A 72089-nucleotide genomic window follows, 5' to 3' on the forward strand; every position below is an offset into this window, starting at 1 on the left:
TATATATATATATATATATATATATTGCAAGAGGTCTCCCTTTACTTAACAATTTCGTACCTTCTACCAACTTTACTGTATAAGTGGAAAATAATTGTATGTTGCCGTTTTTAGATTGCGTGATCCATAGGGATTGAAACATGTTTAAGTTTAGCACATACAGAAAACCCATCAATGTTTGTATATATATTCGTTATTACTCACCTCAACATGGTGGTTGAATTATCATTTCAGTCGATGTTCCTTAGGGCATTACGTATATGCAGTCCGGAATCTATTGATGATAAGATATATTCTGTTGGATCCAGGTTAAAGTATCCTAAATCTCATTGCTAAATCTCTTAATTTGGCAAAGAAATCATATTCTAGAGTTAAACCCAAACCTCCCCTTGATACCAAGAAACCTTTAGTTCTCTCTTTTAGTGATAATTTCACAATACTTCCTAGGTTGCGTAAATCCTTTAATGTAAATGTAGCCTTTAGCAATAACAATACTATATAGAAAATCTCAATCCAAAACTCACCAGAAAATTCTGCGGGCTGTGTTTACACAATACCTTGTAAAAATTGTATTATGTTTTATCTTTTGTAGACTGGTGAAGATCTTTATGTTAGACTTAAGCAACATAGATATAGTACTTAAAAAAATTATGTCCATTGTATTGACTAGAGTAATGCGAATTCCGTCGTTGACTGTAACTCCTTTACCACGAGAAATATTATTGAATCTTCTATCAATAAGTACACAAAGAATTGTATTATTATTTGTGAAGGTCTATACAGATTGGATAGCTTTATTGTAGGCAAAATTTCTAAAGTTCCCTTTCTTGTCCACATAAAATTTTTTTTTATAACAGGCATGATGTCAGACCCGAACACCACCAGCCCGAACACCACCATCTGGTAATGCTTGTTTACCAACGGCGTCTTAGCTGCGTTCTATGTCTTGCACCTCATTCTTGTATCTCCCCTGACGATGTGATTATTACACGAAAGTGCACTTATAAACTTATTGTTTTTTTTCCGGTGTTTTTTGCATATATATATGTGTGTGTGTGTGTGTGTGTGTGTGTGTGTGAAGGGTTGATAAGAGAGTTAGTGCCTTACAATAAAAGCAACACAGCAGATATACAAATCACTATATTTCTCAGCTTAATTGCGTTTTCTGGTAATTACTTCCTTGCAGCGACTGGTTATGTTATTTGTCTTTGATTATTTAGTTGAACTCCACGTCTGACCCTTCTTGCAACTCCTCTGAGCTGGCCAGCACAGCATTGTCGTTTTTGTGCATGTTCCCTTCACAGAGTTGCCTTTGACTGAGAGAATTTGGGTTAGATCTTGTGAGCAGGGTGAGTGCGGTATAGAGTTTGGCTGTCACCGAGAGCTGAGCTGCGTGGCGAGACGTTGTTCTAGAAGAGCGTCACATCTCGAGTCACTCAGCTTACCCTCGTCTCCTCTGCTTTCTTGCATCATACAACTGGCGTTGGCTGTCCCCAGTTGATACTATTTCCCTCCTCCAGGTGGTTCACCTTCAGAACCCAATGAAAATCCCAAAACATACTGGCCATGACCTTTGCGGCTGATGACGTCTTCTTCAACTTTCGCTGGGGCGGTTCTGGGCCCGTGTGTGTTTCCACTGTCTGCTTTGTTTCTCTGTCTCAGGATCGTTGCTCTGGCTCGTCCTGAGTCGCAGGGCGGTGGAGGGAGTCATCTGGATCGGCTTAAAGACTGATATCAAAAGTTGTAGAGATGTTTAAGGCAGATTTTTTTTCTTTCAGCTGCTGTCGACAGCATTAAGGAGAACCTACTGTACTGACACCTTCACTATGCCCAAGTTACACACCAGTGAAAAGACAGAAAGTCTCTCGACGTTGTGCCTGATGCTTGCTCCTACCGCCTTTCATCTTTGCATCAGTACATTACATTTAGATCTACCCTCTCAATAGGACTTGATCTGTATTCACCTTACGTGCACCCTCTGCTGTTCTTGTACTCAACCATCCAAGCCTCTGTTTTCCCTATCTAACTCTGCTATATCCATATGTGTCTGTTTGAGAGGACAGTCTTTCGTATCAAGGTACCTTGACATAATTCAGAGCTTCGATGTCCCCACGATCATTGAATTCTTAGGAGGTGTCTTGCCATGAGTTCACACTGTGATTAATCTTCTCCGGAAACTATGGAATTATTGAGACAGAACTATCGTATGCATAGACTCTATAGCTTTCATCACCCTGCCATGTCTGCAAGTAAGGGCACACACACACACACACACACACACACACACACACACACACACACACACACACACACACACACACATTTAAGGTCTTAAAACAGATTGATTACCTAGTAATTGATAAACAGCTCTTCGATAGATGTGGATATAGAGCAACCAGATTACATAACATGTCATCAAGAAACTAATACAAAGGAAAATGTAAAGAAATACTGTTATAGCGTAGCGTGAAGAGTGGTGGATGAATGGAATACAGTGACTGGGGACGTGGCTGATACACACAACATACATAGAATGAAGAAGACGTATGGCAGTAATGACTGTTCAAGACATGAGGCCAACAAGTGATAAACTTCCTCCCAGTGTATCTCTTTGGTTTACATGTCTGTTGTTGGAATACTTTTTAGTTAGCTTTTGTTTTGTAATTACCTTTCGTTTGTCATGAGAATTTTTCATCAAATGCTTTCATTTAATACTGTCTCTTTTAGGGATTTCATTAGGATTTGTGTATAGCCTTATTTGATTTACACATTTTCTTTCTCACTTTACTGTTTCCATGTCATTTTTTAGCATAAGGTTTATTACACTGATTATTGTTTGAGCTGTTGTTTAAGGTGTTGCTTGAGCTATTGTTTGAGATCCTGGCCGGTCTAGTCTCTGATGATGAAACGACTACTTTACGACACATGAAACTGAACAAACAAAAAGACTCTAATTACACGTGTGTTTATCTTCATCACACGACTGGGCTTTTAGCGCAACAAGCCGGTGTGGGATATCATTGTACGTATATATATATATATATATATATATATATATATATATATATATATATATATGTGTGTGTGTGTGTGTGTGTGTGTGTGTGTGTGTGTGTGTGTGTGTATGTATGTATATGTGTGCGTGTGTGTGTGTGTGTATGTGTGTGTGTGTGTGTGTGTGTGTGTGTGTGTGTGTGTGTGTGTGTGTGTATGTGTGTGTGTGTGTGTGTGTGTATGTGTGTGTATGTGTGTGTGTGTGTGTGTGCGTGCGTGTATATGTGTGTGTGTGTGTGTGTGTGTGTGTGTGTGTGTGTGTGTGTGTGTGTGTGTGACCATCTTCTGATGCAATATGACCACTCATCATTAACAATGAAATTCCAGAAGTCATTAAGTAGCTTCCCCGCGGGGAGAGCCGGAAATAGCGAGAGTTGAGTTCACCTCATCAGGGTTACGAAAGGTTCAGCACCTAGAGCTATCAACATCACGCTCTGAGAACGATGAGAGAGAGAGAGAGAGAGAGAGAGAGAGAGAGAGAGAGAGAGAGAGAGAGAGAGAGAGAGAGACGACAGAAGAGTCTCCGTAGGTCCACGTCTGGGTTCTCAGCACTGGATGAATGAACTCTATATAGGACCATTTTCTGTTGCAAGTGGAGTTGTAAGGAGGCATCCCCGATTTCCCCCCCCTCTTATGAACAGCCAGCAGGAGAAAGAACTGAATAAGCAACATGCCCGTGTTAAGTAAGCCTACATGGAATCCAACAGAATAGAATAAGGGAAAAACTACAGTACATTTCTAGCTGCATTATCTCACCCTCTGCTGCACTAAAATATATTCTTAGTTCGTCTTCTGATCTTGTGGGGTACTTTACCGTGTGGCTTTGGAGGGTAATTTGCAGTCCCACTTGTCATGCCGAATATTGAAGATAGAAGAAATCAGAGTAAATTGTTAGCGTTTTACGGAGAGTGCGGGAATTCACATCCTGCGTGGGCAGCAATCCTGTGGGAAAAAAAAATTCAGCCTCTGTGGCTATCTTTAAACATGCAAATCAGATCATTATACTTAGCTGTAATTTACTCTTTGGGGGAGAGAGAGAGAGAGAGAGAGAGAGGGGTGGAGGGAATGACACTTTGGGATCTCTTGACACCTTTAAGAATCTACGCGATCCCCGATATACTGGAGTCGGTCAGCACTGAAGCAACACCGAGGACTCGCTCTGACACCAGGGAACACGACACCCTCACCTCCGTGCTGCTGACACTAGCGGTCAGCGACGGGTGGACCCAGGAACTCAAGATCTGCTACAGTACCTAAATTGGTATGGCAGGGCGGAAAAAAAAATAGCGTCAGGAGACCAGGGCGTGGCCAACATACCCGAGCACAGACGACCCAGGGGCCGTCATAGGGACAAGGGCCTGGTACCAGGCAGAGAGCTGGCCAGTCTAACAACGCCAGCCACACTCCCAAGTACGACAAGTGGCACCGAATCAACAAGTCTCTCCCTCCACCGAGCTTACTCGAAGCAGCTTCGTGGTAGTGATGAGGCAGCAGTTGGACGGGTCACACTCGCCACTGCTGTTGGTGTTATGATTGTTGTAGATGGGGGATGAGAGGGGTTCATCGACACGACAGCCAACGAAGCAGAAAGAAAATGATCTAGAAAGGCAGAGCCATCATCTCTGGAACCTCCACTAAAAGTTATCGAAGATGGGTGAGTTATCCAGACGACAACCAGCGATGCAAAAAGAGGTTTAGAAAGGCAAGCCCAAGACACTATTATCCTAAGGTGTCTCAGAATTATACAGGCACCGCAGCACTAAAGATGCACCAGTGGACATGATAGACCTTTAACCCTGGAGGGAAAGCTGACCTTTATACGGGACTATGAGTCCTACACTCGTGGATACTACAAGCGATAGTGTTATAAGCTACAGACCCTTGCCCATGGATACCTCCAGCCAAGTGAACAGGGCCCCTTCAGTCCTACCACTACGCTGGTCAGTGTCAGGACTGTAGCTATGATTAGAAATGCCTTGTTCACTCTGGCCATCGAGATGTAAGTGTATTTGTAGGAGAGACATTTCTTAACTATAAGACTCTCAGTGACCTTGTCAAGCGTATATTTACCTGAAGGAGTCGTGACCAAAAAGGGCGTCGAGGCAGAACTGTTTTGTGCTGAAGTAGGCCTGTGCAATCCCAGCCCATTAATATCGTGGTTCCAGTCCATTTGGAACTGGCGTTTCGTTTGGCCATTATTACTGGCAACTCCGTCTTACTGTTTGTGATGTATGGACCTCATTAGCAAGGGGCAGACCCAGTTCCCTATATATAGAAAATATTGACAGTTTATCTTGTATGATTAAGGCAGTATGTTGTTATAGTGACTACCAGCACCTCCGTCACAGGATATATGACGAACTCACGTAGCTTGATTAGCAGCAATGAAGAAATCCTCACCTTCGTCTGTGGCTCTTCCCTCATCCAGATTGTGAGACTAACCTGCACGGCTCTCTTACCGCTTGTGGACCCTTGAGACACGTCGGCACCTCTTACCATAGAGCTGCTCTTACCAGATCTGGTAATCCCTACGGACGGGGAAAGCAACAGCCTCAACTCCACATGACTGTAGCACCAGCGAGTCGTGCATTAACTGCGCCTGGAGCTAGAATCACCGGCTGACCAGTTCCACTGCACAGTGACGTACACCACATCTCAGACCTTCACTTCAGAGATGAATTTATGCACACACCTCAGCGGCAGCAGTCTGTCGCAGCCGTCAGATGTGCCCTAGTTTGGCTATCGTTGCCTTGAGGCAACTGGAGCTGAACTTGAGAGTTTAGTCAAGGTATGATAGCCATTCAGCTAAAGGAACGTACGATCCTTCAGTAGGAGGAAGCCTGATGCCGGGCGGTGGTGGGGCAGGGTGACCCATCTCGCAGATGGTAGCAGACGCCAGGAGGATATCAAAACTCATGCAACATGGTTAGAGACTCTGGCTAAAGAACGTCATGGATCCTCACCCCACGAGACTATGTCCCACAAGGGAACAGACAGAGCGGAACTGGTACCCAGCAATCACGCCAAAGTTAACGTATTAGCTTCGCACTTCGTAGCCAAAATACAACTTCAATTTCACACAGACGGCTGCCAATCATGCCAGTGCTTAACTACATCCCAGGCGACAGTAGTGTCAGTTGAGCAGGACCATGTGTGCTTCGTCCTGTGAAGACACCAGACAACGCCAGAGCCACGGCAGTCTGTGATAACTGACTCTTAGACACAAGGATCTGCAGACCTGGCTCTACTACACATCCCGTCGAACAAAGTAGCTGACCGACCAAATAGAAATATTCCTCCGTTCTCCCTGTCTAAAAGAGAGTCAGTCAGATGTGTGAAAATAAGACAAATATCCGTCACTGGTAAAATTCTTGGGACTATTACCAACCAACAAATGACAACATTCTTCGATGATCATCGACTGCTAAACTAATACATTTTGGGTTCCGAAAGAGGCTTTCAGCAGCTGATACTCTCGTTAATTTCTTACCCACCCTGTACCATGCAATACATAACTCTAGAATCAGCTGTCTTAATCAATGAATATTGGTGGCAGTCCTGCCTGCATACAACACAGAGGACCCTCATATGCCTTCTCTCATGAACATCTTTAGAGATGTGTCTTTAGGATAATGCTTAACGACGAGGAATCCCAAAGCGGCTCTGTAGGATTCAGAATGCCTCAAAGTAGTGTCTTATTACCTCTCTTGCGAAATACCTACTTTAGTCCTTATACACAAAGATACTCCCATAACTGCACTCTAAGTCTTCCTATCGAGGGAGGAGAGACGCCCTTTCTGATGCTAACATCAGTCATCCAATCGTCCATGCGTCATCGCAGGGAAGGCTTTGGCCTGCAGTATTTGCTGCCGAAAAAACGAGACACGGCGGAGGAACACAGCTGAACCTGGACACCTGAGGTGAGGACAAATCCAGAGGGCGATTGTCATGAAGATATCCTAACATTCACCTCGCACTGTGAACGATGAAGACAGGCGTGCAAAACTTTGCTTTTCACAACTGTAAGAAAACTTGCAGTGTTGAGGAATTTGTTTCGTACCCTACACAGCAGAAGGTTCAAAACCTCTTATGATACAAATCTGCTCACATTATGGAATATATTGATGCTCTTTCTCACAGATGGCTATGTCGGAACCACTACCACACCGTCGTCTACTACGCATCAGGCTCGACCTTGTGGGTCAAGCCCAACGACATCGTATACAAGAAGCAGGCCTGACATTTCCTACCCTACGTGGCTCTGTGACTCTCCAACCTGTAGAAGGATAGGAGCCAACCGCCCAAGAAGCAAGGACGAAGACCAGCTCCTTTAACCTGAGCCCTTGGCTGCGCCGTCCTCGAGAACACATTATTTCCCCAGAGGTCTATCATCCCGCGCCTTACTTGGCTATGGAACATGTTTACACGACTGATATCAATCAGAGAAATCAGGTTCTTTGAACGGATGAAGTTATTAGCTCACAGCTGCCCCATGGAAAATACCCTCCCAGACTTGTTTGCCGAACGGGAATGATATTTAATAAACTCAACCTTTTACAGAAGCAACATTTTAAGAAGATTAGGCTCTTAGAGGAACGGTGGGACTACATAAGGAGCATTTGTCCTGATGCCGCGATAAAGTAGAACGTAATTAGGGTTGGCTGCAGAATGAGTTGACTTAAGGACAAACAGATCTTACGAAATAGAAAGTTTGGAGCACACAATCAGCTCTTCCCAGCTCGACCTTCGTGGACTCTGAAATTTTAGTATTAAAAAAAGAGAAAGAGAAAATATGAGAGATGGGGCGAGAAATACTCTGTGTGAGAAAGAATAAAAGGAAATGGTGAAGAATGAGAAAGGTATGAAGAAAATGAGAGACAAAAGCTTGGAGGAAGAATGACAGATGATAGTAAGACAGGGAGAGAGAGAGAGAGAGAGAGAGAGAGAGAGAGAGAGAGAGAGAGAGAGAGAGACTGAACTTTATCCATATTCATAAATCCTCTGTGAATTTCTAACAAATGATAACCTCTGCGTCCAGAGGGAGGGGGAAAAAAAGAACGTTTAAATAACTAACAAGTTTTTGCCTCCCTATCACACATCAGTGAGCCTAAATCATGCTGCCGAAGGACTGGAGGAATTGTTTAAAAGGTTAATGCATATATTGTTATCTGCTGCAAGAATAAATGGGCTCCAACATTATACCCGCATGTTTATTTATTTTTTCTTTATCAATGTGGACCTGTGAGAAGGTTTTTAAGATCAAACTTGTCTGACTCACCCCACATGATTCCTACTTTTCATTAAGGGAAGAGTTTATGATATTAAGGCAATGGTGGGCATTATGCAAATGGTGGTGTTTCATGCGATGGTAGACCATTCCGATAACATCAGTGTGGCGCTGTGGTGTGGGGTGCTTGTGTGCGTGTGTGTGTGTGTGTGTGTGTGTGTGTGTGTGTGTGTGTGTGTGTGTATAAATATTGCGTTGCGGGGGAACCGCTGTTAATCTCTACGCCATTCATAATGTAAGAATTTGCTCTGCATATGGACTAGCTCATTTGCATATTGCCGGCCAGCAAGCACACATACACTGATCTGCATATGAGCTTGCTTGAAACTTGAGTAGGTTGTGGGCTCCCGTGGACGCTGTTGACCGTCGTGTCATTTCCTAAGCACTCATTGTTTATCCGGGGCATAGCTACAGCGTTCTTTCTCCAACACACTTGTCTATCGGTGCGTGTCTTGGGGTTATCTACTTATTCTTGATTTGCCGGTGCCTTCTTAATTGTTCCCAGGCATAACCTAGTTTGCTGGTACCATCTGGTACCAAATAATGTCTCTTTCTTTGACGATCCAAGTAGTTCTAATGTATCTATCATTTATAAGTGATCTTTAACAAGTTCTTCTAACGCACCTACTGGTATTTTCTTAACGAGTCTATGTTTGTTTGGGCGTTTATTTTCTGGCAATTCCTTGTCTACTGATGCCGTACTAATATTGTCAACCAGTTTCTTGTGTACAGGTGCCTGCGCTGGTATTGTCTAACAGTTCCTTGTTTACTGATACATTACACCGGCATTGTCTATCTCTTCTTATCTGTATGCATAAAACCCTGTTGGCTCTCTCACTTACACCTGGCCACAGAGGTAACTCCTAACTTATTTCCCCATAAATTTGGTCAACAACATTATCAACTGTTGCCTCAAGTCTTCCCACACTGTACACTAGTTAGTTTATGTACTTAAATACTTACTTCTGAGCCATAATAGATTCTTCAATCTGATATCACATCTCGTTTATTGCATATATATATATACATATTCTTTCTCTTTCATACATGTTCGCTATTTCCTGCATGGGCGAGGGAGCTTCCAGAACAGATGACCGAACCTTAGAGAATAAAAGATCTTCATCTGGCTCTTTCCTCTGTTCCTTCGTTTGGAAGGTAATATAGGAGAAGATTTCCAGCCCTCAGCTCCCACCTCCCTTAAGTTGCCTTCCTCGACACGCTGGGGGTATGTGTGCCACTAGTAATCGTTCTCCTTAGTATATACTTGCAGTTGCTTAAATGCCACTTAAGTGTTGTCACTGAGAACTCACGCTTACTTGGAACAACAGAGTGCCTGTGGACTGCTGGAGAGACTGGAAATTACTCAAAAGACTTTACGTATATTGACAATGGCTGAAGCGTAAATGAGAAACATTAACAAATAGATTATAGAAGTCTCCTTCAGTCATCATAATCACCCCAACACCCCTTCTATAATGATGTCTGCACCTGTACATAATGCTGGTCTGTTCTGTGGCCCTTAGAGATTTTGTTTGAGTTCGACTGTCATTAGGTATGATCTACTGGCCTTTGATCCAGCCCTTTAATGAAATGGTTCAGGTTAGCAGAACGCACCATTACTCCGCGAGGGCCGTATCGTCGCGGTGTTCGGGGTGTTTGATGGTCATACGTCCTGACGGGTTCACTAGAATGATAATTAGTGTGGTGTTGGGTGACCGACCAATCCTCCTCTCGCCTCGGTGCTGTGAGGTTAATCAGCCGACGGCCGCCGCCCCCCCCAAGTGATGCAAGAGGATTAGCAGCGAGGGAAAGGTTAAGCATGCATAGAATCTCCTCTTGTTATTCCTTTGATATTAGGTAGTACGTTTAACACGCCTGGTCTGCATGGGACGCCAGTCTGTACAATGCGATGCTCTGGGTAAGAAGGGTAATGTCTGTCTGTGGAGTCTCAAGGAAACAGTGTGTGTGTGTGTGTGTGTGTGTGTGTGTGTGTGTGTGTGTGTGTACAATTACTTTTTTGTATGAACTACAGCAGCAAGGTTTCACTGTATTATACACCCTGGTAATACAAGGTCAATCTTTTCATCTTTTCATTCTTTTTTTTTTCTTGAGTCCGCTGCTTGTAATTAGATTACTCGTTTCTTTTTATTCATCTCCTTTCACGATGTCTAATATCCGGAAGGAACAGGAAGTATCTTTCTGTACAGTAAGTCTTTCCACTGTCCCAGTATGCAACACACACACACACACACACACACACACACATACTCAACACATGGGTACCTGCTGGCACAGACCAGGGTGTATATTTGTGTGCGTATATACATCGGAGTAGAAACGTGGTACATATACGCGTATACAAGGTTAAGAGACGAGGCAACACGAGTGTAAAACTCTCATCCTGTAGCACACAAAGAGTAATCACACACAACCATTAAGTTTCCATAACAAGGATGACGCAGACAATGAACAGTTCTTCGAGAGATTCAGTGATAGAACAACCATTGGACATAACATGATATCAAGGTAAAAACTTGCTCTTGAATAATGTGAGGAAGTACCTCTATATTATTGGTGGATGAATGGAATGAAATGACAGAGGACTTGGTTAATGCAGACAGCACACAAGTGATGGGGTCCCCACGAGTGTAAAACTCCCTCCAAATACAATACAAACTGGTAATTAAACACATGAAACTATAAAATAAACTTTCGTCCTGTACATACAGATACATTATACGAACCTGTCCTCACAGACTTCTGCACAGGCAATCACTCATCTATTTACTCACTGTTCATTTACTCATCTTTGCTGTTGAACATGAAAATTATAGAGACGCTTGCAAACGAGAAATGAATTATAATGTTTCATGTAATCTGGTTTTCTCTCTATGGCGATACTTTGAGGGCATCATCGACTGAACCTCCAAGCGTGTGTGGGACATTTTCACGGCGACCATATATACATACCTCCCGTCTCACTAGCTAACAGGAGCACTTGGCTAATAAACAAATGACGTGGTTGTCGATTATATATATTTGATACGGAAACTTCTGGTTTCTGCTTTTTGTTGAACCGAAAATAAATAGATAAATAAGTATATATATATATATATATATATATATATATATATATATATATATATATATATATATATATATATATTGTTTGTTAAAGACGAGTGCATTTTCAACACTCACTCGCTTTCTGTTGGTTTCGTAAATTTCCCGCCGCACACGTTTTGCTTCATCAGATAAAGTGCGAATTAAATGTCCAATATTAATATTCAGTTTACTCTTGAAATACGTGAGACGTTTTCGGGCACGCATGCGCTGGCCATCTTCAGTCTATGTTACAAATGCGAGCGGTGGCGTAGATGATATGTTGAATGCTAGACCGTGTTCCCTTGGAGTTCATACGTTGTAGTGAGATCGCTAGGGGTCCAATTCGCTGGGTCAACGGTTGGAACGTTTGTTCTGCCTGGTTACACATAATATATATATATATATATATATATATATATATATATATATATATATATATATATATATATATATATATAAATATAGGGAGCGGGGGGCTGGAAATCCTCCCCTCTCGTTTTTTTTTTTTTTTTAATTTTCCAAAAGAAGGAACAGAGAATTGGGCCAGGTGAGGGTATTCCCTCAAAGGCCCAGTCCTCTGTTCTTAATGCTACCTCGCTAACGCGGGAAATGGCGAATAGTTTAAAAGAAAAAGAAAAGATATATATATATATATATATGGGAAGTGAGTCAGTTGATGTTCGCTGATGATACAGCTGGTGGCTCATTCGGGTGAGAAACTGCAGAAGCTGGTGACTGAGTTTGGTAAAGTGTGTGAAAAAAGAAAGCTGAGAGTAAATGTGAATAAGAGCAAAGTTATTAGGTACAGTAGGTTGAGGGCAAGTCAATTGGAAAGTAAGTTATTTGAATGGACAAAAACTGAAGGAAATGAAGTGTTTTAGATATCTGGGAGTGGATTTGCCAGCGAATGGAATCATGGAAGGGGAAGTAAGTCACAGGGTGGGGGAAGGGGCGAAAGTTCTGGGAGCATTGAAAAATGTGTGGAAGGCGAGAACATTATCTCTGAAAGCAAAAATGGTTATGTTTGAAGGAATAGTGGTTCCAACAATGTTATATGGTTGGGAGGTGCGGAGGAGCGTGGATGTGTTGGAAATGAAATGTTTAAGGACAATATGTTGAGTGAGGTGGTTTGATTGCGTAAGTAATGTAAGGGTAAGAGAGATGTGTGGTAATAAAAAGAGTGTGCTTGAGAGAGCAGAAGAAGGTGTTTTGAAATGGTTTGGTCACATAGAGAGAATGAGTGAGGAAAGATTGACAAAGAGGATATATGTGTCAGAGGTGAAGGGAACAAGAAGTGGGAGACCCAATTGGAGGTGGAAAGATGGTGAAAAAGATTTTGAGCGATCGGGGCCTGAACATACAGGAGGGTGAAAGGCGTGCAAATAATAGAGTGAATTGGAACGATGCGGTATACCGGGGTCGACGTGCTGTCAATGGATTGAACCAGGGCATGTGAAACGTCTGGGGTAAACCATGGAAAGTTTTGAGGGGCCTAGATGTGGAAAGGGAACTGTGGTTTCAGTGCATTATACATGACAGCTAGAGTCTGAGTGTGAACGAAAGTGGCCTTTCATGTGTGGCGGGGTGGCAACGGGAATGAATAAAGGCAGCAAGTATGAATTATGTACATGTGTATATATGTATGTCTGTGTATGTATATATATATGTATACGTTGAAATGTATAGGTATGCATATGTGCGTGTGTGGACGTGTATGTATATACATGTGTATGTGGGTGGGTTGGGCCATACTTTCGTCTGTTTCCTTGTGCTACGTCGCTGACGCGGGAGACAGCGACAAAGTATAATAAACAAATAGATATAATATATATATATATATATATATATATATATATATATATATATATATATATATATATATATATATATATATATATATATAAGATGTCTGTGTGTATGTGTGTAGTCTCATCACTCATCATTATACTAACTGCAATGATTTCACCTATAAGAACAATATCAACAAAGCCAGAAAATCATAAAGCCAAGGTATTTTAAAAATTTCGGTCCTCACGCAATGGCAACATTAACAAAACCATAATTCACGAAACCACAGGAAATAAAACCACAATCCTCACAAAAATTACGTCTCGTCAAACCATTTGCTATTTTCAACAAGGTATACGAACCGAACTTGCTTTCTCGACACCACGAAACTAGAATCTCTCTCTCTCTCTCTCTCTCTCTCTCTCTCTCTCTCTCTCTCTCTCTCTCTCTCTCTCTCTCTCTCTCTCTCTCTCTCTCTCTTGTCCACATCACAGTCACGAACGCCTTAATCCTAATGGCACATTAAGTGTACCAAGCCAACCAACCCACCCACCTCCCTCCCTGGAGATAAATAACTCAGTTCCGTAAATCAGCTCACGAACGTTTGACGGATCTGCTCGCAGAGTTGATGAGGGGCAACTCACTCTGGTTATCAGTGAGGCAAATGACGATGGTTTTGAGGGTTGGCGGAGGCTTATGGGTAAGTCAGAAGAGGAGGAAGGGGAGTGAGGGGAGGAAGAGAAGTGGTGGTAGGGGAGAGGAAAAGGGACGAATAGAGGAAGGTTATGGGGTAGAAGGGTATAGGACGAATGATAAGCGTCGGTAGAAAAGGAATGGAAGAGGAGAGGAAAAGGTACGAACGGAAGATGAAACAATGGGAGTAAATTAGGAGAGGAAAAGGAGTGAGGGAAGAGGAGTAAATAGCGGAAGAAAGTGTGTAAATTACCAGAAAGAATAGTTACAAGTGACGAGAGAGAGAGAGAGAGAGAGAGAGAGAGAGAGAGAGAGAGAGAGAGAGAGAGAGAGAGAGAGAGTCCCCGCTGGTGCAGTTAACTACAGGATGGCCAAGTTGCCTTAACGACCTGCTACCTATGGGCCGTAATGACCTGTGACCTAGGGGCCTTAATTACCCACTCCCTTGGGGCACTAATGACCTGTTATTGAAGGCCGCGAGAGCCTGGTAAGTTTGGTACCAGCTGAGTGGACTAGTGAGGATGGGGAGTGAAGATTTGGGAGTGGCATCGCTGGGGAATGATGCGATTTTCGTGACAGCGGGAGAGAGAGGGCCAGACACGGACCACCCAGCCGTGAAATCGGGGGAGGTTGTAGTGGATAGACAAACACATGATGCACCCTCGGCCGTCAGGCGTAGTGAGGAGAAGCCACAGTCATCAAATGGAACGGTTCATGTAGAGAGTCACAATGCCCAGTACCGTATCTCATACGACCCGTCTCCAGTCCCTCATGTTTGAGGTAGAAAGTATCCAGTGGACGCCAGGATGAGTAGCAAAATAGAAAAGTCTTCAAAACACATGAAACCGTAACTCAGTATTCAATAATTCAAATGTAAACGATCACGATGAGAATTGATCTTGAATGAACTTTATTTTTTTGTAATAATGAGCCTAAGAAAGTGAAACAGTCATTGGAATGCTTTATCAAGCAGTGAAAGCATTCACTCTGCGTGCTAAGTTGAAATGAGATTGAGAATTTGATGTTCCTAGTTACCTGTATCAGACAGAAGCGGACTGCCCTGTACATGACCCGGAGACATTCCTCAAACATTATATGTTCAAACTTATTCAAAAGAAACCCATCCATCTCCTGCATTGTCTTCCACCTCTTGTGCGGTCTTCAGGACTCCTGCATGGTCTTTGGGACTCTTGCGTGGTCTCTGGGACTCATGTGTGTGGCCTTCTGTGCCTCTCCTCTGCTATTCCATAAATGTTCAGGAACCTGTCACTCGTCACACAGTTTTCATAGGCATACTGCCTTACTATGTTTTCCCCACAGCTGTCATATGACCTCCTTACCTCACAGATCACTCACACACCTGTACCTCACCAGTGATACTAGTTAAAATGTTTATATTTTAACGATTTCTTGCTGGGTCTAACGATGCTTCTTAAGTTAATGCTTCACATTCACGTCAGTGAGAAGATGCCAGTCTCCCTGGCAAAATAACCACAGTGAAAACAAACAGACTTGCCGTCTCTTTCCTTACTTTTTTTTCTGCTCTGTTTCTCATTGTTCTCATGTATATAGACAAATCAGCTCTCCTCTTCATAGTTTATCATCTTCATTGTCTTAGAACCTGGGTCTCGCGAAGAGGAAACTACTACACAGTGAAAATGAAGTAGAGGTAGAATGAGTTTTTGGAGAGAGCCAACTTGTGAGTGCTTACGACGTGATTTCATCATGAGGCAGGACAAACGGGGTAGGGCTCACCGCACCGCGGTGTAGAGAGAAAGAAGACGAAGTAGAAGAAGGAAACAGATAGATACATATATACATAGATTGATTGATTGATTGAGAGAGAGAGAGAGAGAGAGAGAGAGAGAGAGAGAGAGAGAGAGAGAGAGAGAGAGGCGAAAGGAGTTGATAGCTGTGAACAGAAGGGACAGACATTGTGTGAAAGGAGATAAGACGGGATTAACATGGGCGAGGGAGTGGGTTTGGTCCCGGTAGGGTGGGAGGTGGTTGGTCCAGCTAGGGTGGGAGGGGTTGTTCTAGATACAGGCCAGCCAAGTGTGTGGCCTCCCATGGTAAACAACACACTGGGGGAGTTTTTACTCGAGTTGCCTTAAATATCAAGAAAGCTGAGGTGCTTGTCCTCAATATGCGCGCTATTCATTGGCACATCACTGTGTTCCTTTGTTTACAGCATCGTAGTGTTTGTCACAGTTTTGTAGCTGAGTCTAACGTGGAAAATATATGCTTTGAGAGTATGTGTAAGGGATCGTTTTTCTCAATACAAGATCTCCGCACATTTCCATGATAAACAAAGCATTTTTGCTGCAGTTACTGCCAAGGATTTTTGAACATTTCAAGGGGAACATTTTCCATGGCTACGGAGGGATATGAGGCCAAAGGGAAGTGAGCCAGTTCGATGTGTGAACCATCTCAACACCTTCATTAACCACATTGAACGAACAACCGTCAGAGTAAAGAACACGTTGGTACGACCCTTGAACATGGTGAACTTGCCTGTAAGTTGACCTCTTGTTGTTTTGGAGAAGTTTTGCATCTCTGAATCATGAGGGATGTGAGGTCATAGTGCTGTAAAGTCATAGGACGGGGGACAATAGAGTTATGGGGCAGTACAATCATGGGGAGAGCAAATCCCTGAAGGTAGTCAAGCCATGGGTGCGAGGTCATGGGGGTTTTGAAAAAAATATCAGGGAGTTGTGAAGTCATGAGTGTGCTAGAACAATGGGGAAGAGGACTCCTTTAGCTGATGGGGTTGCGTGGAACAATGGGGTCAGAGGGAAAAGCAAAGCCTTGCTTGGATTAAAAACACATTCCGCAGTTGTCTCTTATGCTTGCAGGAAATGCCAAAGCAGTAAAAACTCTGCTTCATGATATAAAATCATATTTAGTCAATCCTGAACATGCGCTTCACAGATGCACCCTTCTCGTCGTAAATGCTCATCATTATCTTGTTTTATTGTTTGAAAAATTTGGTTTAGAGTGTTTTGTGAAACTTTGCCACTGAGGACACGACCTTCTGTTTATTCATTAGTGACACATGTACGTATTCGTAAAGCCTGACGTAAATATTCACGAATAAGACGAAACTATGATTACAACCCAGTTTGGCAGTGACGGTGTAAAGGAAATTACATTCGCTAAGGTTAATCTTCTTAAGCAATGATTTGGCCACTTGTAATGTAGATCATTATCATCAAATTATCCTGCAGAGCATTATTGATGTACCTGATTAATTTGGAAAGACAGGTGGGGGAGTGCACGAGGGATAGTATTATGTTAGAATACATGGGAGAGGGAAGGGCAGGTTGAAAACAACATGAGAGAAGTTGAATGTCGGATGCAAGAGGGAGGGTTGCTGTGACTAATTAGACGCACGTGAGTGCACGTTAGTTCAAGGTACATAATGGGAAGGACGGAGGGTATTGGCAAAGTGCACAGTGCGAGTTAGATAGTGTCGGTTTGCATAGAGCAAAGGAGATAACGCGTTATGGTTTTGGGAGAAAAATTAAATGTCTCTCTGAGAGGAAAGGATAGAAATGTGCACACATGGAAAGGTGTGATTCGTGTGGGTGGGTGGAAGAGGAGTGTGTCTCGGTGCACGGGAGGAACGGGTGTATGTTAGGGTGCACGGAGGGAGGGAAGGATCAGTGTGTCACGGTGCACTGGAGGAAAGGGAAGTTGTGATGTTAGGGTGTAGGAGGGTGGGGACCTTTTTTTTTTTCAGGGTGCACAAAGGGAGGTCTAATGTGTTAGTGTACACAAGGGAGGGTACCTACGTTGGCGTGCACAGTAGAGATGTAATGTCTAAGGGTGCACAGTTTAAGGGGTCGGGGGGGAACTGTGTTGGAAGGGTTACGTAAAGGGAAAGGGTGTGGTGTTTTAAAGAACATGGTGGGAAAATGGGTGTATCAAGATGTACTCTTAACAGAGAGAGAGAGAGAGAGAGAGAGAGAGAGAGAGAGAGAGAGAGAGAGAGAGATGGGGTGAGACCCATTGTGTACGGCAAGATGAGGAGAACTGCTCACCGTAGGCGTGCGTAGGGCGGTGTTAATATCCAAGATTAATTATTCATGATTAATTATCATTATGCAAGATCATTATTCCGAAAAAAACGCTCACAAAATTAAAGAAACAAAACGGCCTAGATTAAGGGAAACATACCTGACTTTTAGTTAATTAAGTTTAGGTCAGGTTAAGGGTGTCCATAACCTAATATCAATAAGAACTGAATGACATAATCAGATTTTCTGGAAAGCAAAATATTATCATGCATTCGATTATTAGAAATTACGTACTCTGGAGTTATGTAAGTGGCGGTAAGATTGTGAAGAAACTGTGTATACTTAGGAACTTATACATGACGCACACCTACTATGAATAGTCTACACAGTGTCGAATCCCATACAGCATGGCAGCTCAATTCTTTCTGGAGTACGATGGCTGAAGTCGATGATTCAGTACTCTGAAAACGACGACTTAACATACTGTAAACAAGGAGTAGATCCCTTGTGTACGATGACTGAAGCCGTCGTACTCTGTATATTATCATGAATATGATTTATAAACAAGGGATCAAGTCTTTGCACTCTAAGGATCAAGTCTTCCTATTCTAGACATGAACGTCAACATTGAACGGTATCGTTTACGTACGAGTCGATGATAAGCTGGCCGGTAGTTTCAGCAGTGGTAACTGGTCGTTTGGGTGCTGCAGTTGTGATGCAGACTGTCACACCATCTAGCTGACTCTTGCTTATCTCTTTCATCCTCGTGTGACGGGTCGAGTGAAATGCTCCTGCCGTGACCTGATTTCCCCAGCCAGGAGTATCTGCGTTTTTGTGAGTGTAAATTAGTGAAGTGTCGCGTTCGACGGAATCTCTCCTTTGTGTTCGTGGCTCGACAATGCGTCTGAAAAAGAGCGGGCAACAATGTGACGGATCTGATAATGAAGTATTTCTATTCGCTGGTGCAACGAGACGATTCGCAGGTTCGTTCGTGGTGTCATTTGGGTCGCGCCACACGTTCGAGGTAGACTGAAGGGTGATTGGATTATGTCGACCACTTTTCATGCAAGGTGAGGGAGGATCACACACACAGTGGCTATTGTCTTTACATACATCACACTACATCTCGTCTGTGTGTTTCTACATACAAGGTATTCATGCTCGATCATATATATTGGTATAGTGTCAAGGGTTCGGATTGAGGTCGACTCCTAACGGTTCACGTATCTCTCGTTAAACGACTGCGACACCTTGTTACTTTTACCGACCTCTCCGTTTATGATCGAGAGGACATCTTTCACCTCTCTGCAGACGTCATCTGACGTAACTGATATTTCCTTAGCCTCATCTTCCCTCCCCTCGCCCACCAACACCAGCATCATCACCACCATACCGCCACCAGGACCTTCTGTCCAACCCCCTCCATCTCCACCACAACCACCCATCTCCCCCGCCACCCGTCTAGTCTCCGGGTCACCACACCAGCCATGCACACCGACCTTATGTCCACCATGTCTCCTCACCAGTCATGCACGCCGTTCTACCAGCCATACACGCCGTCCTTACCAGTCATTCACACACTCCCATCTCCAGTTATTCAGGCCACATACACTGGTAATTCAAGCCGCTCATGCCACCCATGAACATCTCACATGCCACCCATCCATACTGTCAAAGAAAGCCATCTTTGTCCAACCACACTACCCACATACACTGCCACTCTACCCAGCCCACACGATCCACATACACCGCCCATCTATGCCACCCACACCACCCATCTACACCGCTATCATGCCGCCTCCCACACCACCCATTTAGACCCAGCAGACCACCCATCTACCCCGTTGACCCCACCCGTACACGACACCGCCCATGCCGCCCGTTGAATAGCCACCCTCTTCGACTTCGTGTACACTGCACCTACCACCCAGGCACGATACCCGTCGTGCCACCAATCCTTGCCGCCCACACCACCTCATCTACGCCACCCACACTATTTACCCATGGTGCCCACGCTCTGCTTGTGTCTCTCCCTATGTAAGGATAATAGAAGACTAGATATGTAGAAAGGATATCTAGTATTAACGTCTAATGATAATCATATGTACAGCTTCATTCGAGTTAGCTTCTTAAACACCATGGCACGATCCTTGGCCCCCCAACGGTACGAAACTTGGGCACAACGGTACGATCCTCGACCATAATACAAGTGAGCACGGCGGTGCGACCCATGAACGGAACGGTGCGATCTTCGATCACGGAAGTACGACCCTTGAACACAACGGTACGATTCTTGACTACGACGATGCGATGCTTGAGCATAACGGTACGATCCTAAAGCAATAGGGTACAACCTCTGGACACGACGGTACAATCCATGAGCAAGCCGGTACGATCCTTTCATATAATGACCTAGCCTCTGACCTGCCCTTTCCGGGTCATGTTAAAGGCCAGAACATCACATCCAATCATCGTACCGTCGTGGTCAAGGGCCGTACCGTTGTGACTCAGGGCCGTACCGTCGTGATCATAAAGTTAAAACAAAGATAATTCAGTTGTCTTTTCTATGTGACCTAAACTTTTTTCGTCGATAAAAGACGTAATAATTAGCATTAGAAAGCGTAATGGATTTTTAAATTAAATTATTCTTGAAATATACAAAACAGATCTAAACAGGATCTAAGATATCACGTCTTTATTGTGTGTATTTTTCTCCGTCTATAACCATTTCCTTGTTGCCTTTGTAGTCGGTAAGCACTTTGTCATTATTATTATTATTATTATTATTATTATTATTATTATTATTATTACTATTATTTTTATTCTTATAACTATTATTATTATTGTTGTTATCATTATTATCATTATTATTATTATTATCATTATTATTATTATTATTATTATTATTATTGTTATCATTACTATTATCATTGTTATCATTATTATTATTATTATCATTATTATTATTATTATTATTATAATTATTATTGTTATTATTATTATTATTATTACTATTATCATTATTATTATTATTTCATATATCATTATTGTTATCATTATTATTATCATTATTATCGTTCATCAGTATGTATCTTCCAGTCGCAAAGAAATCTTTGCACCCTTAACACAAGCAGTTATTGATGATGCGCAGGGACATTAGCGAGGGTCTCAAGGCAACACACACACACACACACACACACACACACATGATAAAAACAGCCACCGACCCACCCACCTACGACACAAACTGCCCTGCTTGCGAAGCACGTCAGTCGCATTTTCTGTTGCATTTAATTTTTTCTCTCTCTCTCCAACATTCATCGAAACCTTTGGTCTTTATCATGGCATCAGGTTGATTCTCACCTTCATCTAGATATAGTCTTTCGTTATCCTTCTCATAAATGTTTCTTGTTTGTCCTCTTCTGATTTTAAGGAATAATGGATAGATTATTTTGGTCCCCCTCCATTTTAGGATCCCTTTCAGCACACAGACGCTGATGGTCAGTAGTGAGTTGACTTGTAAAGGCTATTAACCCCTTAAACATGACGGTAAGACCCTTTGGAATGATGACTTGACCTTTGACCTGAACCTTTAAGGGTCATGTCTTCATTATCCATGGGTCTTACTTGTCATGCTCAAGGGTCGTACCGTCGAATTTTCAAGGGTCGTACCTTCGTGCTTTCAAGGGTCGTACCTTTGTGCTTCAAGGGTCGTACCGTAGAGCTTTCAATGGTCGTACATTCGTGCTTTCAAGGGTCGTACAGTCGTGCTTTCAAGGGGCGTACCCTCGTGCTTTTAAAGGTCGTACCTTCGTGCTCTCAAAGGTCGTACCTTCGTGCCTTCAAGGAACTAACAGTTGTGCTTTCAAGGGGCGTACCTTCGTGCTTTCAAGGGTCGTACCTTTGTGCTTCAAGGGTCGTACCGTAGAGCTTTCAATGGTCGTACATTCGTGCTTTCAAGGGTCGTACAGTCGTGCTTTCAAGGGGCGTACCCTCGTGCTTTTAAAGGTCGTACCTTCGTGCTCTCAAAGGTCGTACCTTCGTGCCTTCAAGGAACGTACAGTTGTGCTTTCAAGGGGCGTACCTTCGTGCTTTCAAGGGTCGTACCGTCGTGCTTTAGAGGATCGTTCCGTCGCGCTTTCAAGCGTCGTATCATCGTGCTGAATGAGTTCGCTTCAGAAGACACACCAGAATAAGTAAAACCTGAATTACTTTGCGATTCTTCCCCAGACGCGCCAGTCAGGGACTCTGTGGCTAATAAGTGTTCCATCAGACCGAGGAAGTCATTAGCATAGAGACAACATCGACCCTTTTCAGTCACATATATTAGGGGCAATTAGCCAGGTGAGAGGTGTCTGTCTGTCTGTAGAAGGGCTCCCAACAGCTGGGGAGGAGAGAGAGAGAGAGAGAGAGAGAGAGAGAGAATAGAGAGGAGTGTTTCTCTCCCTTCCTGAAAGTCAATACTTCGGGACCATATATGTATTTCCTGAACGTGCAGACTATAAGGGCGACGCCCAACACGATGGCTGGTGGATCATCATCGCTCACCGCCCCCCCCCCCCCCCCCCACACACACACACACACACACACACACACACCCCTGTTCTTTGTTCTGATTACCTGTTTGTTGATGCATTTTACTCACGTTCGGAGAGACACAGAGGGGCATGAGGAGTGTGGGACGGTACATGGTTGATTTCAGAGAGAGAGAGAGAGAGAGAGAGAGAGAGAGAGAGAGAGAGAGAGAGAGAGAACGTGTCTTATTACTGCTTACGTTTTACAAAGAGAGAGATTTGCATTAGTGTTGTCCCGTCTCCTCACCTTATATACATTTATATACCATGTCTTTACTCCTCTGTACATAAACACAGACACCAGCATAAGCCAGGTACCCATTGATCGAACAGCTCCGAGGGGAGGATGAACACCTGGGTTGGGTCTGGGGCAGCTGCCGCACCCAGAACTCGAATCCGGGTGGGTCCAGGCGTGGATCATGGTCTGGGATGGTATCCATTACACCACGTAAACCCGTGTGTGTGCGTGTGCGTGTGTGTGTGTGTGTGTGTGTGTGTTTTCATCTTTGTCTTAGTATTTGTGAGTCATTGTATATTTGCTTTTATATGTATCATTTTTGATGTGTATGTATGCGTGTGTTTATGTGCAAGTACACACCTGTGCGTATGTTTTTGTTTGTTATGTTCTTGTTTACTTGTATGTCCATGTGTGAAATTATATGTATGCGTTCATGGGTGCGTGCCTGAGATGTGCATGTATATTTTGAAATTCCAAACGTGACCGTATTCCATACATGTCCTCTGATGTAGTTATACCTACATGTATTCACGGTAAGCTTATACATGTACGTCTACATGTGCCTTTCTCTCCTTCGGTGTTGAGAAGGAAACTTTCTTAACTTCTTGAATACAACAACTTAACTCCTTGAGTACTTCGACCTAAACATACCAAATAAAGTTGATTAACACCTTTGAGTAACCCCATTCAGTACAAAGAACCTAATCCCTTGATTATATTAACTCAACTCTTTGATTACATTAACCCTTTGATTACAACGACCTAACCCTTGGAGTATGTTGTCTTAACCTATTGAGTACGACTACTGATACTGGCTTAACCCCCTGAGTACGACGACCCAACACCTGGAGTACATTGACTTAACCCCTTGATTTCGACGACTTAACTTCTTGAGTACAATGACTTATCCCCTTGATTACGACAGCTTAACCTCTTGAGGACGACGAATAACCCCTTGAGTAAAACGACTCAACCTCTTGATTACGGCGACTTAACCCTTTGTGTGCGACACATCAGCCCCTTGAGTACGACGACTTAGTCCTATCAGTAAGAAGAATAACCACTTAGAGCAAGACGATTGCACACTTGAGCACGAAATCTGAACTCATCATACACAAGGGCTAAGACATCGTACTCCCTATATGGTGCAATCGCCCTCTCTCTGGCCAACAGCAGAGAAGGTATATAGAGAGGTTAGGCTTGGAGTTTAGTGCTTTTGAGATACGCATACCTAAATATGGTTGCATAGCTATCAAGGCATGAAGATATAAGATGTGAAGCTGACCAAGAGTACCCTCAGACATTACCTACCCTAGAATATCGGAAAGAGAGAGAGAGAAAAAAATACAGGCCTTTGGAAATGGTATGAATTGAACTGTGGTTACATTTTAAGCGAGCACTCAGTCACACGAGGATTGACCGTTGCGTTGTACCCTCTTCTTTTCCTCGAAGAGCTAAGTTGTGAAATTCTCTTTTCCTCCCTTCCCTCACCTCTCACCCTCCTGCTTTTTAAGAGTCGGGTCTACTCACACCGGTGGAGCTCTGGTCAAATTTCACCATTCTTAAGCGACAAGCGGAGCAAATCTATGCCCGTAGAATGTCCATCACTATAAAGAGGCGATATACACATACCACATAATATAGCGGCGTGTGGACATAACATGAAGATAAACGGTGACTCATCGACCACAAACCGATTGCTGTGAGGTAAATGAACACACGCATGAATACGGTTCCGTCGTGGAAATGGTTTTATGTTTGGCAGTGCACAACATATGCAGAATAAAAACAGTATCGAATCCCAGCAAGATATTCTCTTTTTAACACTTATGTTAAGCAAGTCTGTGACTCACAGTTTTTTTTCCTCAAGGGTCTTTCTACTTACAGTTTTGATATGCATGTTTTTTTTTCTGTTTTCTTTGTGTGTGTGTGTGTGTGTGTGTGTGTGTGTGGGTGTGCATGTGTTTATTTTTGCCACCATGTTGACTTAGGCCGAATGCAGCTCCGAATACTAATGACTGACTTATATCCTTTGCTGTGATCTGTTTATCTTAATGTAATCTTGAAGGACATCATCATCTTTTATGAAAAGTTTCGTGTGTTTCAATCGCATGCGAAAAATAATACGTATGTTTTGATGTAATCTTGAAGCAGATGATCATCACGTATGAAAAATTTCATGTATATTCTAATGTAATCTTGAGGAAGATCATCATCGCCTGTGGGAAATAACACGTCTATTCTAATGTAATCCTGAAGATCATCAGAATTGAGAAATAATATGTTTATTCTAATGCAATATTGAGCAGATCATCATTACACTTGGGGAATATCATGCTTGTTTTAATGTAATCTTCAAACAGCGCATCGTCACATTTGAGAAAACATTTATTGAATTACCATACATTACCTTTCGTAAATCGTGCGTAACTTTTTTTTATATGTTTGTGACATGAAAAAAGTAAATGTAATTCTTGTTGCAAAATGCTTCGTTGCCGTCATTCAAAGTAATCGTTAAGTAATCTTCGATTCTATCCATTTTTTTTTTCTAGCAGTATGTAGCAGGAGAGTGGTGCATTGAAGATAATGTTACTGGAAGATATAACAAATAATATTAAGACGGATCGCATCATCGCGCACAGGAAGCCAAATAGAAATTCTCATTTTTGTAAATACTCAATCTTCCCTCCAGACAGCTCTTTGACAGCCACGGAGCGGGCGAGGGATCCTTCGGCTGTTGTTGAACGATCGCTGTCCAGCCCAAGTTAGAGAGAGGGAGAGAGAGCGGACCAGGTCACACCTTAAATCTTTTGAGTATGACGCGCTTAACCGTTTGGGAACGACGACTTTAATCTTTTGAGTACGATAACTTTACCTCCTAAAAACGACGACCTTACCTCTTAAGTACGACAACTTTACCTCATAAGTACGAGGACCTTACCTTTTAAGTATGATAACTTTACCTCTTAAGTACGACGACCTTACCTCTTAATTATGATAACTTTACCTCATAAGTACGACGACCTTACCTCTTGATTATGATAACTTTACCTCACAAGTACGACGACCTTACCTCTTAAGTATGATAACATTACCTTTTAAGTACGACGACTTACCTTTTAGGTACGATAACTTTACCTCTTAAGTACGATGACCTTACCTCTTAAGTACGATAACTTTACCGCTTAAGTACGTACGACAACTTTACCTCTTAAGCACAACAACTTTACCTCATACGTACGACAGCTTTGCTCCTTAAATATGACAACTGAATTCATTCATCACCAGAACTCAATTACCACTAGTTACAATGACTTAACCCCCTATGATAACGATGGCTTGATGGACGACTTAACCCCTTAAATACAGCATTCTAACCCATTAAGTTCAACCACTATCTTGATCTTGATCGTGGTGCTCATGGTCTAAATCATTGTACTCATGTGGTGAAGTATGCGTACTCATGCTGTTGAGTCCTCTTACTCAGGTAGTAAGGTGGTCATACTCAACTTGCTAAGCCGTCATACTCAGGCTGTTGAGTGAGTGTACTCGGGAATATAGGATTACCTGAGACAGCCAGAGTTTGGTCGTGATAGTGAGTGTTGGCCTTACTAGAAACGCTTCCAGGTATTGTCTAGTGAGAAACTTGTGGCTCCAGTTATACAGTATCTGTATAGATAGACCACACAGACCTAAGCTCCAGGTGATTGCTGTCATTTACGGCCACACTGTGCTGCTCAGCTGAAAGGCTATGGAGGAGGTGATATACGAACTTCTGTTAGAAGTGAGTGGCATAACTTGAAGGCAGGCCATACACTAGTCATTTGCAAGTAAAGGACGGACGTAATATACATAAATCAGGAACGAAAGTCTTAGCTTGGATGTGTGCTAAACAGACAAGACAGTGGGACTTATGTCTGGCTGAGTGATGGGTCTCGAGGTTTAAGAATACATCTATCTTTAGATATTTCTTTTTACGACAAGATAGAGAGACGGCTTCGGAGATAAGCCGGATATCTACATTAATGGCTGAACGTCAGGTGCACAGAAAAGTTAGGTGCATGACACTTTATTTACCTGAACGACAGTTGTGTAAGGTCAACGGTAAGATCCTTGAGCACAACGGTACGATCCTTGAGCGTTACTGCACGATCCTGGAGCTCAAGGGTACAGCTCTTGAGAATGACGTTACGACCCTTGGACATAAAAAAAACCTGGCCTTTATCCTCGCCCCTGAGGGTGAGGTCTAAGACCAGTCCATCATATCCAAGTGTAGTAACGTTGTGCTCAAAGGCTCTAGCTACCGTGATCGAGGCTTGTACTCTTCTCCTCAAGAGGTTAAAGACCTGCGTATAGCAACTCTTGGATTCAACTGTGGGATGGTCGCACAGCTTAGACAGTGACTCCTCCTGGATTTAGCTGAACATTTCCCTGACTGGGAGAGGCTGGGTCCTGGTTCCTCTGACAGTGAGAGATGTGTCGTGACGAACAAGGCTGTGATACGAATAAACGAAGGGATATGATTTATGAGTGCCTGACGCCTCAGTTAGCGGAGTCTGCCTCCTCCGCCGCCTACGCTCTGAGAGGCTTGTGACTAATGCTTTGAGACTGGGTCCTGTGTTCTCCACACGCTCTCGATCGGACCCAAACTCAAGCTAGTCGGGTTTACACAAGAGTCGTAATCTTGTGAGCGTTTACCTAAACTCATTTGGTTTTAAGTCCTCTTGTATATCCACAAGCTTGGGGCTTATGTGTGAAACTCATACCGTTGTTTCTTTGCTCAGCCCCTGACGCTACGCTGGGTCAGACTCATGTCAGGTCAGATCTGACGTATCAGTCATATGCTCATGAATTCTCATAGTTTACATGGTGATTCGAAGGAACGCTGTGTGCCTCAGTTGCTGAATCAGGTTGATAGCCCCATCAAGTTGTGCTCGAAAAGCCTTGTAAAGAAGGAATATGCTTTCGTTTATGATGTTAGATGAAAGTGTCGTGAAAAGAAGTTTGAAAGTCATTGACGAGAAACTTCAAGTTATTTGAAAAACAAAAGTTTTAGATCTCTAAGAAGAATAAAATGACTGAGTAAGACTGTTGCTTTGAATCTGTAAATTTGATATAGAAAAAAAAATGTTGGATAAAGACTTCTTTAGCTGCTATAAGAGAAATTATTCTGGAAGAAAGACATAGGAAGGTGAGCTTTCAGAAGTATTTAGATTTAAACTCCTTGAGTATAATAAACAAATGGTGTAAGTCAAGCGATTACCTGATGTGTAGATTGTAAGAGCCAAGGCGAGGGTCAAGTATGTTGAATGTTTATGTCAAGTCAAATACTAATGCTCAGACTGTGCAAGTCAAATGAGAGACATATAGTTTGGTTAAGGCTAAAGGACATCTCTTGCTTCGTCAAATGAGAACCTGATGTGTGTATTGTTTTCATGCTTGTAGGATGTATAGGTCACGTGAGAAGTTGATATTTTGATATGGTTTATTTGGAATCAAAAGTTTAGAATGTTTAAGTCGGATGAAATTCATTACCGAGGAGTTAAGTCCCACTAATGCTCGTGATATCGAATTTCTGGGCTACTGGAGATCAGAAGTGGAGGATACTCGAAGAAGAGAAACTGTCATGTAGAAAGATAAGTGAGAATCTAACATAGAGGATATACAGTCAAGTGATGATATAAGGTTTAGAACTTATACCACAGATGAAGATGCTGGATAGTTAGTTGGGTGTTTGGGCTTTTAGTCCCGTCAACTGCCGTGGTCATGAAGGCCATCAGTGTCAAGCGACTACATCCACCAACCGAAATCTCTCTCAACACCTTCTTCAGGTGCTAAGGACAGTTCTACGACCACAGACCTTCCTACTGTGCGTGCGATCTACTGTGTTGCTTGGGCAAAGTACTTAACCTGTGGAATGTATTGCTCGGGTAGAATAGGAGACACAGACAAGCTGACGCGCAGAGCATCTACCACCAGGAGAATCGATGCACAAGATATTCAACTGTGGTGGAATCTGACACATAGATTCTTTAACTCGGCATGAATATGACCACAAATTCTTTGATTCGGCATAAATCTGACCATAAATTCTCTAATAAGGCATGAATCTGGCCTATAAATTCTTTTATTCGGCATGAATCTGGCCCATGAATTTTTTAATTCGGCACATATCTGACTACAAATTCTTTAATTCGGCATGACTCTGACTACGAAATCTTGAATTCAGCATAAATCTGACCACAAATTCTTTAATTCGGCATGGATCTGGCGCATAAATTCTTTAATTCGGCATTATTGACACACAAATTCTTTAATTCGGCATGAATCTGACACACAAATTCTTTAATTTGGCATGAATCTGACGCACAAAGTCTTCAACTCGGCAGAGATCTGAATAACACAAATTGTTTAATACGGCATGAATCTGACACACACACACACATAATGTTAAATTCGGCAGGAGGCTGATATACACAAAGATATTTATCCGGCATGGCTCGGCATGAATATGACACGCAGAATCTTTAATCTAGCTTGAATCTGACACATACACGCACACACACACACACACACACACACACACACACACACACACACACGCGCACAAAATCTTTAATTCGGCAGAAATCTGACACACACACACACACACACACGAGAGGAGCCTGACACACAGAGAGAATCTTTACTTGGGCAAGATACCTGACGCGCGAAATACCCAGCTCGGGCAACAATCTCCAAAATGGAAATTGTATAGCTGGGGTAACTTATCTAAAATCAGAGACGTGTCTTTAAGGCGAGTTACAGGCACGTCGGCATTATGGCTTGAAAAGGAAAGTTATCGTGTGGCAGAATCTATCCTGGACTACACGTAACCCTGGCTGTTTTCTAGCCTGTCAGTTGTGTAATGGCTGAGCATCCAGTGTATATAACTCGGGCAAGTAGCTAGCACATGGTAGTGTCTATGTCGCTGTCCTATTGTGAAGACTGTATCCCTCCAGCATAAGAGTTAAGACTAACATTCCTTTTTATTAAGATGTTTTACACTGTCAACATCAGTGGCGTAATGTAGTGAGATGTAATCAGAATGGCTTATCAGTTTTCAGAAAATATGAATTCACATGATGAGCTGTGCTAGGTCCAGTTTCTAGTTTGTTAGAGGAAAAACCACTTACTTGACTGTTTAAAAAAAACTACGTCCTCAATTGCATTAAGATTCTGACTTTTTTACAGATATGATTTTACTGTGTGTGTGTGTGTGTGTGTGTGTGTGTGTGTGTGTGTGTGTGTGTGTGTGTATGTAATTGCCTAGGTGTACTGAATAGGGAGGGAAATTTTCACCCATGGAACTCCATCTATTGAACATTCTCCACTATCTTGCTTCTTGATTTTATGATGTTCTTCTCGGTGTGTGTGTGTGTGTGTGTGTGTGTGTGTGTGTGTGTGTGTGTGTGTGTGTGTGTGTGTGTGTATGTAATTGCCTAGGTGTACTGAATAGGGAGGGAAATTTTCACCCATGGAACTCCATCTATTGAACATTCTCCACTATCTTGCTTCTTGATTTTATGATGTTCTTCTCGGTGTGTGTGTGTGTGTGTGTGTGTGTGTGTGTGTGTGTGTGTGTGTGTGTGTGTGTATGTAATTGCCTAGGTGTACTGAATAGGGAGGGAAATTTTCACCCATGGAACTCCATCTATTGAACATTCTCCACTATCTTGCTTCTTGATTTTATGATGTTCTTCTCGGTGTGTGTGTGTGTGTGTGTGTGTGTGTGTGTGTGTGTGTGTGTGTGCGCGTGTGTGTGTGTGTGTGTGTGTATGTAATTGCCTAGGTGTACTGAATAGGGAGGGAAATTTTCACCCATGGGACTCCATCTATTGAACATTCTCCACTATCTTGCTTCTTGATTTTATGATGTTCTTCTCGGTGTGTGTGTGTGTGTGTGTGTGTGTGTGTGTGTGTGTGTGTGTGTATGTAATTGCCTAGGTGTACTGAACAGGGAGGGAAATTTTCACCCATGGGACTCCATCTATTGAACATTCTCCACTATCTTGCTTCTTGATTTTATGATGTTCTTCTCGGTGTGTGTGTGTGTGTGTGTGTGTGTGTGTGTGTGTGTGTGTGTGTGTGTGTATGTGTGTGTGTGTATGTTTTAATTGCCTATTTGTACACTATTGTACCGGAGTTCTACGCTCGTGGGACCCCCATCTCTTGTCTGTGTGTCCTCGTACATGCCTAGGTATCCCATTACCCACGTATGCGTGTATCCGTCTCTTCTATACATGTACCGGTGTGTATGTTCGCCCAAATAAGAGTGTGTATGCCGTTCCCTAACACACCTCACGGTATAACCACTAATTATATTTTCAATCTGAGGTCATGATGATTAGTTCCTGACCTCCCCCGACCCCACAGGCCTGTTGTTATCATCATAATTATACTTCCACTCTTCACTTTGGCAATATATTTTGAACGTTTTTTCTCCCATGGGAATTCTAATCACAAGATCCCTGTCCTTCTCCAGGATGTGGTGCGAATCACTGTTGCACTGAGGGATGTAATCGAAACATCAAGAGAATAATAGACAGTAAAAAGTATATATATATATATCTTTTCTTTTTTCTTTTAAACTATTCGCCATTTCCCGCGTTAGCGAGGTAGCATTAAGAACAGAGGACTGGGCCTTTGAGGGAATACCCTCACCTGGCCCAATTCTCTGTTCCTTCTTTTGGAAAATTTAAAAAAAAAAAAAACGAGAGGGGAGGATTTCCAGCCCCCCGCTCCCTCCCCTTTTAGTCGCCTTCTACGACACGCAGGGAATACGTGGGAAGTATTCTTTCTCCCCTATCCCCAGGGATATATATATATATATATATATATATATATATATATATATATATATATATATATATATATATATCGATCTTTTTCCCAACTTGGTATAGATTCCATTGAAGATACAGAAACGTAATGGGAGGTAATTCTTAAGTTTAGTAAAACCATCATTTCTACCAAGATGGTCGAACAATGCGACACGTGCCTAGTTGTGGTTTCGTTCTGGGGTTTACCTCATCCGTCATTTCGTGGGATCTTGATTAACTCTTTTCATACACACACACACACGCACATGCACACACATATATATATATATATATATATATATATATATATATATATATATATATATATATATATATATATATATATATATATATATATATATATATATATATATATCCCTGGGGATAGGGGATTAAGAATACTTCCCACGTATTCCCTGCGTGTCGTAGAAGGCGACTAAAAGGGGAGGGAGCGGGGGGCTGGAAATCCTCCCCTCTCGTTTTTTTTTTTTAATTTTCCAAAAGAAGGAACAGAGGGGGCCAGGTGAGGATATTCCAAAAAAGGCCCAGTCCTCTGTTCTTAACGCTACCTCGCCAACGCGGGAAATGGCAAATAGTTTAAAAGAAAGAAAGAATATATATATATATATATATATTTATCGAATGAGAACTAAACTTAAGAATTTTGTTTCAGAATTAATACGGTGGTTCGACTTCAAAAGAACCTGGGAATAACCGGAGGAAAATGATGTTTGGTTAGATGTACCATAAAATCCCCAGAGCCTGTCATTCTCATCTGAGAGTTTCTCATATGAGTGTGTCAAGGTTTCTGAGGCTTTCGGTAATCATTCATCAGCCCAGTGTTCCGCATCGTGTGTCTTATCGCTATATCCTCTCTCTTTCCTACCGCTTTGATCCTCCCAGCTGTCTGTGTGTGTGTCCACCTCCATTTCCGTGCGTCCCTCTCGTGCTTTTCTGTTCCTCTTCCACTCCCAGTATCCCTTTCCTCTGATTGCGTCCTCTTCCACTCCCCTTCCCGTCTCTCCACACCCTGGTACCGCTCCGCTCCATCCTCCGCCTTGTACCACACTCCATGGATTCCCCTCCTCCCAGTGCATCTGTTATCACTTACATCCTGTCCAACCCTCCACTCTCTACCTCCTCCTCCCTCTTGCCAGTTTGTCTCTCCAGTTCCCCTGTCCTTTCCCACACCCTCTTTCCCATACCACTCCGCGCACCACTCCCTGACACTTCCTTTGTACTTCTCCTCTACTTCCTGTGGCCACAGTCACTTCCTGCGCTATCGTGTACTCCCTCTGTGTCCCCGTTCACTCCCCGTGTCCTCAGTCTCCCCATATGTCCCCATTCATCACCTTGTGTCCCCCGTGCCATCCCCTTTGTCCCTCCTCCAGACACCGCGCGCGTCTGCCCGCGCGCGCCGCTCCCACTACCCTGGGCAGGTTTGATGAGCGGATAGCTAAAACAATATGATTCATGCGTCTCACTCTCCTGTAAGGGTTCAGAGGAGCGTCCGCTGGCTTGCTCTAATATAGTTAAGACCCGGGTCGTGTCCACGTCACTTAGGGGTTGTCGTATCAATATGTTCTGCTGACGACTGGCTTGTATGAGTTCATTCCCAACCTCTCTCTCTCTCTCTCTCTCTCTCTCTCTCTCTCTCTCTCTCTCTCTCTCTCTCTCTCTCTCTCTCTCTCTCTCACTCTCTCTCTCTCCATATATATATATATATATATATATATATATATATATATATATATATATATATATATATATATATATATTTTTTTTTTTTTCTTTTTTATACTTTGTCGCTGTCTCCCGCGTTTGCGAGGTAGCGCAAGGAAACAGACGAAAGAAATGGCCCAACCCCCCCCCCCCATACACATGTACATACACACGTCCACACACGCAAATATACATACCTACACAGCTTTCCATGGTTTACCCCAGACGCTTCACATGCCTTGATTCACTCCACTGACAGCACGTCAACCCCTGTATACCACATCGCTCCAATTCACTCTATTCCTTGCCCTCCTTACACCCTCCTGCATGTTCAGGCCCCCGATCACACAAAATCTTTTTCACTCCATCTTTCCACCTCCAATTTGGTCTCCCTCTTCTCCTCGTTCCCTCCACCTCCGACACATATATCCTCTTGGTCAATCTTTCCTCACTCATTCTCTCCATGTGCCCAAACCATTTCAAAACACCCTCTTCTGCTCTCTCAACCACGCTCTTTTTATTTCCACACATCTCTCTTACCCTTACGTTACTTACTCGATCAAACCACCTCACACCACACATTGTCCTCAAACATCTCATTTCCAGCACATCCATCCTCCTGCGCACAACTCTATCCATAGCCCACGCCTCGCAACCATACAACATTGTTGGAACCACTATTCCTTCAAACATACCCATTTTTGCTTTCCGAGATAATGTTCTCGACCTCCACACATTTTTCAAGGCTCCCAAAATTTTCGCCCCCTCCCCCACCCTATGATCCACTTCCGCTTCCATGGTTCCATCCGCTGACAGATCCACTCCCAGATATCTAAAACACTTCACTTCCTCCAGTTTTTCTCCATTCAAACTCACCTCCCAATTGACTTGACCCTCAACCCTACTGTACCTAATAACCTTGCTCTTATTCACATTTACTCTTAACTTTCTTCTTCCACACACTTTACCAAACTCAGTCACCAGCTTCTGCAGTTTCTCACATGAATCAGCCACCAGCGCTGTATCATCAGCGAACAACAACTGACTCACTTCCCAAGCTCTCTCATCCCCAACAGACTTCATACTTGCCCCTCTTTCCAGGACTCTTGCATTTACCTCCCTAACAACCCCATCCATAAACAAATTAAACAACCATGGAGACATCACACACCCCTGCCGCAAACCTACATTCACTGAGAACCAATCACTTTCCTCTCTTCCTACACGTACACATGCCTTACATCCTCGATAAAAACTTTTCACTGCTTCTAACAACTTGCCTCCCACACCATATATTCTTAATACCTTCCACAGAGCATCTCTATCAACTCTATCATATGCCTTCTCCAGATCCATAAATGCTACATACAAATCCATTTGCTTTTCTAAGTATTTCTCACATACATTCTTCAAAGCAAACACCTGATCCACACATCCTCTACCACTTCTGAAACCACACTGGTCTTCCCCAATCTGATGCTCTGTACATGCCTTCACCCTCTCAGTCAATACCCTCCCATATAATTTACCAGGAATACTCAACAAACTTATACCTCTGTAATTTGAGCACTCACTCTTATCCCCTTTGCCTTTGTACAATGGCACTATGCACGCATTCCGCCAATCCTCAGGCACCTCACCATGAGTCATACATACATTAAATAACCTTACCAACCAGTCAACAATACAGTCACCCCCTTTTTTAATAAATTCCACTGCAATACCATCCAAACCTGCTGCCTTGCCGGCTTTCATCTTCCGCAAAGCTTTTACTACCTCTTCTCTGTTTACCAAATTATTTTCCCTAACCCTCTCACTTTGCACACCACCTCGACCAAAACACCCTATATCTGCCACTCTGTCATCAGACACATTCAACAAACCTTCAAAATACTCATTCCATCTCCTTCTCACATCACCACTACTTGTTATCACCTCCCCATTTACGCCCTTCACTGAAGTTCCCATTTGCTCCCTTATCTTACGCACCCTATTTACCTCCTTCCAGAACATCTTTTTATTCTCCCTAAAATTTACTGATAGTCTCTCACCCCAACTCTCATTTGCCCTTTTTTTCACCTCTTGCACCTTTCTCTTGACCTCCTGTCTCTTTCTTTTATACTTCTCCCACTCAATTGCATTTTTTCCCTGCAAAAATCGTCCAAATGCCTCTCTCTTCTCTTTCACTAATACTCTTACTTCTTCATCCCACCACTCACTACCCTTTCTAAACAGCCCACCTCCCACTCTTCTCATGCCACAAGCATCATATATATATATATATATATATATATATATATATATATATATATATATATATATATATATATATATATATATATATATATGTGTGTGTGTGTGTGTGTGTGTGTGTGTGCGTGTGTGTGTGTCTGTGTGTGTGTGGGTGTGTAGGTTTGTGTATGTGTGTGTGTTGGAAGGCACTTAAATGTATCATTGTGGAGAGATTTTCAGTTTATTCATAACCAAATTGACTTATATCTTCACTGATGATGATGGTGGCCACATGATTTCATATAATTCTTTGTCTTGTGTAACAATTTCAATTTCAGTGATACAGATTAACTATATCTCCTGTCAACTGTGTTACCAAACGAGGTTCATTTTTAATGTAACATCCTGTTCTCTGTATTTGGGATGTTATTCCTACCTTTTAGCTTATCTGTCAAGGGTGAAGAACGCTCCTAGTCTTGTAGTTATCATATGTAAAGTATGATCGACCCTTCACAAACAGTGCAAAAGAAATATTGTAAACTGCTTCGTGCAAATCCAAGCATGTACGCACATTCATACGTATGTACTGAAAAACAAGCAAATGAAAAGGTCCCTGAGGACTGGTGAAATGCATGTATAGTGCCATTGTTTAAAGGCAATGGGGACAAAAGTGAATGTCCAAATTACAGAGGTATAAGTCTGCTGAGTGTACCTGGTATGTTGTATGGGCGAGTGGTGGCTGAGGGGGAGGTGGCATGTACAGAGCATCAGGCTGGGCAAGAACGAATGTGGTTCCAGGAGTGGTAGAGGTGTCTGCACTGAAGAATTTGTTTGAGAGATACATTAGTAAACAGAAGGACTTGTATGTCGCCTCTATGGATCTGGAAAAGGCGTAGGATACGGATAATAGAAATATCCTTTAAAATGCTTTGCTAATATATGGTGTGGGAGGAAAGCTGCCAGAAGCAGTGAAGAGTTCTTATCGTCAAAAGAGTAAGGTGTGTTCGGGGAGGGTGAGTGGTGCCAGGTGAAGGCTGGTCTGCTGCAGGAGGATGTGTGACGTCACCGTGGCAGTTTCATTTGATTATGGATGGGGTGGTGAGGGAGGTAAATGCAAGGGTCTTGGAGAGAGAGAGAGAGAGGGGGGGGGGGGAGGAGTATTCAGTCTGTTGAAGGTGGTGGATCCTGGGAGGTGAATCAGTTGTTGTTTGCTGATAGCAGGGTGCTAGTGGCAGATTCGAGTGAGAAAATGGATAAGCTGATGTCCGAGTTTGAGAAAGTGTGTGAAATTATAGAGTTGAGAATAAATGTAAATAAAAGCAAGGTTATTATGTTTAGCAATGAAAGGAAACAGATTGTGTAGAGTGTGAGTTTGAATGGAGAAAACTTGGATGAAATGGAGCGTTCTAGAGCCCTGGCAGTAGATCCGGCAGCGAATGGACCCATGGAAGCTGAAGTGTTTCATAGGGTGGGTGAGGGGACCAAAGGTCTTAAACGCATTGTGGAAAGAGAGGTCTCACGTCTTTCAGTGTAAAGATGTGTATGTTTGATGGTATAGTAGTCCCGTCGGTGCTGTGTAGATTCGAGGCGTGGGCTGTCTAATGTAATGAAGAGGATGAATGTGTTGGAAATGTAATGTTTAAAGGACATTATGTAGTGTGAAGCGGATTGATCGAATAAAAGAGGATAGGGTAAGCGAGAGGTCAAGGAGTAAGAGGAGTATGTATGATAGAGCTGAAGGTGGTGTGTTGATATGGTTTGGATATATAGAGAGGATGAGTGAGAAGATGACTAAGTGGCTATACATGTTCGAAGAGGATCAAGGAAAAGGGGGAGACCAAGGAGGAGGTGGAATGATGGAGTGAAAGAAGCTCTGAAGACTCGGCGTCTGAACATGCAGGAGAAGGGTGTAAGGCCTGCATGAGATAACGTAAATTGGAGTGATGTGGTATACAGTGGATAACATGCCGGTGATAGGTAGACCCAGGGCATTAGCATCGGCCAGGAAAGATCCGTGGGCCTGGTTGTGGATAGGGGTCTCTGGTTTCGATACACTGTGCATGACATCCAGAGTGGATGTGGGGGAATGAGGCCATTTCTTCGTCTGTTCGTGGAGCTGCCTTGCTAACGCGGAAAGCGGCAAACATGTATGAAATGATATATGTGTATATATATATATATATATATATATATATATATATATATATATATATATATATATATATATATATTTATATTATTATACAGCGACAAAGTATAATAATATAAATATATATATATATATATATATATATATATATATATATATATATATATATATATATATATATATATATATATATATATATATGATGTGTGTGTGTGTGTGTGTGTGTGTGTGTGTGTGTGTGTAGGTAGGTAGATAGATAGACTGATAGCCAAGATTTTCATCATATTTTAGGATTATTTCAACCTGGCCGACTGTGTCTTGGTAGAGATCTGTCGACCGGCGAGGAGCGGGTATCGAGTCATGCCATTAATCATGTCCGTAGCCGACACATGTCAGACACGCGTTCGCTAATGAAGACACGCCGGAGTAGTCCACACCTCCAGTAGCTTCGCCCCGCTGCCCACTGTCACTGACCACCCTCCAGCCATAGGAGGATAAGATCCTCTAACGTAGAGTTTGATCATATTGAAATGCCAGGGAGTTCTTTTTGTCTATGTGTGGAAATCATTCTATCAGGACGAAATAGGCAAATTTAATGTATCAGCAGAAGGGACAGATTTCATGACTGTAACCTCAGGGTTACTAAACAGTTCTGTATCTTTTCACTTTAGTCACGTCTGTAATCTATATGTTAACTTTTGTGTCTAATTTTCATTCATAGTAATGATATAATGCCTTTACCTTCCTGTATATAGGTTTGCTATACACATTATCCTATACCAGATACCCATATAATACTATGAAAATTTTCGACAAAAATACATATATTTTGCAAATGTTTGCCCTACAAAAACTCCTCAGTGCCTCTAGTAGCTTTCCACCTTCACCGTATAATCGTATCATCTTCCACAAAGCATTTCCTTCAACCTTATCGTACGCTCTCACCAGATCCATGAACGCCACATGCAAGTCCGTCTGTGTCTCTTAAGTATCTCTAACACTTCCAAGGAAGTAACTGGCCCATACATCCTATGTAACTCCTGAAGCCACGCTGTGTCGCTTATTCCGGTGCTTTCTGCGCATGCCACCACCCTCGCAATTTCTACTTTCCCATGCTATTTACCAGCTGTCTCTACTCTCCCATGCTATTTACCAGCTGTCTCTACTCTCCCATGCAACTTGCCAGTTATACTCAACAGCTGTATATCTCTAATTTGAACATACGATACTGTATCTCTTGCCTTTGAACAGTGGCACAATACGGGCATTCCACCACTCACCAGGCACGTCACCTTGTGTCATACATGCACTGAAATCCTAACTAACCAGCCAACAACACTGTCGCTTTGGCTTTTTAGCCTCGTCTGCCTCCACTTTCCAGACAGCCCACATCTGCCTCCCTATCATCTAACACATTCAAAAGTCTTTCACAATACTCACTCCATCTCCTCTTCACCTCTCATTTGCCTGTTACCACTTAACAATATGTTGCCATCACTAATTTTCCCATTTGGTGTCTCGTTCTCACACTCTTCATCTCCTGTAGGAATATTTTCTTAACCTAAATTTTTCTGTAATTTGTCTTCTTTCTCAGCCGTTGCACCATCGTTTGTACCTCCTGCCGCTACCTTTTGTGTACCTTCCTGTCATTCGCAGTCCATCCCTGCAGGTTAGGCCCATACAACTCTCTTTTCTCTTTCACTGACAACTTAGATTCCTCATTCCATCACTCTACCCTTTTTCACATGTCCCAAATCCAACCTTCTCCATGCCACCCTCATCTCTCGCACATGTAAGCTCTGCTTCTCTAGATACTTCCCATTCCTCATCCACACCCCTAGTTACTTTAACCATTTTTTGTCATTCTTTACCCAATCTTTCCTGGTGTCTCCTCACTCAAGCCTTCTTTCCAAGCTCATTCACTTTCACCATCCTCTTCCCACCCATGTCATTATCTTCCTCTCCTAAAGCCTCCACAGAATTTTCACTTTCACCTACAGCAAGAAATGGTCAGATAATCATATAAACAAACGAATTAATGAATAGCAAAAATGTATGTACTCCCGATTTCTTTGCCTGTTAATGTAAATGGGCAGACTGAAGCTGATATGTAACTTCAGAGACAGTACGTAACATTAAACGAGTCTAGAATTATCTGGCCATGTCGCACCTCTTTAACGACCTGTGCCCCTCTCTGTAACCTCTTATCGCACAGGCACTTCTCTTTCGAACCATAATCAGGTGCTTCCGTACTTGTTCAACTGTTTCACTCTCGAGACAAGACTTGCCCTTCTTCTTGGAAACGGCCATTGGTACAGCCTATTTCAAAGCAGACTAGCCATTCTAACCAATTATCCTATCATTGTGAACTCCTCTGTCTGCAGAGCTTCTCACACCGCTGTTTTGATCAACCTGAGTCCGAGTCACTTCTCTGACCATCATCAGCATTGCTTTCGCAAGGCGAGATCCACTGGTGATTCCCTTTCCTATGTAATTAATCTCTTGCCATTCTCTGTAAGAGAGATTAGATCATTCTGTAATCTTCGTAATATCTTGAAGGCTTTCAGCATAGTGTGGCATCTGGAACTCTCGACTATCTAACCTCACTTTGTTGTCTCGTGTCTACCTTCCTCTCTGATATGTATATCGATGTACGTATACTGGTATATCGCCAGTGGAACACATCAGCGTTCCGTCCTGGCATCGTATTTGTCAAAGATTTCCATTCTTAAAAGAAAATACAACAAAACTGATTCACTGACACGCTGAAGACTCCTTTGAGATCTACGTCTAGCTCGTCAAAACTACCTTTATAAGCGCAGGATTTGGAGCTAGTTTCCCACTGGGGCAAACGTAACCCGGAGAGGTTTAAAAGCCACTAAAACCCTGTGTCTTTCAGATTTTCTCCCCAGAATTCCTCGACGGAAATTCCCATATTCTTTGATGGCTCAATAATTCTTCCACACAACACAACAGTTATACGTGTTGCCTCTGCAACATCTCATAGATCTCGTATACCCCACAATTCTCAAATGCCCGAGTCTACCCTTAAGAAATTGTGAGTCTTGTTCATTCACCAAAGATTCTTATCTTGTGAGCAGTGTCTTCGATTATACGAAGGGTTGATTTGTCCTTGTATAGAGTACTGCTTTCACATCTGGGGAATTCTGGATCAACATGTTTACCCGACAGTGTCAAGTCTGAAGCAATTTGACTTAACAGGTTTCCATATTTGACCTCAGAAGTTGCACCACTCGCCTTCGTCCACAGTGTTAGCTCTTTCCCTTATGTTGATACTGTGTTCGGATTTCGCTGCCATGTGGCACTGGACAAGCCATTGCGTCACATGATCACTTAGGGCCTTAAGTAACTCAAGGATAGGTCGTTGTAGTGTTTGTTTTTTTTCCCTGCACCGCTCAGCTTTAGAACTCTTTATCATCTTATGTTATTTCATTACTACCATGATCAGTCCCTCTTGAAAAGGTAGATATTCCACTTTCTCAAGAATTGGTAAAAGATATTTACCATATTGCTTCTCTGACTTTAGCCTCTTTTGTTTGTGTGGCTCTGTCGATGATTACTACTTGTGTGTTAAAGGGAAACTTCTAAATTCGTGTTGCCCCGTTTCTTAACATTTCATACACGCTCCATGACTTTACTTCTGTGTGTGTGTGTGTGTGTGTGTGTGTGTGTGTGTGTGTGTGTGCGACTAGGGCATATATCTGTGACTGAAATCTTCCTCAGCAGTAAAATGACATCAATATACCATTATAACCACCTACATTTCTCCATCCAAAGGGAATTATCGGGGCAAGTGAGAGATATCTTGACCAATCGACCTGCTCACATCCTGAGAGAACTTTAATATTTCCATCCTGAAAACAGCCGACGCCTTCAACAGTCTTCACCTATTTGTTATTTGGGTTAGCAAGGTTAATGTCTCCCTTGGCATGACTTGGTGCTACATGTTACGGAGTTTTATGATCGTGTTTGTGATAAGGCTCACCGTGTTGATGTAACGGGGTTCAATGCTGTGCACACAACCCTCAACTTAATTTGCTTAATGTCTAAATCAACTTCGAGGTGGCTTAATGTGCACGAAAAAAGTTTCAAAACACAGCTGCAGCTGATAGTCAGTTATTGATGAAAATGTTTACTCCTTATTCTGAGTGTCCGTTCGCATGTCTGTTACCTCAGTCATTGAATAGATTGCTATCCACACTGCTCAACGGTCATACCATCGTGCTCAACGGTCATACCATCGTGCTCAACGGTCATACCATCGTGCTCAACGGGTCATACCATCGTGCTCAACGGTCATACCATCGTGCTCAACGGTCATACCATCGTGCTCAACGGGTCATACCATCGTGCTCAACGGTCATACCATCGTGCTCAACGGTCATACCATCGTGCTCAACGGTCATACCATCGTGCTCAACGGTCATACCATCGTGCTCAACGGTCATACCATCGTGCTCAACGGTCATACCATCGTGCTCAACGGTCATACCATCGTGCTCAACGGTCATACCATCGTGCTCAACGGTCATACCATCGTGCTCAACGGTCATACCATCGTGCTCAACGGTCATACCATCGTGCTCAACGGTCATACCATCGTGCTCAACGGTCATACCATCGTGCTCAACGGTCATACCATCGTGCTCAACGGGTCATACCATCGTGCTCAACGGGTCATACCATCGTGCTCAACGGTCATACCATCGTGCTCAACGGTCATACCATCGTGCTCAACGGTCATACCATCGTGCTCAACGGTCATACCATCGTGCTCAACGGTCATACCATCGTGCTCAACGGTCATACCATCGTGCTCAACGGTCATACCATCGTGCTCAACGGTCATACCATCGTGCTCAACGGTCATACCATCGTGCTCAACGGTCATACCATCGTGCTCAACGGGTCATACCATCGTGCTCAACGGTCATACCATCGTGCTCAACGGGTCATACCATCGTGCTCAACGGTCATACCATCGTGCTCAACGGGTCATACCATCGTGCTCAACGGTCATACCATCGTGCTCAACGGTCATACCATCGTGCTCAACGGGTCATACCATCGTGCTCAACGGTCATACCATCGTGCTCAACGGTCATACCATCGTGCTCAACGGTCATACCATCGTGCTCAACGGTCATACCATCGTGCTCAACGGGTCATACCATCGTGCTCAACGGTCATACCATCGTGCTCAACGGGTCATACCATCGTGCTCAACGGTCATACCATCGTGCTCAACGGTCATACCATCGTGCTCAACGGTCATACCATCGTGCTCAACGGTCATACCATCGTGCTCAACGGTCATACCATCGTGCTCAACGGGTCATACCATCGTGCTCAACGGTCATACCATCGTGCTCAACGGTCATACCATCGTGCTCAACGGGTCATACCATCGTGCTCAACGGTCATACCATCGTGCTCAACGGTCATACCATCGTGCTCAACGGTCATACCATCGTGCTCAACGGGTCATACCATCGTGCTCAACGGGTCATACCATCGTGCTCAACGGGTCATACCATCGTGCTCAACGGGTCATACCATCGTGCTCAACGGTCATACCATCGTGCTCAACGGTCATACCATCGTGCTCAACGGTCATACCATCGTGCTCAACGGTCATACCATCGTGCTCAACGGGTCATACCATCGTGCTCAACGGTCATACCATCGTGCTCAACGGTCATACCATCGTGCTCAACGGTCATACCATCGTGCTCAACGGTCATACCATCGTGCTCAACGGTCATACCATCGTGCTCAACGGGTCATACCATCGTGCTCAACGGTCATACCATCGTGCTCAACGGGTCATACCATCGTGCTCAACGGTCATACCATCGTGCTCAACGGGTCATACCATCGTGCTCAACGGGTCATACCATCGTGCTCAACGGTCATACCATCGTGCTCAACGGTCATACCATCGTGCTCAACGGTCATACCATCGTGCTCAACGGGTCATACCATCGTGCTCAACGGTCATACCATCGTGCTCAACGGTCATACCATCGTGCTCAACGGTCATACCATCGTGCTCAACGGGTCATACCATCGTGCTCAACGGTCATACCATCGTGCTCAACGGGTCATACCATCGTGCTCAACGGGTCATACCATCGTGCTCAACGGTCATACCATCGTGCTCAACGGTCATACCATCGTGCTCAACGGTCATACCATCGTGCTCAACGGGTCATACCATCGTGCTCAACGGTCATACCATCGTGCTCAACGGTCATACCATCGTGCTCAACGGTCATACCATCGTGCTCAACGGGTCATACCATCGTGCTCAACGGTCATACCATCGTGCTCAACGGTCATACCATCGTGCTCAACGGTCATACCATCGTGCTCAACGGGTCATACCATCGTGCTCAACGGTCATACCATCGTGCTCAACGGTCATACCATCGTGCTCAACGGTCATACCATCGTGCTCAACGGTCATACCATCGTGCTCAACGGTCATACCATCGTGCTCAACGGTCATACCATCGTGCTCAACGGTCATACCATCGTGCTCAACGGTCATACCATCGTGCTCAACGGTCATACCATCGTGCTCAACGGTCATACCATCGTGCTCAACGGTCATACCATCGTGCTCAACGGTCATACCATCGTGCTCAACGGTCATACCATCGTGCTCAACGGTCATACCATCGTGCTCAACGGTCATACCATCGTGCTCAACGGTCATACCATCGTGCTCAACGGTCATACCATCGTGCTCAACGGTCATACCATCGTGCTCAACGGTCATACCATCGTGCTCAACGGTCATACCATCGTGCTCAACGGTCATACCATCGTGCTCAACGGTCATACCATCGTGCTCAACGGTCATACCATCGTGCTCAACGGTCATACCATCGTGCTCAACGGTCATACCATCGTGCTCAACGGTCATACCATCGTGCTCAACGGTCATACCATCGTGCTCAACGGTCATACCATCGTGCTCAACGGTCATACCATCGTGCTCAACGGTCATACCATCGTGCTCAACGGTCATACCATCGTGCTCAACGGTCATACCATCGTGCTCAACGGTCATACCATCGTGCTCAACGGGTCATACCATCGTGCTCAACGGTCATACCATCGTGCTCAACGGTCATACCATCGTGCTCAACGGTCATACCATCGTGCTCAACGGGTCATACCATCGTGCTCAACGGGTCATACCATCGTGCTCAACGGTCATACCATCGTGCTCAACGGTCATACCATCGTGCTCAACGGTCATACCATCGTGCTCAACGGTCATACCATCGTGCTCAACGGTCATACCATCGTGCTCAACGGTCATACCATCGTGCTCAACGGTCATACCATCGTGCTCAACGGGTCATACCATCGTGCTCAACGGTCATACCATCGTGCTCAACGGTCATACCATCGTGCTCAACGGTCATACCATCGTGCTCAACGGTCATACCATCGTGCTCAACGGGTCATACCATCGTGCTCAACGGTCATACCATCGTGCTCAACGGTCATACCATCGTGCTCAACGGTCATACCATCGTGCTCAACGGGTCATACCATCGTGCTCAACGGGTCATACCATCGTGCTCAACGGGTCATACCATCGTGCTCAACGGGTCATACCATCGTGCTCAACGGGTCATACCATCGTGCTCAACGGGTCATACCATCGTGCTCAACGGTCATACCATCGTGCTCAACGGGTCATACCATCGTGCTCAACGGGTCATACCATCGTGCTCAACGGTCATACCATCGTGCTCAACGGGTCATACCATCGTGCTCAACGGTCATACCATCGTGCTCAACGGTCATACCATCGTGCTCAACGGGTCATACCATCGTGCTCAACGGTCATACCATCGTGCTCAACGGGTCATACCATCGTGCTCAACGGGTCATACCATCGTGCTCAACGGGTCATACCATCGTGCTCAACGGGTCATACCATCGTGCTCAACGGTCATACCATCGTGCTCAACGGTCATACCATCGTGCTCAACGGTCATACCATCGTGCTCAACGGTCGTACCATCGTTTTCAAAGGGTCATACCATCGTGCTCAACGGGTCATACCATCGTGCTCAACGGGTCATACCATCGTGCTCAACGGGTCATACCATCGTGCTCAAGCAGTTAGAGACCTGCTTTCTTAATTTGTCATTTTATTTACAAATTCAATGCCAGTTCTAGTTTACGAGACTTTCTTTCATCCACCTTACCAGAATCGCATTTCACTTCTTAACCAGCATTCAAAGCTCTATGTTTTTCTTTCTGCTGTGGTAACCAGTACTCGGGAGAGAGAAAAGAACGAGAGAACGTATGCTAATCAGATTTGTTTAAATATACACCAGCAAACTTTAGGGAATAAGAGATAAAATGATTAAGCGACTGACATGAATATGGAAAAGTTATATGAGACATTCGTACTTGCGAATGTATCTTTGACGACATTGAGTTACAGACATAATCAAGTGATTATCCATTATCAGAAACATGGCACTGGGATATCTACAAAGATAAGATATAGCAGAAAGATAGTGATTTTAACTCGTTTAGCCTCTTTGAGGCTCTGCTGCATGAGTGTTGCGTCTTAGTGTTGAGGCTGTGTCCATGATTGCCTTCTCTGTCGCCAGGATTTTTCGATTTTCTTGTAGTAAGAAGTCTTGAGTGACGACTTCGGGCAAGTTACGTTACGTTTTCTCTTTTCGTTAACACACTGAAGAAAATATAAGGCAAACAGCTTTTTCTTCTTTTCTTTTCTTTTGGAGGCTTTTAGAGCTGACGTCCTTTGCGTCACCATGTTGGATTGTTAATGCAGATCAGCCGCTCGGAGGGCTGTTTCTTTCCTATTGAGGCAGTGACGTCACGTCGTGATGTCAGGAAGAGTATCTCTTCCCCAAGAATGAAGTCATGTAACATCGCCCACGTCACGGTCTTTCTCTGTGGTGGCATCTCTAAGGCTAGGCAGGCAGATCGCTCCCTGGGCAAGATAGCTTGGCATTCCTCGCCCAAAAGGTGTTCACAAATGTCTTGAATTTACATCATTATAGGATGGTGAGTAGGATTCCTTTCTTCTCACGGTACAAACAACGCTGGCTTTTTGCGGGACAAATCCACTGTCCAAGACGAAGAATGTTGTCAAGAATGATAAAACCTGGAACAGCTTAAATCTAGTTGGTTTGAGGATACGTTGGGTTTATTTTTAACACACACACACACACACACACACACACACACACACACACACACACACACACAGTGTCACAAACAACGGTGGCGAAACAAGCAAATCTACTGCAACAAACAGAGTCACGAACAACTCTAGTGACACCAATAGGTCTCGTCCACAAAGAACACTTATAACCACAAACAAAACTCAAACCTCATACAACATGAATTATTCATGAACAACACTAGTACCAGAAGCAACACTGATGGCCACAGACAACCCGGAAGCCTCAAACAAACCAAGTGTTACCAATAACAGAAGTGCCGCTAGCACAACTACAGACACAGACACCACCGTGGCCACAAACAGCAACCCAGTGTCACAAACAATATTCATGCTATAGATAACAATGGTGCTAAAAGCAACACTCAGACTACAAACGCCACTAGAACCACAAACCACACTCGAAAACAAGACTTTGTCTCAAACCACAGTAACGCAACGAGCCATTTGCTTGGAATACTCCCTGCGTCACAAATAACGTTAGTGCCGTCGTAAGCAACTGTAAAGCCTAAAAACAACACTAGTAGTACAAGCAAGCACAAGTGTCACAAACAGCACTAGTGCCACAAGCAAACACAAATGCCACAATCAGCACAGCTATTACAAGCAAAACACAAACGACACCATTCCCTGTAAAACAAAATTTTCTGCCACAAGCAAAGCACCACAAACAACACTAAAGCCACCATCAAAGTGTCATACGCATTTCCAATACCACAACCGACACAAATGCCAGCAACAAGTGCTAGTGTTGCAGACAGCTCTGGTGTCAAAAACCACAATGGTGCCACAGATAACAGTATTGCCACTAACAATTCCTGTGCCACAATAAACTATGCTAATGCCACAAAGAACGACATCCTCACTACTAGCTCTACTGCTAACACCCATCTTGACTATCCAGTAGAAGTGAGGCCTTGTCTTCCTCTCCCACACAGCTCAATGGGCTCCACCATGCTCATAATGCCGCCAGCCGATCGACCATTCTCCTCTGAAGCATCACAAACCGGTATCCTGAAGACAAAACAAGCAGATAACTAACGCTGATTGAATCCTTGGCCTCATCTTGCTCTGATGGCCAGAAAAAGGATATTAGCAATTCTTTCACAAAGGTCATCTCGGAGTCGCAACCCCTTGCTCCGTTTTCTTCCAAGAGGCCTTAAAGAACCGACATCTTCTCTTTAACGGCCGGCATACGTTTACCATCTTCAGAGAGAGACATTATTATTGCCGTCGTTTACCTTTTGCCGCCGAGATACAAACCCCATTCATATTTAAAGAGGCCTCACATACCTCAACCCGGGCCAGAACTCGTGGTGCACCTCCGTGTCTTGCAAATAGCCTAGCTCCCCTCCCTCGTTACGGTAACCCCATTAAGGCGAGACTTGTCTAAGTGCCATTCTCCTACTGCAGAATGATAGCGAACCGTTTTCCACTTGGAAACGCTTTGGAACATCTTGTTGGGCTCTTCATTCCACTCACTATACATAAATTCAGCGTCATGAGAAATGAAATTAGTGAATCACTTACAGAATTCCTGAAATCCCGAAAGTCGTCATGAAACGGATTTCAGAACGGTTGAGAGAGATAGATAGATAGATAGATAGATAGATAGAGAGAGATAGAGAGAGAGAGAGAGAGAGAGAGAGAGAGAGAGAGAGAGAGAGAGAGAGAGAGAGAGGCGTCTAAATAAAGACCGAAACTTCATGAGGAAACATTTACATAATTTACTTCATCGTCGGAAATAATTTCCCTATTGTGCACTTTGGTCCTTATTGCCCTCTGCGATTTCGCATTCACTCTTGTCCAGTTAGTCTTTACGGGTTCTTTAACTCGGATCATAACTTTCACTTGCACACTTCGTTCGAGCTCACACTTTCGCCTTATCCTCCTCTTCGTGAAGTTGTGAATATTTTTTTTTTTTAACAGAAAGTCTAATCATACTAAACATCAACGAAGATTATGTAAATGTCATCATCCCTGGTTTACGTATCCACGCCCCCAACACATGTGTGTAAAAAAAAAAAAAAAACAACGATCACTTAAGAACTCCAACTTTGCTTAATTCCTTCCTCTCGTATCCCCTCAAAAAAGACGATCACGCATAACCTCAGAGGAGTTCCATGGAATCCACTTTTTATGACTCACGACACAGGCATTGTCCATCTAATGAAAGGATATCTGAATCCTCTATCTTCCTCAGCATTCCGGTGCCGCCTCCTTTACCTTGAACCTTCACGTGATACAACTGGACTGTTGCACATTTCTTATCCTCCCACACAACCCGTACATCCTCATCTTTGTTCTTTTATGTTACCCAAAAACGACACGGGCAACTGAATGCCCCAATCAAGGCAATCGCATATATACATATACATATACACACACACACACACACACACACATATATATATATGTATATATATATATATATATATATATATATATTTATATGTATATGTATATATGTGTGTGTGTGTGTTTGTGTGTGTGTGTGTGTGTGTGTGTGTGTGTGTGTGTACCCTAGCTCAAGCCACGTAACTATTTTATCGACCAACCATTAGGGGAGGTGGATGAACAGCTGGGTGGAGTATAGACCGACTGCCGCAGTTACGACCCGTGCACTCGACCCTGGGCGGCCCGTGAATTCACCACAGTCAACAACGTTAACCTCTACACCAGGGAGGTCCATCCTCCCACATTCACCCAGATAGCCTCTGTTTCCCGTGGCTCCCTCAGTTCAGAAACCCTTCATGTTCCTTCATACAGCTACCCTACTTACGAGACCTCACCATTCACCTCTTAATCAACTCATCTCTCTCGATATCCCAGTCTTACACAGGCAATATCATCCACATTTCCGTCCTCGATATGCAAAAGCTAAGTGACACACCTGCACCACCCTTCCACCCCCACACGAGCGCTGGACGAGGGAGCGGCTGTGGGTACAAATCTCTCCTTAGGCCCCAGCTGGGAGATCTGAACCTATTGTAAATGTCGTCCGCGGGAAGAATAAAGTAGATTCCAGATCGTCACTTGCGCATTGCTCCATTTACCCTCATACCACCTACCTCACCTTCTGTGCTATCCTCCCGTGTTGTCAGTGCCTATCCACCTCTCGCCCGTCCCGTCCTCCGCAAACCCCCTAGTGTCAGCCATGGCTTTGTCACGGACGGCAAACAATGCCATCCAATATCTCGCGACTTGAGATGGTGAGAATTGATTCAACGGCGGATGTCAGATGTTTGCAAATCCCCAGAAAGGAGAGTGGCAAATTACCTTTGTTGATTCATTTTGCCGAGCTTTCGCTGTAGAGGTTATATGCAAGCGTCACATAAAACTCGGAACATTATTAATGGTACATAAGAACACACATACGCATGTTATTGACGTAAGCTTGATATGTGTGTGTGTGTGTGTGTGTATAACTGTACGGGCAGGGATTTTGACAATCATGTTGCCATGTCTTTACTTCTGTGTGTGTGTGTGTGTGTGTGTGTGTGTGTGTGTGTGTCTGTGTGTATAAACACACGCACACTTGATGTTAAATGTAATTTTGATATTTCCCAAACCATTATGTCTCCTTTACACTTCTGACGTGATATTCTGGCGACCGATTAGATATACAGTTAACCCCGAAGTCTCTCACACACAGGCGTTCTTATGGCTTATTTCCTGATAGATTATGTGTATAACGGGGCCATTTGGTCCCCCTCTTTCTTCCACCCTCATCACCTTGTGTTACCTTGGGCTGAATTTCATCATCCACTTCGTCGTTTGTCTTGGTCCCTTTGTAAGATGATGCAATCCTCGTCATTGTTTTTATTTCTTTCGTGACCTTAGCATCATTTGCAAACATAGTCAAGCATTTAGCGGTTCCAAGATATTAGCCCTGTGTTTGCCCTTACGAAGATAATTATCTTATCCACCAAGGGAGTCTGCCCCTTATGCTTGCCTGAAAATCCTGCTCGTTTATTAACCTCTGTGTGGCACAGCGCCCAACGCCCACCGACGTCTCAGGTACACACAATCCATCCATCCACGTCTCTTATCTAAGACAGAGTTCACTGTCTTACAGTAGTCTTGGGGAATTGTTACACACGATCTATTTTACCTATGTCTATGTTGTCTTCCACTAGGACTCCCTTGGTGTAACGGTTAGTGTTCTTGGCCGTGACGCATTCACGGGCCGCTCAGTGTCGAGCCAGTAGGTTCGAATTCTGGCTACGGCAGTCAGTCCACAGTCAATCCAGCTGTTCATCCTCCCTATGGAGGTTGGTCGATGAATGGGTACCTGGCTCAGGCTAGGGTATATGTATATGAACAGCGTTAATGAGATGGTCTTGACTACGGCTTTAGTTGCCCTTGCCATCTCAGCTAACATATAAAAAGGAGTGTAGTTTTTAAGTAGTCATCCATATACGTTCTGTTGATCTTTTCCATAATCGTACAAACTAAACTCGTCAGACGGACTGATCTGTGGTTTAGGGCATCTTCACGATCTCCTTCATTAAAGATGGGCACGATGTCTGCTCTTTGCCACTTCCCTCGTTACACACCGTGCGTGTGTACTTACCTGTTTATGCTCCTACGAGGATGGAGTGCTACATTCTTTAGGCCCCATCACTTTCTCCTGTCATACATTTTTAAGCTTTTGTACGCTGTCTTGTATGCTGTCAGCATTCACGCTTTCTCCACTTGGATTATTCCGTTTATCCACGATTCCTATACAATAAGAGTTTCTATTTGTATAAGTGGATATGTATGTTTAAATATACATGCGTCTGTATGCTTGCATCCATGTGTGTGTGTGTGTGTGTGTGTGTGTGTGTGTGTGTGTGTGTGTGTGTGTTGATTTGTGCGTCAGCGTCTTTATGTATAACTGGGTGTTTATGAACGCACGTGTACTTCTCTTGTTTTCCCTGAACACTTACACAGATATGAATGTGTCTGCCTCTAAGTTGGCTAATATCTCGTCATCGCATCACATATCCGCTTGATATACACGGCGAGTTACGTCCCTGTTAGCACGGCCAGAGAACTCGAAACACTAACCGATTATATCTCTCTTTTTCTCTTACACATGTAAAGTTTAAGTTGAAAAATGTAGATTGAATGAGACAGAGGAGGGGAAAAGGCGGTAGGAAGATGAGAGAGAGAGAGAGAGAGAGAGAGAGAGAGAGAGAGAGAGAGAGAGAGAGAGAGAGAGAGATGCATGGCCTTCCCACAGCGATTGCCATTCAGTAGAGACGTCTGTTGGTCCTCTCTTGTGGCGTGCTGCAAGGATAAACATCCCGTGATTTCTCTGTCGGCTCCATCCTGTCCCTCAGGTTATACCGGCTTACGATGCGAGAGAAAGAGAGAGAGAGAGAGAAAAGAGAGAGAGAGAGAGAGAGAGAGAGAGAGAGAGAGAGAGAGAGAGAGAGAGAGAGAGAGAGAGAGAGGCTTTATCTGACATCAGCATCATCTCAGCTGCTCCAATCTCTTCATTAAGGCTCTTTCATTCCTTTTTGCTTTCGGGCCAAATTTGGAGTATTTTCGTCCACAGGATGACTCTCTTAAACACGTCCATCTCAAAGGACGATGTCGTGTTACCCGCCGTAAGAATTTCAGTACGCGACGTCCATTTGTTATGTAAAAAAGGAATCGATAAAGCCATGATTTAAAAGAAAATAAATCATCTCTGTCGACCGAGGTCCTTGAATAAGGTCTGATCGAAGTAATTCTCCCCATCACACACACACACACACACACATATGCACACACACACACACACACACACACACACACACACACACACACCCATCACACACACACACACACACACACACACACACACACACACACACACACACACACACACACACACTCACATAAACACACACACACACGCACACACACACACACACACACACACACACACACACACACCCATCACACACACATAAACACACACACACACACACACACATATATATATATATATATATATATATATATATATATATATATATATATATATATATATATATATATATATATGTATATATATATATATATATATATATATATATATATATATATATATATATATATATATATACATAGAGAGAGAGAGAGAGAGAGAGAGAGAGAGAGAGAGAGAGAGAGAGAGAGGAAGAATTGCATGTACTTTCCCACACTCCACAATATATATTTATTTATTTTCACAAGCAGAGTGCGACAGGCTCGGGCTTCCCCAGGTTACCAGCTCATTTACAAGTCACGCAACTGTCGACCACAACTTCGAGCAGAGCAAACAAGCTAGCTGGCCGGCCGCCCGCCATCAGCTGGAAATTTATTATGTTCGCACCGTGTGCACGATGGCACGGTCCTTGAGCATGACTGTACGATCCTGGAGCGTGACGGTACGGCCCCTGGGAGCTCGACGCTACGATCCTTGAGCACGGACGGTGCGACCAATGAATACGATGGCACAGCCTTTAAGCACGATTGCATGACCCTTGTGGCAGTACAGTGGTACGATTTTAGAGCACGACGGTACGGCCCTTAAGCCCGACGGTACGAGTCTTGAACCTCATCCTTTTGCACGATAGTACGACCCCACTTGAGCATGATGGGCGTAACCCCCTGATCGTGATGGTATATGACCTTTAAGTACGACGGTATGATCTGTGGGGGGGGGGGGGGGGCGGTGACGACCCCCAACATGACATCACAACACCCTGACCCAACAACAGCAAACATGCATCACAGCGCTACACACATGGAACAATGGTTTACCCAGAACAGAGTATCCGCATCTCCACAGAAGTCTTCATTCACCCTTCAAACCCACCCCGACAGACACGGATCCAGCCTGCACTCTCCACTCACCTTGAATGGACAATCACTCTCACACAACAAAACACCAAATATTCTGGACATCACATGCGACACAAGCATGACATTCACTCCCCCCCACACACACACACACCAAAAACACCGAAAAGGAAAAGAGAAACAACTTGTATATACTAAATGGGCGCTGAACTCTGATTGGTGCCAAGTCTGGAAAGAATCAGAATATCTTGGTATCTACAAAAGAAATCAATCGCTCCTCCCTAAACTACGCCTCACCTGCCTGGTTTTTCATATATATATATATATATATATATATATATATATATATATATATATATATATATATATATATATATATATATATATACATACTTTTTAATGCTTGTTCACTTCCTCCAGCTTTAGCGAGACAGTAAGAAGAACAGACGAAACAAGGGCCTCATTTATTATCATCCACTCTCTCAGCGTTATGGCCAGTGCAACAAAACAGAACCCACCATCTGCAGTTAAGCCCCACAGACCATTTCCTTGAGATCCCCTGACCGCTTCATATGCCTTGTGATGACGGTTCCTCATATGTACCTATAGATGCTGTGATGTCCTGCGACATATCCTCTAAAAGCTTGCATGATAATCTGTCAATGTCATGCATTGTAAGCTGTCACCAATATTACCCAGCCATGCTTACCTGTGTCCAAGTAGGCCGGCCAGTCGGGAGATAACTATGTAGGTTGTTGAGTGAGGGACGTTAGTGTTCATTCATACCTTAAGCTATAATTGTTATCTCTGTGGCAAGTGTATCCTATTCAACGAGGAACAACAATCAAGGGCCAAAGTCATTCGAACCTCACTTACCATACCTCGAATCTGAGCCATGAAACTCATAGAATGTAGTTCAAGTTCAAGACTACCGTTATCCACGTATCTGTGACACCATACCATATTTTTTTCATCTGTCTATCAATCGACCTATTTCCCCATCTATCCGTCTATATTACTATTCATATATGTATGATGAAAAACTCAAGCACCAATTTTTATGAAAGATTTCTGGTCTTACACAAGATCATCCTATATGTTCCTGCAGCCAAAAGGCTGCGTTACATCCAGTAGGGACAAGTAAACTCCTTTGTGGGGAGAAGCAATTTGACGAGACTGTACTTTCAATGATAGAGTTTTGCTGAAGGTGTAACCTCGTACAGGCGTCCTAGCTACGTCTCTTCGTTGTATATCAAGTGGCTGTTATATTTCTTTCTTGTATCTTCCCTGATGATGAGATCATTTTTATTATAATCATTATCATTACTGTTATATATGCTCCGTGGAAGGTATTTAGAGTACATGGTGTCGGAGGTAAGTTGCAAGAGGCAGTGAGACGTTTTTTATCGAGGATTTAAGGCTGGTGTACGAGTAGGAAGAGAGGAAAGTAATTGGTTCACTGTGAATGTCGGTTTGCGGCAGGGGTGCGTGATGTCTCCATGGTTGTTTAATTTGTTTATGGATGGGATTGTTAGGGAAGTGAGTGCAAGAGTTTTGGAGAGAGGGCCAAGTATGCAGTCTTCTGTGGATGAGAGGGCTTGGGAAGTGAATCAGTTGTTGTTCGCTGTTGATACAGCGCTGGTGGCTGATTCGGGTGAGAAACTGCAGAAACTGGTGACTGAGTTTAGTAAAGTGTGTGAAAGGGGAGAGTTGAGAGTAAATATGAATAAGAGCAAGGTTGTTAGGTTCAATAGGGTTGAGGGAGAAGTTCATTGGGAGGTAAGCTTGAATGGAGAAAAACTGGAGGATGTGAAGTATTTTAGATATCTGGGAGTGGATCTGGCAGCGGATGGAACCATGGAAGCGGAAGTGAGTCACAGGGTTGGGGAGGGGGCGAAGGTTCTAGGAGCGTTGAAGAATGTGTGGAAGGCGATAACGTTATTTCGGAGAGCAAAAATGGGTATGTTTGAAGGAATAGTGGTTCCAACAATGTTATATAGTTGCGAGGCATGGGCTAAAGATAGCGTTGTGCGGAGGAGGGTGGATGTGTTGGAAATGAGATGTTTGAGGACAATTTGTGGTGTGAGGTGGTTTGATCGAGTAAGTAATGTAAGGGTAAGAGAGATTTGTGGAAATAAAAAGAGTGTGGTTGAGAGAGCAGAAGAGAGTGTATTGAAATGGTTTGCTCACATGGAGAGAATGAGCGAGGAAAGATTGACAAAGAGGATGTATGTGTCAGAGGTGAAGGGAACGAGCAGAAGTGGGAGACCAAATTGGAAGTGAAAGGGATGGAGTGAAAAAGGTTTTGAGCGATCGGGCCTGAACATACAGGAGGGTGAAAGGCATGAAAGAAATAGAGTGAATTGGAATGATGTGGTATACCGGGGTCGACATGCTCTCAATGGATTGAACCAGGGCATGTGAATCGTCTGGGGTAAAGCATGGAAAGTTTTGTGGGGCCTGGATGTGGAAATGGAGCTGTGGTTTCGGTGCATTACACATGAGAGCTAGAGAATGAGTGTAAACGAAAGTGGACTTTGTTGTCTTTTCCTAGCGCTACCTTGCGCGCACGCAGGGGAAGGGGGATGCCATTTTTATGTGTGGCGGGGTGGCGCCAGGAATGGATGAAGGTAGCAAGTATGAATATTTCCATGTGTATATATGTATATGTCTGTGTATGTATATGTATGTATACGTTAAAATGTATAGGTATTTATATGTGCTTGTGTGGGTGTTTATGTTTCTACATGTGTATGTGGGTGGGTTGGGCCATTCTTTCGTCTGTTTCTTGCGTTTCCTCGCTAACGCGGGAGAAGCGACAAAGTGCATATATATAAATATTATATAATAATTTATATATATATAATAATATAAAATTGCCATCAGCGTGAAATGCATGTGCTTTACGTATGTGTCATATTGAAAGCATGTAGCGTTGGGTAACATGAAGTGTTGGCCTGATGTGAAAGGACTGTGTTTCGTGCATTATTAATGACAGTTATAACTAGTTAAACATGGTTTGTGTTTTTTATCCTAACTTATACTATATACATAGGATTATTTATATTACATTTATGGCATGGGAACAATAAGCAATATGAATTATGTACTATTATATATATTTAATTCTTTATACTATATATATGTAATTGAGTTAATAGTATAGTATATGCAGATGTTGGACATGATGTTATACATTGTATATTCATTTGGCCATTCTTTCTCTTTTCCTCCTGTGTACCGTCGCATGAGACACGGCGGCTGCCCATGCTTCTACCTGGCCATGGATCGAAAATACATTCACTTTATTGCCTGAGACTTTAACTACCCTTTTGAAGTGTTATCTTTTTCCATCTGACTTTTATATGAAATCTCACAAAAAACGGGTGTAATATCCTGGGCGAGCAACACTTAAACGATTTCCTCCAAGATGTTTGGGACGATCTTTTCCTTTTTTTTCTCTCCCCTTTTTTTCTCATGGTATTTGGTCCAAAATTTTCATGCGTTATAGTCTGCCTTTGGAGTACGTCGACTTCATTAACACGCTAGGTGCGAACACTGGTCTCCATTGAGTGCGTTGACCTCAGTAACTCAAACTACGACAGCTTAGCCCCCCCCCCCTTGAGTGCGCCGACCTCACTCGCACTTTAGGTACGAATACTTGACCCCCCTCTAGCATGATGACCTCACTCGCATTTTGAATACCAGGACTTAACAACCTTAGTACGACGAGTAAAAACCCCTTAGCACCTTGAGCATGACGACTTAATCCCCTTAAGTTGGACGACTGAATCCCCCTTGAATGCGACGACTTAGCCCTTGAGTACGACGACTTGATAAAGTCTCTCTGAGGACGAAGTCAACCCTTTGGTACGATAACTGAAGCCTTCCCGCTCAAGAGGTTCTCTTATCGTACACAAGGTGTGAAGTTGTTGTACTCAAGGAATGTCAATGATATTTCTCTGACGCGATTACTCATCATTTGCCAGGGTTTCATAAGTGAAGTAAGACCCACCGATGCGAAAGGAAGAGAAGAGGGAGGAGCCAATGAGACGAGCAAACAAGAAAACTAAGAGGTAAACAATCGAGATGCGTAGCAGACTAGACAGGAAACAAATCAAGAAAGCAAGGACACAGGCAAACAAGCTGGTAAACAAAGAGTAAAGCAAACAAAACTAAAAAACTACCAAGTAGGCAGGCAAGCAAGCAAACAAGAAAGCATGCTAGCCCAGAAAGAAAAACAATCAATAAAGCTAGCAGACAGGCAAAGAATCTGGCAAGCAAGCAGTCAGGCAAATACAGAAAAACAAGGAAGCCACCAAGCAAGAAAGCAAGCAAGCAAGAGGGCAAGCAGTCAGGCAGGCAAACAAGTAGGCAGACAAGTCAAGCCCTCCGCGGTGGGATTGTGGCTAATGGACCCAGCAACTTGGCGCACACGACTCTCCCATAAAAACCGTGGCGATCGCTAATGCATGAACATTAAACGCAAATAATTAACAGTAAAATGCGTTACAGATTCAGAGAAATTCTCCAGTCCCCCGGCGCTCTGGCATATCTGATCCACATGGCCCGTGGAATCCCCGTCCTCCTTTATGTCTGCGATTAGCAGCATTTAGGAACCAGAAGGTGTAACCCAACCTTCATTTAATCTTAAGCTGGCGCAGGTGGAACGCGCATCGGTGCTTAGCGAAGTGAGACTACATTGGTTAGCGATCGCCGCTCTCTCTCTCTCTCTCTCTCTCTCTCTCTCTCTCTCTCTCTCTCTCTCTCTCTCTCTCTCTCTTGAAGATTGCCCATCATTGTGGTCTTGGAGTTTGCCCATCACCGTGGCGCTGATGTTTTAGCCAACACTGTGGTCTTGGGGTTTGCTCGTCATAGTGGGTTTTTTGAGTGTGTCCATCACCTGTGGTCTCTGAAGTTAAACAGACCATCTTCTTGGTCTTGGAACTGGCCAAAATGTTGTCGTCTTGAAGTTAGCCAGTGTTGCCAGTCTTGGAGTTTGTCAGACGTTCTGGACTTGATCATTTCCCATCAATGATTGCCTTGAAGTTTGCCCATCACACTGGTCTTGATGATTACCCATCAATGATGTCCTGCAGTTTGCCTATCACTCTGGTCTTGATGATTACCCATCAGTGTCGTCTTTGAGTTTGCCCATCAATCTGTTTGAGATAATTACCCATCATTGGTGTCTTGGAGTTTGCCCATCACTCTGGTCTTGATGATTACCCATCATTGGTGTCTTGGAGTTTGCCCATCACTCTGGTCTTGATGATTACCCATCATTGGTGTCTTGGAGTTTGCCCATCACTCTTGGGTTGATGATTACCCATCATTGGTGTCTTGAAGTTTGCCCATCACTCTTGGGTTGATGATTACCCATCATTGTGATCTTGAAGTCAAGCCATCATTGAAGGCATTTCTGTCATTGTCTTATCGATAATATTTGCGACCCTCGTATGCTGTTGCTGTGGTCATGCGCTGTTACTTCTCGAAGCTGATGATCATTGATTTATATTCCTATGAGTTCACGGGGAAACTGAAACACGATAAGCTCCCAAGTGCACTTCGTTGTATATCAGCTGACTTATATTTCTCTCTTGTATCTCCCGTGATGATGTGATTATTACACGAAAGTGCACTAGCGAACTTATCGTGTTTCATTTCACCCGTGAAGTCATAGGAATATATATATATATATATATATATATATATATATATATATATATATATATATATATATAAAATGCGTGTGTGTGTGTGTGTGTGTTTGTGTGTGTGTGTGTGTGTGTGTGTGTGTGTGTGTGTGTATGTGTGTGTGCAAAAAGGCAGAACCTTCACTTCACCGTGATGAGGTATATGCACAATCAACACTTATTTTCTTTTTCCAGTGGTATATATATATATATATATATATATATATATATATATATATATATATATATATATATATATATATATATATATATTTTTTTTTTCTTTTCTTTTAAACTAATCGCCATTTCCCGCGTTAGCGAGGTAGCGTTAAGAACAGAGGACTGGGCCTTTTTTGGAATATCCCCACCTGGCCCCCTCTGTTCCTTCTTTTGGAAAATTAAGAAAAAAAAAAACGAGAGGGGAGGATTTCCAGCCCCCCGCTCCCTCCCCTTTTAGTCGCCTTCTACGACACGCAGGGAATACGTAGGAAGTATTCTTAATCCCCTATCCCCAGGAATAATATATATATATATATATATATATATATATATATATATATATATATATATATATATATATATATATATATACCTCGCAAACGCGGGAGACAGCGACAAAGTATAAAAAAAAAAAAAAAATATATATATATATATATATATATATATATATATATATATATATATATATATATATATATATTATCCCTGGGGATTTTGGGAAAAAATGCTGCCGTCCCATTCCCTTGCCAAAGAGAGCGACTAAGAGGGGCGGGAGCGGGTGGCTGGAAATCTCCCTTCTTGTATTACTTTCCAAAAGAAGGAACAGAGCAAGGAAGCAAGTGAGTCATCTGTTCTTAACGCTACCTCGCTCACGCGGATATTGGCAATCATATATATATATATATATATATATATATATATATATATATATATATATATATATATATATATATATATATATATATTTACACATATATATGTATATATCTATACATATAAGCTCAGATCATTCTGCTTACTACCACACCTCTTTCAATACATCCATCCCCTCCTGTAGTTTTGCATTTGGACGCACAAACTCGCAACTCTATGGCACCGTCGGGACGACTAAACCCTGAAACATACATAGAGTCATTGCTCTTGCAGACAATGGCCTCTCCTTCCACACCCGCTGCAGAGTTCTCCTCCCTAAATGTAGGAGCAGATCGTCGACAGATCAGCATTTGACGCTAGTGTGATTCCAATGTTCTAGCTCCTCCCCCACATACAGTGCACCCTCATCTTGTACTCAGTATCCACAGCAGATTTACAAAGGTATGTGAAAGGAATTCGAATAGTAGCAACAAACCACTGGATTTTATCGAGGATGTATGTCATAGCGGAAGAGAACAGGAACTCGTAGATTGCTGCAAGACGAGTGGGTGTGGTGAGCAATCCCTTCCTGTTGTGTGGTGAGTTGCTGCGTGTTACTCAGTGTAGTGTTGATAATGATGGTAGTCCTCAACAGTGATAGTAAGGCTATCATACTCCAGGATCCGCTAGAGTCTTTATGATTATTCTTCAGCAGTTTACATGATATTCATTAGGGTCACCGATACTTTCATCAGTACCACTATCTCGTTTTGGCAATAACAGTTATGATAGTAGTGTGAATGATGGTAATAATAATAATGATAATAATAATAATAATAATAATAATAATGATAATGATAATGATGATTATAATGATAATATTAATAATAATGATTATAATAACATTTCATTATCATCATTATTATCATTATTATCATTATTATCATCATCATTATTATTATCATTTTTATAATAATCATAATTATTATTGACAAGCTTCTCTTCCGGCATTAAGACTTGGATGACGTGCCTGTGCACCAGCAGGGTCCAGGGGGTCGATATAAGCGATGAGGCGACGTACATTGTCCTTCACTCCTTCCCTTCCATCAGTCTTTACTCCTCACGTCCCCACAGATCATGCAGCACGTTGCTTTCTCCTCCTCTTCCTCCTCCTTCAACTCATCATCCATTAATTCCTCACACTGCTTCCTCCACCGTCACTTTCTTTCTCAGTTTACCCGTCGATCTCAGTTCGCCGGTCTCCTCTCAGTGTTGGCTCCAACGCGTCTCAGGCTTTGTCAGGGTGCCTTTGGGTCATCTCGACTCCCGGAGCCAGCCCCTAAGATCGTGGACTGGCCGAAACCCGAGGCCTGGCAGGAGTCTGCGTCGGGTGGTTCCCCCTTGCGCGTGCTTTGATTCCTGGGCGAGATAACTTGTCCTCTTTCATTTATGTTCTCGACAGAAAGACTTCATCCATCATGGCCAGGATGTTTTTCTTGGTCCCGTAGCAAGAAGAAGGAGAAGGAAGAAGAAAGAGAGAGGAGAAAAAAAAATCGTGCCAACAGGTTGCGTTACCCTGTCGACCTTAATCAAACGAAACGTTCTTATCAACCTCCTCTCTCTCTCTCTCTCTCTCTCTCTCTCTCTCTCTCTCTCTCTCTCTCTCTCTCTCTCTCTCTCTCTCTCTCTCTCTCGCACACACACACACAAACACACATTCTTTGGACCTCCACTAGTGTGGGCGATGTCGTATGCGCTCAACGTAGCCCCACTTGCAATATGTACCATACGACTGCCCTTCACATAGGAGTTACAGTTCAGCTGTCACCTCGCACGGTTATTGGCGCCCAGATATAACATTAGACTATTGTTTTTGGAATATATCTTCATGTCGATATCTTTACCTATAGATACGTTATCTCCCCCAAATCTCACATTATCATAATTTTCGTCTCCATTTCATGGCCTATCGATCCTCGTCTCTCTCCCTGATTTCCGTAACATTGCCTCTCATTCTCCGTGTGTCAAGGGCCATTAATGCATGTTGCACCTTCCTGGAAACGACGTTGAACTCCCGCGTCACAGGGTATCATGAAACTGTCGTGTTCCTCAGCTGCTCCTCATGGTACTAATGACACCAGCTAACACGTTCCACTCTAGAGTTTGGTCAGCTGTACTTCACATGGAGTGTGGACGGATAAGTGCACTTACGAGGCTAATACCCTGGTATCTCCACTCCTCTTCTCTCTCTCTCTCTCTCTCTCTCTCTCTCTCTCTCTCTCTCTCTCTCTCTCTCTCTCTCTCTCTCGTCATCGGTATCCCTATCTGTCTACTTATCTATCCATGGATCGATCTTTCTGCCTGTCTGTCAGCAGAGCCGCCAGCCTTCCCTTCCGAGCCCCTTGTGTCTCTCCCTCCACAAGCCTCCAGTCCTCTGATCGATGTGAGTCGAGTTCTCTCATCAGACAGACGATGTACAACTCGTCAACCGGCTCTTCCTCTTTCACTTTCCTGCATCTACTCCTCCTTCTCCTCCTCCTCCTCTTCTTCCTCCTCCTCCTCTTCTTCCTGTCGCTATTACTCATTCATTCTTCTGCTTTACCCACCTGTTTCATTCTCTCTTTTTATCACTTTCTTGTGATCCATCCGTCCCATTTCCTTATGTATATAATTCGTTTTTTTTTTTCTTTTTTCTTTTGGAAAAACGCAATTTTTTCGTCTAATCATTTCCCTCCCTCGTGATCAAAGAGACCCACCCATGTCTCCTTTTCCAATGCCCGTTCCTAATCCATGACCTTCTCATTCCACGACCCCATTCCCCGACCATGACCTTATCCCCCATCCCCGAACCATGACCTCATCCCACTACCCCATTCCCCAACCATGACCCTCTCATCCCACTACCCCATTCCCCAATCATGACCCTCTCATCCCAGTACTCCATTCCCCAACCATGACCTTCTCATCCCACTACCCCATTCCCCAACCATGACCCTCTCATCCCAGTACTCCATTCCCCAACCATGACCTTCTCACCCCACTACCCCATTCCCAACCATGACCCTCTCATCCCACTTCCCCTATTCCCCAACCATGACCTTCTCATCCCATTAACCCATTCCCCCATCATTCCTTAGCACACACTCCCTTTCCATCCCCCTTAAACCCTCCTCCTCCTCTTGGTTAAACCTCTTGATAAACCTTGGCCCCGACACACGCGCCCACAGTGACATTGCCAATTTTAACAGTGTGACGATAGATTCCTGAGGCCGGCTGGACACGTTTAGCGCGGCGCCCAACAATGCAGCGATAATGTAGCGAGAAATGGCTTTCAAATTGGCCAGACTAGTATAGCGCGATGGGTTGAGATAGCGGGACGATCCGCTTAAGTTTAGCGGCTCAGGCGGAACTTCGGGGGACTTGTGGTGTTCGATGAACACCTGCCGGTGATAGGTAGGGTTGTGAATGGCCCGTGAACACCTGCTGGTGGTAGGTGGAGTTGTAAGTGGCCTGTGAACACTTGCTAGTGAGATGTATGGTTGCAAGTAGCCTGTGAACACTTGCTGGTGATAGATAGGGTTGTAAGTGGCCTGTAAACAGTTGCTGGTGATAGGTAGGGTTGTAAGTGGCCTGTAAACAGTTGCTGGTGATAGGTAGGGTTGTAAGTGGCCTGTAAACACTTGCTGGTGATAGCTAGGGTTGTAAGTGGCCTGTAAACAGTTGCTGGTGATAGGTAGGGTTGTATGTGGCCTGTGAACACCTGCTGGTGATAGCTAGGGTTGTAAGTGGCCTGTGAGCACCTGCTGGTGATAGGTAGGGCTGTAAGTGGCCTTTGAACACCTGTTGGTGAAAAGTGGGGTTGTAAGTGATCTGTGAACACCTGGTGATAGGTAGTGTTGTAAGTAGTCTGTGAACACCCTCTGATGATATGTATGGTTGTGAGTGGCTTGTGAACACCCTCTGGTGATAGGAAGGGTTGTAAGTGGCCTGTGAATATGAGTTGGTGGTCAAACACACTTGGGGTAGGTTCTGGTGTTCATGGGTGATGAACACACACTTGTGGTATGTCCTGGTTTTTTCTTGGATGATGAACACAGATCTGTGGTAGGTGCCGGCGAACGTGGGTGATGAGCACAAATTAGTGGTAAATGCTAGTGTACGTGAGTGATGAACACACACACACACACACACACACACACACACACACACACACACGCTAGTGGTAGGTCGTGGTGTACGTGGGTGACGAACACTCACAGGTTGTAGGTGCTAATGTACGTGGGTGTAAGTTGGTGATGAATACGACGAATACTTGAAGGTAATTAGATTGTGGTGTCAAGGAGTAACTACACTTCTATGATGGTGGGTGAGGAGTGTAATGAGTAGTGGTGGTGTGACTGGGAGTTCAAAACCTGTTGAATGTAAGTGGTGATGCTGGCTAGTGGCGAGTAGGGCGGAAAATGGTGCCCACTAATGGGTGCCTAACACAAGGTGGGTGGGTAGTCAGTGGCGGTATTAGTGAGCTACGAGTTTGTCATGGGTGTTAGGTGAGTATGAGGACTAGTGGCGTGGCTGGCAATAAGAACACATCGTAAGTCAGGAGGAGGGTGGCCGTTCCCAGGACGTGGACACGAAATTACAATTACGTTCTCCAGTCATTCGTGAGACCACTTCTCCTCCCCCCCGCCCTTTTGGTGGAGGCTTTAGTAATCTATCTGTACGTGTGTGTGTGTGCGTATGTGTGTGTGTGTGTGTGTGTGTGTGTCTCGCTGCTGCCGGTGTGGTCAAAGTGGTGTGAAAATGAATTGATCCTTCCCCCGATGAACGTAACCCACATGTGATACTCTCGATCTCCTAACAGGTATGGATTAAGCTGATTGACTTTCTCACGCCCATTGAAGCGGTCGGTCCGGGAGACAAACCCATCCAATCAGCGCAGAGCTGACCGTTCACCAGGTATGTGTTTTTGTCTCAAGTTTCTCAGCATTTGACTTTGATACATTTCTCTTGTCTTTGTTGTATTTGGTTTTGGTAACAAGATGATTAGGGCAGCAGGAAGAAATTTGTTTGTACCGATCTTAAGGTAAAATATTGCTTACGATTTAGATACGTATATATATATATATATATATATATATATATATATATATATATATATATATATATATATATATATACGTATATATATATATATATATGTATATATATATATATATATATATATATATATATATATATATATATATATATATATATATATATATATATATATATATGCAAAATAGAAAATTTATGAAATAGTTTTTTAAGAAGAACTGAAGAATGTTGGGCCAGTTTTATCCAACAGATGAAGCGTCTTGTACCAAGCCCATGCTGGATATTTTAAGCGACGTTGTTTGGTCTGTCACGACAACGTAAGCGGCGACCGGTATTTTGAGCTGGTACTTTGGGAGCCGCGAACACACACACACACAGTGGGTGGATGAGCACTCGACACAGACCTCCTCCATAGCGAATCCTATTCGTATGGATTCCACTGTTGTTGTCCACATGTAAGAAACATCTTGATGTATTTTCTCTTAACCAGCGTGATTCTTCCCATACATTTCCCAGGATCGTTGGTCAGTAATCGTTTCTTAATCATAGATTGAGAGGTGATGATTTCCGTATAATCGTAATTGGAATTCATTAGCCAATTCATATGATTTAAGTCCGTCTTGCAGCTTCTAGTTTTAATTTAAATGTAGGATTGGTGGCGTCCATGGGAAAAGCTGCGTTAGATGGGTATTGATTCGAGTTGTTGGTATGAATTATCTTCTGTTTCGCCACTAACATTTGGTCAACTAAAAATGGTCTCCAGCTGTTGGTTGCTCTAAGTGGGATGGGTTCTATTGGTGTTGGTTACTGTAGCTCGGAGGATGAAACTGTTCTTGGTTAGGTTAGCTGGGAGGGTGAAACTTGTTGGTTACTGTAGCTGGGAGGGTGAAACTTGTTGGTTACTGTAGTTGGGAGGGTGAAACTTGTTGGTTACTGTAGTTGGGAGGGTGAAACTGTTGTTGGTTACTGAAGCTGGTCTTGTTAAACTATTATTGGTTACTCTAACTCTGCAAGTTACACTGTTGTTAGTAACTGTAGCTGGAGAGGTTGTTTACTTTGGCTGGACGGGTTATATACTCGGGGAGAGATGGTTGTGGTAGCGCTAGTGTTGGTTACCGTCGTTGGCTGGTTTAGGTTATAGTTGGAATGAAGCGTAAAGGCTTAACCTTAGGTATATCAAATCGTTCATAATGGCATAGCAATCCGCCAATAACTCAGTCTTAGAATTACCCAGATACCTTCATCGTTTGTCTTCTATTCATATACAGTAATACTTGCACTCCCATTAAAACTTGTTCATGCTCATATACTCATATTCCGGTTCTTATTTAGGTACGTATTCTTTCTTATACTCGGTCCATGTAGTCACAAGTGCTGAGAATCGTGTTACATATGTTAGATGATGTAGGGTTTGAAAGTGCCAAAAACCATGTAGTTAAGCATAGGGATGATGAGGATGTATCGGGAGATCATCCCAAAGTGACTTTTGGTCGTCAAAGGATAATTGGATGCATAACGTGTTTTACATACTGACTATCCAGTGACAGTGCTGTAAGATGGTAGTAGAGTCATTGATGCAGACATCTTTAGAGACCTAGGGACACTAACCACTGTGGGCTCCATAGCATTGCTGTTGCGTTCCCTCTCCCACACAAAGGGTAGAGGTTCGAACTCTTCCAGTTGGACGGTATTATGTATTCTATGAAAGTGCTGTCTTGCTGCTATATATATATATATATATATATATATATATATATATATATATATATATATATATATATATATATATATATATATATATATATATATATATATATATATATATACACATATATATGATATTTGCGTGTGTCTGAGTATATAAAGTATATGGGATACCCATAATTGAGGCATTCAATTGTCTGTGCTGTCTCAGCTCCTACGAGATATGAAATATTGTAAAGGAAAGAGCCTTCGGCGCTCAGAATACGAAACCACCGAATTGTGAAATCAGGAAACAAAATTCTGAGTAAAATCCTATCTTAAACATTCTCATAAGTTTTTCTAGAAAAGCAAAAATCTAGGCATTTACAGAAACAGTTGTGTGGTGGGCTCCATTTTCCTAAGCAGCATTATAGTTTCGGATGAAGAGCGAGTCACCGCGCCAGAATCTAGACTTATCGTCAAACCAGATAGATCGGAGTCTTGCGCTCCTGACAAATAACAGTGAAATAATCTTTTTTTTTCTCCTGGTAAGAAGATTAACCAAGTCAGCCGGGAGTATTTATCATATACTTAGGGAGAGGAGCCGACCAGACGTCTGAAGCTCCTGCTTATAATCCCAAACACACGACGCCTGACTCACCTCACTCGCTACGACTCAACTCACTCACTCACCCTCACCTCACTCGCTACGACTCACCTCACTCACTCACCCTCACCTCACTCACTAACACTCACCTCACTCACTCACCCTCACCTCACTCACTAAGACTCAACTCACTCACTCACCCTCACCTTACTCACTAAGACTCACCTGACTCACTCACCCTCACCTCACTCACTAAGACTCACCTTACTCACTAAGTCTCATACCCCGTGTGGCGTCCTAAACTCTCTCCAGCCAAACCTTCTACGACGTTGAACACCATCACTTGCATCTAGCCCCATTCATCCGAACCATTTTACATTTCCTCACCATCCCCATTACAGCCCTATACATAATGCACTTCGCAACACCCTCATGAAGCCTCATCCATCCAAACCCCACTACACCTCCCCCAACACCATCATGTCACCATCGAGCTAAACCATACCCCACTTCTCGAACAGCCCCATCCCTTGAACAGTTAATGGGTCCATTTCCCACCCCATAACCAATCCTCTTGAGCCATCCCTGTACCTCTTCACACACACACACACACACACACACACACACACACACACACACACACGCCCACTGCCCAGTCACCGTGCACTTCATGGGACTTATCGCCCTGGGGTCCAGTATTCAGCCAGCTCTAAGTCATTGCACACCATCTGACCCTTCCCAGCGCAGCCCGCCGCCAGACGAACCCTACCTCCGAGGGCTAACCCAGAGCTCCCACACACATCCTCTCATTCACCTTATGAGTCAACACCCTCCTCCCACCTCTCTCTCTCTCTCTCTCTCTCTCTCTCTCTCTCTCTCTCTCTCTCTCTCTCTCTCTCTCTCTCTCCAACACTCGCGAGTCTTGCTGCTCACACCCCAACAATCACATGTCACACATTATGTTATATATACACCCAGAAAACTCATCTTGCATCTGATATTGCTGAATGAATCACCTGTCTGAGTGATTTCCATTTCATCGTCTTTTCTTATGTCCCTTCCTTGTCTTTCCCTCCCTTCTTCCATGTCCTCTTCGTTTCTTTTTTTTTTCTTTTACACAAAGTCTCTTTCTGCTGCTCCCCTTTCTACTCCACCTTCCATATTTGCAGTTCTTCCTTTGCCATATATATTTCTTCCTCTGCTCCTCCTAGATTTGTGTACATTCCTCCTTTGCCAGCCTTCAGGCTAGGGGTTAAAGACCCTAACTTTGCAAAATCAGTTCCCACAATAGGTTCACTAATGCCCTCAATCCACATTATGTAAGTGTGGATGGAGTTACAGAGGAAATGATAGATAGATACCGTGTCCGTGTGTCTGTCGCTCTAATTGTTCTGCCTGTATTTCTTCCTGTGTGTAAATATCTAGCATTTTTGTAATAGTTATGTATCTGTGCTCATGGTGAAGGGGGTTTATATTCAAGGGTTTTATCATATAGGATTTCCAACTCCCAATGATAACGTTAATGTACATCCCCATCTAACCCGATCCACATGTTCACGTATCCCAAACATCAAAACAATGGTTCTCCTAGTGTTGTCTCACTTCAGTAAGCTCTGCATTTAATTTCTTCTAACAGCACTCGACCCATTTCATCGAAAGTAATTTACAACGTAACAACATGCCTGCGTGTTCAAATAGAAAGCTCACCCCCAGCCTCACACATCTATAACCCCCCCCTTTCCCCCTCAAAGAACAAAAAAAAGAAGACAATGCATATACACACCATAATGATCCAACAAGCACTAAATAACCACTTTTCCAACCTAGTTTTAGAAAATTACCCCACCACTCATACAATCATCTGACACTACACTCTCCAGACATATGCGGGTTGCACTTTTCCATACAGGATCTGAACACCACCATCTCCACATCAGTGCAGACTCAAGTCCTCTTATTGTCAAGACGCAACCTCCGTATAGAAGTTATTCAGCATCGACTTTTACATTGTCCTGTACTCATCTCAGACAGATATACATACACACACCATCGCCACACTCCTAGATGTACGACTCCTCACAGTGGACGTGGCCGGCTTCATGAGCGCTGCTTTGACGATATATGTTATCTTTACATTAAATTTCTATGATTGTAGTATAATCGTGATGTTTCTGAGGCTATTCCAGCACGTTTTGTTGAGTGTGCTCAGGGTCATACTGAGTGCAGTCGGGCTTTGCTGAATGTAGACAGCATTATTTATACTGAATGTGGTTGGGGATAGCAATGAACTCAGTCAGGGCTATCCGAGCATATTAAAGGTTAAACTGAGTGCAGTCAGGTTTATGCCGAGTGCAAACGGGATTGATACTGAGTGCACTCAGGGTGGTAGTGAGTGCAGTCAGGATTATACTGTGATAGGCAGCCCAATGACAACCTCACTCAGTGTGGTAAAGACACTCGGTCTTTGACCATGACCCTTGTCCACTCAGGTCCTCCTGTTTCCTGAGTGCTTTCCTCGTGCCTTCTGAGTGCCTCACGAGTGCCTCCTGACTGTCTTCTGAGTGCCCCCTGAGTATATCAATAAAAAGACGTGAAAACAATCGAGGATGAATTTCATGCCTTTGGAAAAGCATTAGATTGGAAAAACGTCTTACTGTATAGCAAAATTTAGGAGGGATAGGCGGGAGGGGCAAGAGGGAGATAAAGAGATGGATGAACACGGAGGGATGAGAAGGAAGAAGTGGATGGAGGGAGATGCGACTAGGTAAAAGAAATAGAGAGAAGGGAGGGAACGACAGATCCTTCTCATGTGATTCAGGGTGTGGAGAATCTGACTGTACCTTGTGTGTTCCGGATGTATGTAGTATATTGGACTCCAGTCGTATCGCCAGTGCTTGTCTGGAATCATATTCATTCTTCCTGTACAGAGAGGGAGTTCTACACTCGTAGGACCCTCTCTCCTGACCTGCCAATGCGCTCACGTATTCTACGCTTGTAAGGCCTCCATCTCACGTACTCTCGGATGTGCTCACGTGTTTTACCCTCGGGGGAGCTTCCTCCTGCCTGGACTGGTCTGGTTTAGCCACTGATCGATTGTCATCATTGGCCTCACGTCTTTCTCTCAAGGAGAGGCTGGTGGGTGGGGAGGTTAGTTTTGCCAGGGAGTATAAATCATAAGCCTGTCAGGTTTTAATGATTGGAAATTTACTGTCATGGAACCACTGGAGATTACGCCAGCCAAGCAGATCATCAGGGGCCACAATGACTGTGCTTTTGGATAATTAGACCTGCGGTACAGTGGCCAAATACATAGTACGAGTGCATGTGGTCTTGGAGTTTATTCTTGAGCCCTTGAAGGATTTCGGTTGATGAATGTAGTACGTTCACGCTGACGGTCTTAATCACCCTGACAGTTGATAAATCTAGAGGCCAGACAACCAATCCAACCTGCATTAAAATGGCCATTATCTGTACTGGAGGCGTGTATGGTCTTATCTTGAACACCCGAGAAAGATATTGTCAGTTATGTCGATATGTGGTTCTGAAAACTGACGTTGTCGACCTTATCGACCGCTGGCAGTGTTTATGCCCATAAAGCCAAAAGAATTCAACCCACCTACAGTACAGGTCCTTTCATGATGTATGAGCTGAGGTCTCAAAAACCTTCAGCCATTTGTTGTTTAACATTGTCATATTCCACTCCGATACTGGACACACTTCGTGTAAAAGACTACGCTCATCATGACACCAGGATTACTGAGGAATGTAGCAATATGCTGATGATGCTAACATGTCGCTTATAGGTAGCAGACACACTGGCTCAGATTGTTGAGAACACGTGAAGAGGCTGTTTACATTCTGTTTTGGATCATATTTAGGGTCGTTAGGGCGTCTTTTATTGCCACCTATTTCAAGCGCGTGTGTGTGTGTATGTGTGTGTGTGTGTGTGTGAGAGAGAGAGAGAGAGAGAGAGAGAGAGAGAGAGAGAGAGAGAGATCCATGGTAAGCGAGTAAAAAGCAATCAACTTAAAGGAGTCATTAAGTAATCAAACTTGAAATACTTTGATTATCTTGAATGCCACTCCAGGAAGAAACCCCCCCCCCCCCCACACACACACACATTGCACCTAAAGAATGTACAGAGAAGAGCAACAAGGTGATACCAGAATCAAGAAAGCTGGGTTGCAAAATAAGACTAGCGTGGAAGAGAGAAAGGTGAGACGTGACCTGATCATAAATTCATGAAACAGACTGATGACACAGGCAGTGAATAGTTCTTCGAGAGATGTAGGTATAGAACAGCCCGGGGACATAACATGAAACTAAGCAAGAAATTTAAGAA

This window comes from Panulirus ornatus, chromosome 2 (assembly GCF_036320965.1).
Source record: "Panulirus ornatus isolate Po-2019 chromosome 2, ASM3632096v1, whole genome shotgun sequence".
NCBI lineage: Eukaryota > Metazoa > Arthropoda > Malacostraca > Decapoda > Palinuridae > Panulirus > Panulirus ornatus.